We start from the raw sequence: 60,048 nt of genomic DNA, 5'->3' as shown, positions 1-60,048 counted from the left end.
CCATATAACCTTATACCTCTTGGTTCACTATAAATTGTATTGTGTGTATCGGTTTTAAGATATTTTGTGATTTTAAAACATTGTTTATGGTAGTAATATTCCAACACTCCCAATTTTCACTCTTTGTTTATCATCAGTAACAATAGTAATTGTCAAAATTATAAAATGTCACCTACTAGTGCCTTTATGTTTTGGTTTTTCAACAAATAGGTAATTGATTGTCACGTTTTAACACAATGGAGTTTCAAGCTATGTCCAAAAATGTTGTTAACTTTTATTTGTATCTCTAAAGGATGCTAAAGAGTTAAGTTAAGGCAAAGCATCCTAACTGCAAAATCTGTGTACAATTAATTATCACACTTTAAATTATGTGTGAATAAATATCACCTTATGAAATGATCGTATAATCGAAAACTTTCCGAGTTACAAAATAGATCAAGACAAACGTTAATTTGCCAATGTTGTTACATGAGTCTTAAACATGTTTATCTGATGGATTAGACCGATATGTTGAATCTATGACGTGAGGATTGGTTAAATTTGATGCATATTATTGATATGGGTCTCGAAGAATTGCAGTTGAATGAATAAGCAGAAAACGTTTTAGTGTCTGCTATTTGGATGCCACAAACTTACCCAAATTAGACTCTTTAGTTTTAAAAGTAACAATCTGTAATAAAAAAATTGGTCTCATGTTATTACACAGTTTTTTAGAAAAGAAAAAGATCATTTAAAAAAAACAAGACGGATTCATAAACTATAAGTACAGTTTAAAGTAAGAAGTTGTCAAAATTCAGAATTAAAATCACTTGAACATTTTATTTTACCATAGATTTTTTTTCAAAAGGCAGAGTACATTTATTACTGCGTTAGCGCGAAATCAATATAATATCCTAGATTAATTTGAAAGAATCCTTGTGAAGTTGCGTCACTTTTCAGTCGGTAAAAATGGACTCTGCGGCAGTTTCAAGCAGTCGAGCTCTTACAAAGCGACAGAAATCCTGTTGAGAACCGTAAGTTGTTGAGCTAGCTTCCACTAGATGGCGCATGCATATATTTTTATTTGTGTCATGTGTAATTAAATCTAAAAATACGCAACAAATGATTATGTATTTAGTCTAATTATCGTCCGTTACTTGAATCGGTAAGTTCTTTTTTGCATTTTTAAAATTTGTTGTATTAACTAATCAAGATTTACTTTTTTTTATTTAATCGTATTGACTTGGTAAGCCTCCACAATAGGCAGCCATTGGTTTCGCACAAGAACAATAAAATGCAGAAATTATAAATAGTTAACTTTATTACCATACTAAATAGCTGGATTTACGGAATTTTCCGTTTATTCGTTTTACAGTTTCATATAGAATCAAATCTTTGAAATCACGTTTGCTTGCATATAATTTTGTTAAAATAAAAACAACATACCAGTTCATTCCTGTATTATTGTAAAGAAAAATCTTTGTTAAGACTTTCAACAAATTTTGTTTGGGAATTTCCATAATAACTTACGGGTTGGTATAATTAGTGGACAAATAATTTTATAATAGATGTGACTATAAAAAGTGGTCAAAAAGTATTTGTCATCTGTTCGAGAAAAAAATTCGTCTAGCAAGAATTGAAATTTAACGTTGGCAACACTAACGCGTTACTTGTTTGGATTGACAGCTACCGTCAAACAACTGTCAAATGAAGGGTCAAGCAGTTGCACTGCCAGCATCGTTATTTAAAAATAAACTTCATGACCTACTGGACCATATTGGACAAGATGTAGCTAAAATTGAAGTTGGGGTACTTTGGTTGTTTTGAAATAACTTTAAAATAAGCAAGGTTATGAGTTTTCCAATATTACAAAGCAAACTGTTTTTAAAAACTTCTATTGTGAAATTATTTTCAGTTTTACAATGAGTGCTTATAATCTGAAAAGTAGAAAAAATGGTACTGCTATTTGATACTAAATTCAGTAGTTTATAAATCTGAAAGTAGGTACTTGCATCTCTGGGTGTATTTAATAGTTGTTGTCAAATTGTGAGGAAAATAAATATATTATATTAAATGTGTCGAATGTGACACTAATTATACAAATACAAAAAAAAAACTTGTGTGTGTTTCTGAAGAACAAGCACTGCAATATTTTAGACGGTACTTTTCAACATAATTTTTATAATGATTTGATTAAAATTTTCGGAAGGGACAGATGAAAATAATTTAGTTAATAGGTTGTAATCTTTAATTTACTCTCTCCAATGTCTCAACAAAATCTCTGAAGAGTCGGTCATATAGTTTTTGTAAATTAATTTGCATACGAAGCCCTAGACAGGCGATAAAACGAAACTATATATTTTTCTGATTTCAAGAATAATTATTGTTTCTTTCTATCTTTTAAATAATCTTTAATGATACGTTATTGTCTTTTAAATTTCATGTTTTCTTATCCAGTCTAGTATGTTACAAAAAATATTTTCGCCCTATCTCATTGCTTTGTAGCTTCTCGAATGTATTTGAGTCCACCCTTCATAATATTCGTCGACGTAATCTACACGGGTTTTTCGAAAGCTTTCGACAATTTCTTGCTGGTGAAGCTGCACAACTTTGGCTTATCAGGTCATCTAGTTCAGTTAATTAATTCTTATTTTTGTCATCAAGAGTTCAGTATACTTAAGTATTTAATCATCACGGTCATATTCTTCCATAAATTCTCTATAACCTGAGCGTTCCCCCAGGTTTTATTTTGGGCCCTCTACTTTTTGTGGTTTGTAGTAACGACATTATAAAAAAAATAAATCTAAAGGGGCGATGGTAGCTAACGACTGTATTTATGACATCAGTGATTTATGTAAATGCTTAAGAATTATCTACGACGTCATATTATTTTTTTCTGTATTGGAAACATAATCACAGAAGCTCTAAAAAATCTGGGCTTTGTAATTAGATTTTGTAGTTGCTTTAATGATATTACCATACTTCTTCTGTTTTTTGTTAGATATGTATATGCTAGAATACGTAAGCATAGAAATGTTTTTGAATGTTTTAACATACAAGATTGAACTATTGAGTCCGATTTTTTTTACAAAGATTTGGCTTTAATGATCTAAAATTTAGTCCTGTTAAAGCTTAATCATTGTTTGTTAAAAAAATATTCACATATTCGAGCGTAAGCTAAGAATGACCTCTATAGTATGAAAAAGTACGTCTCCCGTTTCCGTCTGTCTCTCGTTCGTACTGATTTTTATTGGATAGATAATCTCCGGAACTACCAGACCGATTGTTATCAAATTTTAGATGTATGTTAGAAATATTGCATGTATGCCATATAAATTTTATAAAATAACATATTCCTACGTTTATGGTTTATGCATTTGCCTTGAGTTTGTTTGTTATTAGTCGTAAAGTTGATCTTTAAATAGATAGTACTAAGCGTAAAAAACATGGGCCCCGGCTCAGTGGCAAGCGAATTACCTGCATCTGAACGGTCCTGGATTCGATCTCCAGTTTATCCACTTTTTTTTCTTACACTGTGACTGGTTTACTTGTACTTTAGCAGACCATTAAATGTAAGGGTTAGGTCCGTTTAAATTATAAGGGTTATTTTAATTTTATAATTGTTTCCAACAAGCTGAATTCGTTGGATTGTATGTTCTTAAGGCGGTGTAAATAACCTTTTTTTTTAGTAGTTACAAAATGGCAAGAAATATTTTTTGTATTCAAAAACAAGCAGAAACAATTGTAAATGGTGACCGTCGGCCGTCTCCGCTTCCTGTTCTGAGTTTATGGTTTCTTAGAATAATGCGTTTGTATCAATGCACCATCGAGTCCGCAATACCAGAGAGGCCGTTGACAATACCCTGTTTTCTTTGATATTTCGCTGTGTATGTATAGTTGTTGTAAGTGATAATTTGCAAATAATCGTCAATTGTTTGTTGTATGTTTAAGGTGGTATGAAATATCAAAGACGGTTTTGAAATTGTATTTCTGGTTGGGTCTTGAATTTTTAGAGTCGAAGTTTCTAGTGGATAACCTCTATATTTATCACATTCAATGGCCAAGATGAACGTATGTTATTCAATTTTAATTTTTTTCCAAAAATTAGGATGTCTAGAGTAAAAATTCAAGACGGATTCATAAACCACAAGTGTAGGAGTATCTTCTTTTATAAAATTTAAATATTATTACTATTGTAAATTTTGGACATGGCGTCATCTCATTGTTGATGGGAACCATTAGAAAATTGTTGATTAGCCTTTTACCATCTACACGATATTCCGAACTTAAGGTACATATAAAATTTGACGATCCATTCAGTAGCTTCGTGTCTGTCTATTAAGAATTGACACAGGATACTCGGTGGACAGACAGGCGGAAACAGGAGACCCACTTTTCCGTAGTCTAGAAAACCTGAAACCAGCGATTCATCGAATGGATCCTTTTTCTAAACCAAAAATAAAACTACAATAAATATTTTGTATAATTTTTATAATTTTATTCAAACAAGAAAAGTAGCGCATAATTCTTCCGCGCATCTAACTGGAAATGTCCAGATTTAGCATTAAATCCTAGAATGGAAGGTGCGACAGCCGAGTTGCGGTTCAAATGTAAAAGCCTACACTGGCCACTGTTTATGGCGACCATCGGTCACATTACGGGTAGCGACGTTAAAGGGGTCTAGGGAAATAGCCCTCTACAGCAACTCCACTTCGCGTCGTCCAGTAACTTTCTTGCTCATCCCTAAAACATATATTCTAATACTAAATTAAACATCAGGCGAGCAACATAATTTGTCGAGTCATTCTTGGAAACGATTCCGTACGCCACTGATAAATATCAAAAAATAACAAACGTAAAAGAAAAAGTGGCGGACAATTTGTAATAAAATTTTTAATAAAATCAGTGTGAATTTACACGGAAAATGTGTACAACATAAATTAATTTTCTTAATTAAATTAAATTAAATTAAATTACAGTAAGCATTTAGTTGAACGTTTCGTTTAAATTCATCGATCACTTAATTTCTGCTGTTATTCTCAACCTTAATTCCTCCAAATTGTTGGCAGGTATTCGATAAATAGCGTTCTTTAAATAGGGTCATAAAAAAGTCTGCATGAGTAAGATCACAAGATCTCGGCGACCAGATATTTTCTGAATGATGTAAAGATTCGGCTGTTAAAACTTGCTATTGTGGTCCTAGTTGAATGGGCTGTAGTCCATTTCATCATCGTCAAATGGTATAAAGTTTGTCAAAAAAGACGCTATCCTACTATCCGTCGTTGACTAATTGCGGCCCAAACACCAATTTAAACATGCGGATTTTCGATGCTCTATATTGTTATAATGTGAGAATTAATCTAGCCGCTCAAATGAAACCTGGTTTTGTTTGTAAAAAAGGTTTTCTTCAACAGCCGGTCAAATGGGTCCAAAGATTAGTCAACTCTTGCGGGAAAACAGGCTAAATGTCGTATGGATCTTGTAGGGGGTTTACTCCATTATCTGTCTAACATTTTCAATATTTTGTGGAATTTTTTTATCTTTCGACCTGCCACTTCTCTCCTTTATTTGTACTATTTGTAGAGACGAAGTTTCTCAGAACTTTGTCACACATCATTGTAATGAGTTGCAAAAATGGGCATAATCGATATATTGTTGGGAAATTATTCCCTGAATTCATCCCAAGCCGTTTGAATCGAGCACTGTCACACTGTTCCAATGGAAATATTACTTTTAAGTGAATGCACAAATAAATTTCTGAAAAGAATTATTTTTAATGTAAAGATGTAAGATTGGATGGCAGTCGTTAAACTCACAGTGAGATTGATTAATAAATTCACGTAAAATTTAAGTCATTGTTAAAAATCTGTTTCTATTTACATATTCATATCAGGTTTACAAAATTATCGATAATTAAAATTAATTTTGTTAAAAAATTTCTAAGACGTAACCTGAGACACAGCATATCATTTCAGAGAAGACATGCGGCTTGAATTCCAAGGATAACTCAATTATAAATTATGTTAATCGCCTGCTACAAACTTTGGAAAATAAACTAGCTGCAAATTTTTAAAAACACCAAAAATCTTTAATGAAAACCGTGTTAAATTCAGGTGCAACACAAGTTTGATATTCGTACGATGTTAGTAGTCTTGGTTTCCGAGAACAGCTTCTCCTGTAGGCCTGTTTGCCCCAGCCCAGCCGTTCGGCGCTAAAGATGTAAATCGAATGTTATTTCGGCGTATTATGAGTTACGGCCCCGTTTCCTTGAAAAGCAAATAGATATTCGTTCGGAAGACAGTTGACGTTATTTGTTATATTACGTGTGCAATATGGTTTCGGCGGTCCGCCTATCCGTATCACTCTATACGGCCGGAACTAATTTGAAGTTGGCGGAAGGATACATTTGTCATAGAGTCCCTGGTGAGCCATGATCGGGTCGGATGAAGTTATGAGAGGCAGAGTGCACTAGATCACCTCTTGCGACAGAGAAGTCCGAGTCACGCACCTCGCGATCTCGCAAGAGGGAGAGGGATGGGGGCCGGCGTCCGAAAGGGGTCCGGCGTAGGGGAGCCCAAGGGACACGACCCGGCAAAAATCATCTCCGTAGCCATTCCCTAGCAAAAATCATCTCGTTGAGGGAGCGAGAGGAACAGCCAGACAATGGACGCTGCAGGATAGAGACGAACAATGTGTTGCTCCGCAAGAAATAACGAAACTCCGCAACAGACGAGTCAATTCATGGACGGAATTGCTCTATGAGGAAGAAAATCACGAGACGAACTTGCACTTGAGGCTTGATAGAAGAGCAATCTCGGCACCATCATGTCGATTGCAAGTCGGCTTGTGGAATGACGTCCTGAATAGACGCACGGTAATTACAATTAGGGAGAAATTTTCGGGATTGGAGGAGGAATTATTAACAATAAACTTCCAGAAGAATTTCAAACAATTAGCTAAGTGATTTTTTCAAATTTCAATAGCTCTTTCAGCTGTTTTAAATAGAGAGATGCGGAAGGACGTTGAAAAGTGTGAAGCACATTTCAACTTGTTTTCAATGCTTTTTATGCACCGTATATTCAACATCTTTTGTCGTGGCAATGTTATTCACATTTATCTTTATTTACGCCAAATTAAGCTATGTCTAAATACTAATGTCTTTCTTATCAACAAATTAAATTGTCTTTTGTATCTGTCTTCTTGAAATGACTAACCAATTTATGTAAACGTCTTGTATTAGGTTGGCTTTTGTGTCAGACAAAGATTCGACAGAGACAACATTTACTACTGTTCGGTCTGAGGTGTAATCTGGGTAACAACTGAAGTAGAAAATGAAGTTAAAATCTATTATTAAGTTGCCACGTTTATTTCACATACAGTGAGTAGCTGCAAGTTAAAAAGTGAAACAATGTTTGCTTACACAAGCTTTAGTGAATTTGTAATTTTCGCCGATCTCCATTCATATTTAAAAATTTGGTTTTACGTTCGTTGTTACCTGGATTAATTTCTCAAATCTTATAATTTTCCGACACGCGATGAAAATATAATTTATCGAGTACCGTATAAAAACAATACAATACAAATATTGTACAACGTTTTATCTACTTTCCTAAATACTTAATATACATTTTTTGTGTTTTTAATTACATTTTCAAAACTGCATTCATGAAAAGATAATGGGGCGGTTAGTTTAGTAATCGTAGTTATTAATTTGTCTACGTTTGTCGCAAACGTTTTGGTGACAGAAATTTGTTGTGCAAGTGCAAAAATGAGTGATTTGGAGGAAAAAATTTACCTTTTGATATTAAAGTGGCTAAAATGTTGCAAAGAAGAGATACATCAATTTCTCAAGAAAAAAAAAAGGATTTATTACGTTATGCAGGTGTGTGAATTGGAGTTTATAGTGGTAAAACCAATTTCAAATTTACTACGCTTTTAGGTTATTTCGATACTTGGAGACGCGAGGAGATCACAAATTTGATGAGACGAAAGAGAATTTGTCAGAAGGAAATATTCAAGGAATAAGTTGTTTGAATTTATTTTGAAAAAAAAAAAAACAAGTAAATAGGAAAAAAAAGAAGGAGAACGAACCCAAGTACCTATGTCAAACTAAAAGCAGACAAAGTATCAATTACCTGTAAGTCATAGAGGAGGGAAATTACTGTTTTCGTAACCAGAGGAAAATAGGCAACCAAACATACAAAGACTAAGCAGTATTTAAAATATTCCGATTTCTTGCTAAACACACTGGACAAATCCCAAAATGGATTCCGGGATAGCTACGAGGTAATTTACTTTAGTTGATTAAATTACAAAAAAAGGGCGAAATAAAAAAGAATAATATAATATAAAACAAAAGGAAACAAGAACTGAAATACTTGAAAAAGAAATGAGCACAAAAAAACTATGGATAAATGAAAGAACAAATGAAACAATTGACACACTAATGCAAAAATTTAATACTATTGCGAGGAAATTAGAAGTGCAGATGGATAGTAACGAGATAGATTTCATACCCAGAATATGAAAGGAAGAATACGATAAAGAAAGACCTATGAAAATAGGAGTTAAACAAAAAAGAAAGAAAGATAAGGAATGACTTGATTCTATACATGTTCCAAGCAGAACAATCACGACCTCGATCAGGCGACTTGGTCTATACAAGAAACGATAAATTAATATTTAATGGTCACGGATGCGGAATCAAAAAATTAGAAGAAAGACAAGAATTAGAATAGTGACAAGAGCAGACGTAAAAAATACAAAAGAACAGACCGTGATAGAAATGAGAGGAATAGAAAATTAATGAAAAAACGCTAACCTCCATAAAAAATTGGTCAAAAGTGATTTCGACAGAACTTCCCTCGCACCTGAAGTACAGTCCAACAAATACTGCTATTCGAAAAAGTCAAAAAATTTGATTTTGCGGAATTTTAGTTTTTCGTGATAACCTCTATAGGGTAAAAATCATATAAACCATATAAAAAGTATTAGTCACAGTGTAATAGAAAAAAAGAAAGTTGGCAGCCGCGATGAGATTTAATATTCTTAAAAAATGACACTTGGGGCCCTCGAGAAGGCTTCACCTTCTTTAAATAACGACAGTTGGGACCCCCGAGAAGGTTTCACATTCTTAAAACAAGACAGTCAGGGCCCCGAGAAGGTTTTACATTCTTAAAATAAATTAACTCAATTTTTTTTCAGACATCCCGTATAAGCAAATCTCAAAATATTAATGCAGTGATAAATCACAAGTATAGACTCATCATACTTTGCCCATTTACGATTTTTTCAGCAAAATTTTGGGGTGGCGTCATCAATTTTTTAGGGGGGTGAACAAATACATTTTGATCAAAAATTTACCATGCGTATGATAACTTTAAAACACCTCCAAGATTTCAAAGTATTCCGTTTTGTAGTTCCTGATTAAATCAATAAAATAAATTCATGCATTCATTAATTTTTTTTAGTCACCCTGTATATGCAAATTCAACAAATATGAATGGAAAGGTAAATTACAAGTATAGACTCATCATATTTTGTACATTGTAGATAGGATTTATTTAGCAAACTTTTGAGCTGGCGTCATCAATTTTTCGGAGGGGGTCAGTAAATATATTTCGATAAAAAATTTATCATGCCTATCATAACTGTAAACCATCTGCGAGATTTCAAAGCATTCAGTTTTGCAGATTCCAAGTTAAATTGCAAAATGTTGTTTCATAATTTTATTTTTTTTTTTTCCAAAAATCTGGACGTTTCGGATAAAACCTCAATTCTCATAAACTACATGTGTAGGACTATGCTATTTTATACAATTTAAAACCCATTTGCTATCTACAATTTTGAAGTGACGTCATCACATTAGTGGTGGGGATGATGAGATAAATTTTGGTTAGTGTTTTACTATCTACATGATATTCCTGATATAAATACAAAATTTGACAACAATTGGCCCAGAGATTATCTGTCTAATAAAAATCCGAGACGGCAGACAGACGGACAGACACATGGACCGACAGACAGACGGACAGACAGACGGACAGACAGGCGGGCAGACAGACGGACAGACAGACGGACAGACAGCCGGAAACGGGAGAGCTATTTCTTCGTCCTCTAGGGCTCATGAAAGGTCGAGAAAATGTAAAAGTAGAGAGTCGTCCGCCGGACTCGATTACAATACTTCCTTTGCTTACGCTTGGGAAGTAGAAATGGAACGAGAAGAATGGGACAGACACAGTGGAAACCAAACAAGTCGAATTTAAAAATTCAGTAGAACAATATGGTTGAAGAAACCATCTATACAATTGAAAAGAAAGGTAGAGCAACTAGTCAACGGAGAACACGAAAAAACAAACCGAGTAAAAGTCTAGAAAAACAAGGTGAGGTGTGGATCTTACTCGACCACGAAACTAAAACACAATGGAAATGGGACCTGACATTCGATGGACGCACCCACCATATAATCTTGTTACAAATTATGGATGTTAGAGTGGACGTGGGTTACACTCAACAATTTATTTCTCAATAATATAAAATCACATGATCTATACAGCAAAAATGTAACACTGAATAATTCCAACTCAATTTGAGTTGTACTTATTTAAACAACCACGCGTTCTTTCTGGAGAGTTCGAAATCGCTGCTTCGAGACTTCCGGTGAACCGCGTCTAGGTTTTTCTTATCCGACGTCGGCGATGATGAGTCACCGGTCATCGCGGCAACGTACTAGAAAACCGTAGACGCCGTACCGGAGCGGACCATGGCTTTACTTCGTACGTTCATAGCAATATCAAAGACGGCTTTTACCAACAGTTATCCGAAATAGTACCCAAAATTATAATGATAGGTGATTTCGAGGCAAATGAAATGAAACCAATAAAGGCATTGAAAAAGTTTTGTACAAATATGTAGCGGAAGAACGAAGGAAAAAGACTAACAGAACTTTGGCTAGAAGAGTATTTAATTATAGGGGAAACAATATTCGCACATAAATATACCATGAAGTAACATAACATGGGTTTCACATGGCTAACGGACCCAGAACCAGACTGATCGTATAATGTTGAGTTGTTGAGCAACCAAGGGAGAGGAAGTCTACTGAGCGTATTAAAAAATAAAAATTCAATCTACAAAATCTACACGACGATAAAATTAGAGAAGAATGGGAAAATCGATTAGAACAAAGAGAAAAGAAACTAGAACTTGAAAACATGAGAAGGCGAATACATCAATCAGCAAAAGAAATATAAGGATATAAAAAAAAAAGAATGCAAAGTAAAAAGAAGATCTATAAGCCAATAAAGGAATAAAATGGCGAAGAAAAGGGTATGGACTATAAACGGGCATGGACTGGTAAGACGGACAGTTAATTCTAGACAACACCAGTCTAAATGTCTAAACTGATAAGAAATAAAAAAACAACAAACCACTATGTAGTAAAGAAGGACTACTTTTAACGGCGGAAGAACAGGCAAAACGATGGTAGGAATTTTAACAAGAACTTCTAAAAGACAAACAAAATAAAATAAATACAAGTAGAGGCGAACAAGAATCACAATATCAAGTGGACATCAAGGAAAACAAACGTAGAAAAAACTACAGAAAAAATATAACCCGTATTAATAAGTATATGTGAAGAAGAAGAGCTTTCGAGTGGAACAAGAGAACAAGATCTTAAGATGGACAGTTACTTAAGGCAAGACCAGCCAGGGTTCAGATCTGGAAAATCTTGCATAGATTAGATAGCGATGGCAAGAATCATAATTCATAATACAGGAAATCAAAGTGAGAAATCAAAAACTGATAATGATTTTATTGATTTTACGAAAACTTTGGACTTATAAAGTACTATGGAGAATTCTATCAATTAGGGGCATTCCCCAAGAAATTATACGCCTACTGTAAATGATGTACGATAACACGGTCTACGAAATAAAAAAAGGCGTTAAGCAAGGTTGTATCCTATCCCCGTTATTATTTAATATATGTCTTGATCACATCCTAACTAAGATAATAGGAAGAAAGAATGGAACAGTCTCGAAACATCTTCAGTACAAAAAATTGGCTGTAAGCATAATAAAGTTTGACATCAACAAATTTAAAAGGCATGTCATAGTTATTTTGATGGTTTTGACAATAAAATCTAAAAGTTTTATGCAACTAAGCCTATTTGTATTATGAACCACTAAATTTCAATACTTTTAAAATTTGGAGTATCAACTTGTTCAGCAATTTTGAGATGTACAAAACTCCTCGTCTCTTTACTAAATACCATGAATGAAGCATTTTTTGTTGTGGTAACTGGTATTTCTTGTAGCTATGGAATAAAAATCACCGTTCTAAGGAACTTGGAATTTTTTATTTTGTCGTTCCTCGACTTAGAAATTTTCTCTGTTGTTTAGAGTTTCAATTTGGATTATAATAAAATTTGCAGAATGGTAACGTAAAGCTGAAATTTTAAGTAATAACAGGCCAATAGTTTACCTACAAGAGAAAACTAAGAATAATTTTTTGATATAGGAAAGAAAGGTCGAGTGTGAAAAAGCTATGCGTGCAGAAAAGCTCAATTTATTGAGTGTCTGTGACTTTAATTTTCCATCAGCTATACGTTTACATTTTTACTTATTTTAAATGTAGTTTTCTGATCTGTTCTAGGTCGTTTAAATGGTTTTATGTCCACTACCGAAACTAGTACTTTCGCCATAGTTTGCCTTGTTTGAAGATGACGAATTAAGTGACTTTCGATTTTTGTTTTATCACATAATGGCGTTGTTTTAAATTGTAATTACTACGCAAATCATAAATAAAGCCTATATAATACAACAATAAAAACTGTAATTAAATTGTATTAAATATTGTCTAATGACCTAGCTGTCGATCAAATCTACAAATAATAATAAAAAAAATGTCTATATTTTTTATTTAACTCAAAGAATGTAGGCGCAGAAAAAGTATAGTGTGCAACACGTGCGAAAGTGCTCTGACACGTTCGTGTTGATACAACTTCAACACTGCGTGTAAGATGCAACTTTCGATATTTATTACACAATAATATATTGGTTCCTGTAGTGATTTTTTTAAAGGTAGAATTCTAGGCATCTGTGAATATTTCAGTAGTAAATTGTTAAACTATTAGCGTCCTGTGACAATTATTTTACCACCTTATTAGAAAGCTTCGCCCACGGAATTTTTGACGGAGAACATATTGTATGCTTTATTTTTACCATTCTATACTTTAGCCAAAGTTTACTTTAGGGGTTTAAAATATGAGATCCACGGTTCGCCAGATGTTATAATTTGTTCCCAGGAGCTGTTATCACATTGGTTTTAATTAACACCAGCAGAAAACAAATTTCTACGTTGCTTGCACTTTCCTCAGAATATAAAAATCATGCCGTTTTTTATACTGGAGCTTCAGTCATTCCGAGATAAATAACAATAATCTCATGGGACTTATACCAGTCATCAAAAAATTCTGCGGGCAGCAACATCTTTCGCGTTAACCCCAGTTTTTGGCTTTGTCCACATTCATTATGGTATTTTCACGGAACGAAATTTTAACCAAATAGGATTTACTAGAAAATGTCTACTGCACAAATAGAAAAATAAAACTATGCCATTTTGAATAAGTTATTTGATTATCAAGGGAGCAAAGTGTATCATGTACTCTCACAGGTCATCTTTAAGCCCGAGAGCAAGCGAGGATAATAAATCACACAAGCGAAGGACGTGACTATATGCTGAAGAGGTACACACAATTGTTTTTACTACCTCCTTTTTATTACTTAAAGCACAATTAAAGTTAAACTAAAAATTTGATCATGTTCTCCCTGTTTGTGCATGGTGTTTGTCAGTTATAAAAAAATAAATATTATCTAGGTACGAAACATTTTGTTAAAGTTTATTACAAATTCCTTCCGTAAAAGTAAAAAATAATTTTACTCCTTCGAAAGAAGTTTGCGCCCTAAAATGTAGAACAACATGTATATTATATCTACTACTGGGAAACTACAGAACTAGGAAATATGTGGTTACATGGAGACGTCTACTTTAAAATATGTATAAGTTTGAAAAGCACAAGGAATGTTTAGTGTGGAATTAACAAATCGCTATAATTATTCCGGCATTTACCTTTGTAGGAAGTCAACATTATAGTCAATGACTGAGTCACATACAAGTGTCCCTAATTAGTTCTGTTACTAATTGACCATTGAGTCAACAAAAACATTGATGTTGTTATGTTAAAGTTTGTTATAGTTTTTACTGTATTGTTGGAACAATGTGTGTAATCGATATCTACATTTTTAAAATAAAGCCTATTTCTATTTAAAAGGCCTACAGTACAACAAGTAACAATGTAGGTTAAAAAATCAAAGTGTAGTCATAAACCACAAGTACAGGAGTATGTTATTTTATAAAATTGTTGCAATATTTCCTAAACTTACCGTCGGGAAGTAAGAATGTTTAAGTTCTCTGAATATATATTTTTTTAACTTTATTTAATTTAACTTAATTTTGCTGTGCTGTTCATAAATATTTTTCAGTTTTGAGAATTAGGTTGGTCGAAATGATTACCACATTTCTGTAAGCTTGATAAACCCTCTCTTGATTATTAATACACAAATATTTAAACCAGAATCTGAATCCGTTTTAGCCCCGTTATAAATTTAATGCATACAAATGCGTAAAGGTGTTACGAGTATTGCGAGCCTAATTGTTATGCATATAAAAATGGAGAGTTATAAAAATTGTTATGTAATACGTGAAACGTGCACAGATAAAGCTTTATGAAGCAACCCTCGCCTCTTCATAAGAAGAGGTGTAAAAGCTTACATTTTGTAGCCTCGCAAATGAGAAGCAGCAGCAATAAACCTATAAATCGCGTTTTATGGTTTTATAGTCTCCTACGCGGGAACTAGATTGAGTAGAGTGAACCCTCGCTTAACCAAGGTATTCTTGTCAAATCACGACGGCTCTGCATCCTCATGCGAATTTGATAAAATATCAGTTTGGAGTGATAAAATGTCGATCCTAAAAATCCCACCTTTCACAACGAAATTTTTCAGGTCCAACCGCAGCATGATTAGAAGCTTGCCGTACGAGGTGATTAACTTATCATGACTGACCACATCTACCGATGGCTGATTTGTACAGTTACAAAATGAAGTTATTCATAGCCGGTTGTGTTTTTCTAGCGTACTTCGTACACGCACTGGTGGCACGTCAGAAAGGTAAAAGAATTCAGGTTCTTGATTGCGGCAACCGAGCGGTGCTTTTTGCAGGTTGTTCCTTTTCGGTGCATGGCCAAAGTGAGAGGAATGCGCCGATTTTATTGCAAAAGGACATGTCTTTAGTGGTGCCCAATAATGGTCGAGTCGAGCTGGGCAGTTGGGAGAAGATAACAGTGGCCTGTCCAGATCCCAAGAATTATTTAATCGGATGTAAGTAAAGCAGGATTTATAACTTTTGGAGTGACACTGCAGAAAAATCTGAAATGTTCTAAAATTTATGAGCGATATTAACTTTTTTTTGTATGACAGGACTGATGAGGTAAGTGTGGTGTCATATGTCAGAAAACATTTTAGGGTCATAAAACCGTTTATTGTTTTCACAGTTGTTAATTTTTAGTGGTCACGATAAACTAATTTTAAATAATATTGTTTGTTTTTACTTAAAAATTTTCGACACTCATAATTCATAAGAAAAATATTAGTGTCATTCAATTAAATTTAAAGGAACATTATCATGAAGTGAGATATTGATGTCCTGCAAAAAAAAATGTCATGTGGTGTTACAATTGTTCCCTAATTTCTTGTGTCATCAAGGATATTTCGATACAATTTTTAGGATATGATGATTCAACTTGACAGATAAGTGACATGGTACTGTCAACATAAATTGTTACCACATTGACTTGAGGTTAAATTAAAAATCTTGTGTCCTTGAGCATAGTTTGTAATACGCACATTTCCTGAAGATTTTGACATAATTGTGTTAAATATTTGTTACTAATTTTTATTTATGATTAGATTCGTTTTTTCCGGTCTAATCGCAATACTTATTTTTAAAATGAAATTATGAGACCTCAGTCACTTATGAGTTCACCTGTATAAGTGACAATAAAAAAAACAAGATACAACACTGTTTTTGAAATATAATGTCGTCTGCCTTGCCTTTCTAAATTGTCGTTTAGTTGGTCTTACTTAAACTTGATCAAACTTTTCACTGATGGTGGTAACAATCTTAACCATAAGTAACCTAAGCTCATATGATTGACGGATTTTTCATAACGGAATTTTCGAAGGTAAGTTGAAATGATTGCCTAACTTCCAAAATTTTGTTTTAATTTTTTGACGATCTAAAAATAATGTAGGCGAAAATTAAAGATTGGCCTGACTTAAGACCGGAGAAAATAAGCTTAAGAATGACTAAGATATTGTCTGTAATTTACAAAGACCTCGTAGCTGTTTGTTTTCAAAATATCTTTGTAATGACCAAATACGAAATCTTATTGAGTCATCTTCTGGCAGAAGAAAACCAGCTGAAATTTTTGATGACTTTGTATTTAAAAAATGCCCGAAAGTTATTTCGACAGAACTTCCCTCGCCCTTGAAATATTATAAGAAGCACGCAAAAATCTTTCTTTTTTTAACTTCGGCCTGCTGTGGGTTTTTAGGGATTTATTACTTGGAAAATTTCTGGAAAAACTGATAGGAATACCATTTTTCCAGAATTGAGGAAATTAAGTAAGGTGCATTTTAAGATATTTAACAATTTGACTTTAAACCCGAATATTTCGAAACAAATCTTCTTGTCGAATTTGGATTCAATATTTACCCTTTTCTGGCTATCCAATTTTTCCGTAGTCGCGTTGGATAATTCATTTAACAAAAATGCTTCGATTGGTGTAGAATTTTTCGATTTTCGTTTTCGTCTGCAATCTTGGTCTGGACCATCGGAAACTGTTGTGCTGAACGTCGAAAATCATCTGTCATAATTTTTTGTTAATTTTTCGACAACTTCGTGCAAAGTTAAATTTTGTAACTTCTGGAAAAAAAATTGCAATTTTCGAGCAAATTCGATAATCACCAAAGTTATTTTGTTAATTTTGACCTCCACAAGCTTCTTATGGTTTTATTGCAACGCCAAAATGAAATATGGTAAATTTTAAGATATTTTGAAAATTGGAATTTGAACTCAAATATTTTTAGTCATTTGGAGTGTTTTTCTTTTGTTACTTGGTATAATAATGATTTTTGATGATATTTAACATCAGTGGTTAGGCTTCTGAAAGAATTCATAACCTTAAATAGCTGACTACCCAAGTAGATATAAAGAATATCAGTTCTTCTCACGAAACTTTAGGATATTAAGGTTAATTACCAACCAACTTACTAGATCTCCATGGCTTGCTGGGGTGTAAACATTTCGTGAATGCAATACATATATCTCTTTTTGATTTTTGAAAAATTGGGATTATCGATCTTAAATTGATCACTTTAATATAATTGTCATAAAAGTCAACTGCATTGCTTGTCTTTGTTTAAAAACCTAACCCCCTCCGAGGTTTTGTTTTTTCTAACGCAGAAAGTGGAAGTAAAACATTTCTCGGTCAGATGTACAAGATGAGTGTTCTACTTCAGCTCATTAGCTCCAAGGGCACTCCCAGCAACTTAATGGATTTTTTCTGCAGCTGTTATGCTAAATTTTGTTACCAACGCTGTAGTTTGGTCATAAAGGAAGTATGTGGAACCTTAACTAAATCATTAATAAATATTGTAAAGACAAGGGGCCCTATAATAGAATCTTGCGGAACACCTTTATTTAATTGTTTGCTTCCCGATTATGTGCTACTCCACTATACTTCTTGTAAATTTGTTCTTCAAGGATGATCCTAACGTTTCCAGTTGCTTCCCTCGAAAACCGTAGTATACCGTAAAAATAGTGTCGTTAGCATAGTACATTCCTTTCTGTCTATCGCCTCTGGTATGTACCTTTACCAAAGTTGTTATTGTCGATTTGCCTTCCATGTATCCATGTTGGCTGCTATTCCAGAGCGCTTTGGTTTATTTGTTTCGAAAGTTCTTCGAATATTTTGCAAAAAACTGGTAAAATTGAAATTGGCCTTTAGCCCGATTGCGCATATAAAATACGGTTTATAAACAGTAAAAATGTGTTTAAAAATTGTGTTATGAAAGATGTGCTATAATCATAACGACGTTTTAAAAGTTGTGTAGAACTCCAGTTATATTTAGTACATTTTCTGACAACGTACCTATCCAATTGTTTTCAGGACTTTTTCCTTACATTCTTCATTTAGCGTTAAAAACGTGCAGATATCCGTGCAGATGAAAATAGTCGAAATATTCATATTTTACTTTTAATTAAGTATTTCAATATTATTTATTACGCAGTTTATTGATGAAGTGTTAAAGTTGGTGATTAAGAATTTTAGACCCATAATGGTTTTATCAAACTTTGCCAAGTTATCTAAATTAATTTTATCGAATGCCACACATATTTGTTATTAGCATGTTATAAATTATGTTATAATGTAATGCTTGAATACTGTGGAACTTATTTGTAGGAGCGTACACAGTTTGTCACCAAGTTTAAATTGTTAATATTTGGAAATAAATAGCTATTATGATAAGTACTGCTTTAGCAATACGTTTGACCAGGTGAATAATTCTGTAATTTTTATTTTTACTGACATTAGTGCGCACAGGACGAGAAGAATATAACTATGATCAACTGAATTTCCTTCGAATTTGTTATTCTAAAGAGACGAGTTTGTCAAGACTTTAGTGTGCTTTCATTGCTAGTTTTTTTTTGAGTGATGTAAAATATCTGAACTACCAAAATTTTGTTTGTCTATATAGTGTGTATACTACGTACGGTGAGAGATTGAGTTACAGAAAAGTCACTAAATATCTACGCGAAGAAAAGTGTACCATCCGCGCGAAATTTGAAATTTCAAAATGAATCTAATCTCAAGCGCCATGAAAAATAAGTTTTACGTTACTCGAGAATTTTTGTAGTGAGTTTCGTTTAGGAGCCATAACTTTACGATACGAAAATGAATTCCATCGAGTTGATGTTTTTTGCTACAAAAATGTCTCTTAATAACAGAAAACGATGTCGATTATTATTATACCTTTGATTCTCCTGAAAATTACTTGAAATATCTCCTAAAACCGTTGCCAAGTTGCCGTTGATGGTCAACTTTTGCCGCATTTAAAGGGGTTGTAGAAAAAAAGTGGAGGATTACTTTTTTCTTGTTGTCGAAATAAGGCTACACATATTAAGAAAAAAATAAGGCAAAATGTAGCCCCACCCCACCAAAGATTAGGCCCCACCCATAGCGCCCCGATCTCAATTCTCAAATGTGATGAATTTTTCATTTGTTGTCAGTTCAAGATTCTGTCTACAAGAATTTTATGTTTGTTGTATGAATGTTTTAAGTTTCTCGTTCTGAAAATATATTAAGAAAAAAGGCAAAATATAAGCCCCCCCCACCCGGCCTGTCTTAATTGTGATGTTTTTTTTTGATCGTCGAGAGCCAAAGGAATTTAATTGCAAAACCCTTATTATCTTCTACAAGAAATGACCATTTAAATAATGTTTTTTAGTATCGTGTTATTCAAAGAATACTATGTACATATATTAAGAAAAAATTAAAGCCAAAGATTAAACCCCACCCACATCGGCCCTGATCTAAATAGTAATGAAGTTTTCATTCGTTGGCGCATTTTCTTATAAAAAAATTACCATTTTAAACGCATTTTAAGTTTCTAAGAATAAAAAAAATCATCACAATTGAGATGGGGTTGGTGGGCGGGGTTTATTTTTTTGCCTTTTTTTTTTAATATACATAGTATTCTTTGAACAACACAATACTTAAAAACATGTTTTTAATTTCTTGTAAAGAAATGAGTATTTTATAGTTAAGCTCCGTCCCCTTGGTTCACGGTGAATAAAAAAAAACATCAGAAATGAGATAGGGCGGGTGGATGGGCTTACATTTTGCCTTTTTGTTTCAATATGTGTAGACTTATTTTCACAACATGAAACTTAAAACATGTTTAAACTGGAAAATTTGTATAAAGAAATATCGATTTTGCAATTAGGTTCCGACCCATAGGTAATTACAAAATCCATATTTTCTTGCAAAAATGTACCATTTTAACCATGTTCTAAGTTTCTTGATGTGAAAAACGGCTATGTATATTTAAAAAAAAAGGCAAATTATAAGCCCCGCCCACCCGCCCAGCTCAATTCTGATGATTTTTTTTATTCGTCGCAAACCGAGGGGAGGAGCTTAATTGTAAAATACTTACTTTTCTACCAGAAACTACCATGTGAAATTGTTCTTAAGTAATCGTGTTATACAAAGAAAACTAAGACCCGGTTCATAGAATGCGAAATTAATGTTAATTCGCGATTAACTTTTAATTGAGGTCTGTTCATAGGCAACGGGCTTATATTCCTCATTTGAATCCTGTGCTAAATTAATCGAGGATTAAATATTTAATTCGCTTTTCTATAAACCGGCCCTAGATGTGTTAATTAAAAAAAAACCAAAACAGAAGCCCCACCCATCCGTCTCGATCTCAATCCTTATGAATTTTTCTATGGTTGTCAGACCGAGGGGCGGAGCGTAATTGCAAAATCGATATTTCCCTATACAAATTTATCATTTTAAACATGTTTTAAGTGTCTTGTGGTGAAAAGATGACTACACATATTAAGGAAAAAACGCAACCTCAGTAATGGAACTTCAGTAGTTTTACATTTGTACCATCGGGGACATGAAGAACTTGGCAGAGGTGGCGTACAATTGTCAAGATTTCTAAACCAGACCTTAGCTACTCATAACCACGCTTTTAATGTTTGACGTATTTGTCATTTTGACACTGACAAAATATCAATGATATTGACGCTACATTGACATTTTTTGAAATGACAAGAACATGCTGCCCAGAATTCCATGTCGCTCATAGTAACAGAGACAGTGACAGCGTAGGAATTTCAGCGCATTTTGTAGTCTTAATTTGCTGCCAACTTATATGTCAACTGTCAAGAAATCTCAATCTCTCACCTAAAATGTCTCTATGCTAAACTTTATGACTGATTAAAATGTTAAAAATGCAGTCAGTCAAGCATTAAATAGTTTAAATAAAACCGGTAAAGTTACTTACATTTATTGCTTTTCACATTCATTGCTTTCAATTCCTTGACAAATGTTGACAGTTGACATTTCGGTAAGGTAATATATTACCCTACCGATTTTACATACAGGATACAGTTATGGCAGACAACTTTTATAAATGTAAACAGGCATTTAATAGACAGAAACCGGTAAAGGCATTTTAATGATTAAATTAAAATTGTGTTGTCAAAAATGATAAGCACAAATTAATAATCTGCGGCAAAAAGTGGTAGCGGAATTGAAAGTAGAAGGCTAAGTCTATTTTCATTGCAAAAAAATTTCTTGGTTTTCACCGTAACAAAATTTAACATGAGGTCTAAAATTTAACATGGGATCCTATGGTCGCTTGTAAAAAAGATGCACTGCACATATATTTTACGACATTTGAATTTAAAAATTAAATCTAACTTATATTGTTTTTGGTAGAACTTTTGGTATATGTTAATTTGTAGTTGTTTATGGATTGCTTCAACTGTATGAGTTATGGTTATACATGTTCTAAAATTCACGATTAAATTACAAATAAAGTGCGCAAAAGACGGTTCAAAAATAAATGTAAAAGAATGGCGTTAAAATATTTACAGTAGTAAAAAAAGACGTTCAAGTGATGATAGACAAAATCCTAATGTTTATAAATTGTAAAAATCACAGTATTAAAACAATGATAATGCTTAGGGTTCTGGAAGTTACGAATGGTTTCACATCCGGTCCGTTTAAACTGTCTGTTTTATTAATACCATCATGCAGTTTCCCATTTTCTTGGCAGACGCTGAAGATTAGTTCTCTTTAAGAGATAAATGAATTCAATGAGTGTACGACAACAGTGCTTAAAATTTAATCAAGGGAAGTACTGTTAAACATTTGTTTAAGAAAGGCAACTTCGATTTTAGTCTAACTACATATTAATGACCACTCATATAAGGAGTTAAAACCCAAACATTGGTTGGTGACTGTGCGTATTTTAAGACATTTTTTCAACAAGGCAACTGTTTTGAGCAGTAGATTTACTCTGCATGCACGATTCCTAGGTCACAGTAGCAGTTTAATTAAAAATTTGAAAAAAAAAAAATAGTTGTTTGACATCTATCTACCTGTTACTTATTGACTTCCAAAGCTGTGGCTTCATAGTATTTGAATTGACTTTTATTTGCTTTTTTCGAATTAGTTTTTACGACATGTCTTGCTGTTTTCTCCTTAGTTCAGTCAAACATGACGCAAGCACAATGTGTGCAAGGCAGCATTCTCCGCATGGGAAACCACGACGTGAATTTCACCCATTTCCTCGGCGATTTCCACTGCAAGAAGATAGTCAGGGGGACGGTATCCAAGACTACGAAAAAATGTGGAGGCAATAAGGGTCACATTTACAAAATTGGTTATCCTATATCTCCGGGGCTCTTCATTAAAGTGATCGAAGTCTGCTACGACGCCTCCGCAGGACAAACCTTGTACACGAAACACTCACTACACGGGCAAGACATTAAACGTAAGTTGTCTGAGTTTTCCAAGACAATATTTTGATTTTCGTCGTTTTCAGACGCTTCCAAATCGAGTTATCGCCCCGGTTTCAGTCCTGAAGGTTCTGCTGTTTCCGTTTCCATCGCGTATAAACAAACGTTCCAAAAAGCTACTTTCAGTAAATTATTAAAATCAGCTTTACTCGCTGAAGAGTACATTAACAAAAAGTCTTATCTGGTACGCGGACACCTGTCGCCGGATGCGGATTTCCTTTTTGCGGCTACGCAATTCACGACTCACTACTATATAAACGTGAGTCCGCAATGGCAGGCGATTAATGCGGCTAACTGGAAGAAGATTGAATACCTTGTTCGAAAGTTTGCAGATGGTGTTAAGAAAAGCTTCATGGTAATAACAGGGACGTATGGGGTTTTGACTGTTCCTGATGCTAAGGGTCAAGATGTTGAAATTTTTCTTGTTTCTGGTAGGAAATTACCAGTGGCTAAGTTTGTGTGGAAAATTGTATATTCGACACAAAGTAAAGATGCTATTGTGTTTGTTAATTTGAATAACCCGTTTATTGGAGGCCTAGAAACTAAGGATATATTGTGTAAGGATATTTGTAAGGAATTCGGATGGGGAGCTGCGTCTTGGTCAGACTTTGGACGTGGTTTTGTGTATTGTTGTGATTACAAGCAGTTTGCTGCTGCGGTTGAAACTGCACCTAAACTTCAAGTTCTGGGTATTCTCCGAGGGCCAAACTAGTTAATTTGTGTATATTTTAGAAAATGACTGGTCAGGTTTTTGTTACTAACAGCATATAGTACTTGTGTTGTTAATGAGTTAAGGACGTAATAAATTATTCTACCTCATCTAAATTTTTACTGTAACGAATATTTTTTTTCAGATCTGTTAAACCCTTTTCAGCAAAAATATCATTTTATGTGTAAATTAAAATTTTGTGGTTACGCTTGTGTAAGAATTATTAATAAAATTTATAATTACTTTATTTGCTGTTCGTTGGACCAAATTTAATCAACGTTTAGTTAATTTTGTGCCCGTGGATTACCACAACCAACAGATCTTGTGCTGGATGTTTTAAACTTGAACAAAATCTACTTGTTGTAGTATGAATAAACTGATAATAATATCTTCTGGATTAAGAATCCAGAACAAAGTAAATGTAAGCTCGTGTCTCAAAAACATATATCAAGCATCAGTTAATCCAAACCACTGATGGTTGTTGTACAATCATGTATAAATACTGTCAAAATAATAATTTGCAGTTATTCGATATAACCACAATTGTTATAAGTTGCTGGTTTTTGGGTGGTTCAGTGTATCTGAGAAATTTAAAATAAGTTAGAACTAACACTGAACACGTCAAACAACTTAAATACCTGGGGCACAATTCTGTAGCCAAGACAGAACTTTAATCAGGACATTCTGGTGACGAGCTTTAAAAGTTCAAGATTACCACTTTGTAAATAAATATACAATTTTTGCCAAGATGTCTTTCTACTTTTTGCATTACATAAAATATGTGAACAAAGTATAAAATCACGAAAGTGTGGCGGAACTTTAATTTTTCTTTCCAGGTCTAATGACGTTAGTAGAAATAAATTTCACGCCAAAAAGAATGTTTTCAAAACAGGATGCAAATTAAAAAAAAAAAATTGTAAAAATGCGAATGCCCTGAAACCTTACAAACGTAAGGATAGTTAATCAAAATTTATTCGAAATAATTCCTACTTAGGTAAATATCATATTTTTCAAAATTTAAATTTATTTCATTGATTAAGTCAAGAACGGTTCAGTCCATTTTACTAAAAATTTGAGAATGGAATTGTTATTATTATTATTACACTACACCTATCGAAATTGATACAAGTATCCTTGAAAACAATCGTGATAAGGTCATCACAAATTTTTTTATTGGGCAAACTCACTTGAAATATACGCATAACATGTTTTATACCTTCATCTTAACACAACGCACGTATGTATCTTTGTTTTAATTTTTGGGAGTTATCACCAAAACAAACAAAAATATCAAAATTAAATTTTATAATTTTTCGAAAAAGTTGGATATGTTATACTTCAGGGTTGATTGAAGTTCTGTCTAAATAACTTTGGACCCATTTTTTTCTATTCCTCGTTGTTAAATTTTTAATTAGTTAAGACTTTAACTACAAAATTAATGATCTAAAATTTTCAAAGTAGGGTGTCCGTCCTTCACAGAGCGTGGCCTTTGTCGTTCATAAAGTAGAAGTTCATCTACACTGATAACACAAAATTTGAAAAGTGGGTTAAAGGTTATGTGACAGAACTTTCCTCATCCTTCAACTACAGCCCAATAAATTTAGGTTCTTTGAAAAATTATAAAATTTGATTTTGCGAAATATATGATAACCTCTATATATTAAAAATAGAGAAATGACAACAGTCACAGTGTAAGAAAAAAGGCCCATGAGAAAATCAAACATATAAAACTTGGGTCCTGTAGTTTCGGAGACAACAGTGAAACGGAAACCGATGTCCATATTTTTTACAACTCTTGGGGTCATGAAAGGTCGAAACAACAGCTCCCCATCCAAAATAATTTTTGGACCATTTTGCTGTACTAATCAGTCCACTCCTCTGGTTTAAGGAGACAAAATCAATCAAATTTCATTTTATTTTATTTTAAGCGACCGCTGATGCGTGATAAACAGAAATACTTGAAGTTAACCATTGAACCAAGTGTTCATTTTCTCGTTGGTTATCTGGTTATATATATTTTGTATTCATCGCACACGTGCGGAATCCGGTACCTTACAATTGGTTTTTACTTTATAGGAACTATCACAAATGAAAGATCGCAAAATCAAATTTCATAATTTTTCAAGCCCGTTTTAGAATTAAATTTTCCAGAGTTTTTCGATTCTTGATTTATCCCATTTTTGTTTCCATATTAATACCTGCTCTGGCGTCCAAATTTTAACATATTCTTCTATTTTTAATTAAAATACTTATTTCACAAATAAGATAAATACAATTTAATACGGGAGTAATAAAAGATAATCCTTTTTACTTTCCGAGCGTAAGGAAAGGAAGTATTGTTATCGAGTCCGTCGGCCGACTCTCTACTTTTACATTTTCTCGATCTTTCATGACCCCTAGAAGACGAAGAAATAGGGCTCCCATTTCCGTCTGTCTGTCCGTCTGTCCGTCTGTCAGCCGTCCCGGATTTTTATTAGACAGATAATCTCCGAAAGTACTAGACCGATTGTTGTGAAATTTTGTACTTATATTAGGAACATCATGTAGATGGTAAAACGCTAACCAGAATTTGTCTAATCATCCCCACCACTAATGCGATGACGTCACTTCAGAATTGTACATAGTAAATAGGTTTTAAATTGTATAAAATAACATAGTCCTACACATGTAGTTTACGACTCCGAATTGACTTTTTGCCCGAAACGTCCAGATTTTTGGAAAAAAAATCAATATTATAAAACAACATTTTGCAATTTAATTTTGAATCTGCTAACCCGAATGTTTTGAAATGTCGCAGATGTTTTAAGGCTATAAAGAGCATCATAAATCTTTAGTCAAAATATATTTGGCTATCCCCTCCAAAAACCTGATGACGTCAGCTCAAAAGTTTGCCGAATAAATCCTATCTAAAATGTACAAAATATAATGAGTCGGTGCTTGTGATATATCACTCCATTCATATTTTTTGGATTTGCATATACAGGTGACTCAAAAAAATTAATGAATGCGTAAATGTATTTTACTGATTTACTCAGGAACTACAAAACCGAATGCTTTGAAATCTTGAAGATGTTTTAAAATTATCATAAGCATCGTAAATTTTTGATCAAAATGTATTTGGTAGTCCTCCCTAAAAAAATTTATGACGTCACCACAAAATTTTGTTGAATAAATTCTATATTAAATGTACAAAATATGGTGAGTCTCTTCTTGTGATTTATCATTCCATTCATATTTTTTGTATATGCATATACAGGGTGACCCAAAAAAATTAATGAATGCGTAAATGTATTTTATTGATTTAATCAGGAGCTACACAACCGAATGTTTTGAAATCTTGCAGATATTTTAAGGTTATAAAGAGTATAATAAATGTTTAGTCAAAATATATTTGGTTATCTTCTCCAAAAAACTGATGACGTCAGCTCAAAAGTTTGCCGAATAAATTCTATCTAGAATATACAAAATATGATGAGTCTGTACCATTCATATTATATTTTTTGAATTTGCATATACCAGGTGACTCAAAAAAAAAATGAATGCGTAAATTTATTTTATTGGTTTACTCAGGAACTACAAAACCGAATGCTTCGAAATCTACTGCGAAAAAAAAAACATAATAGACATGCAGTCGTCACGTTTCCGACAGCGAGGGAAGTACTGTCTAAACTCTTTAGACCAATTTTTTATTATTTAAGTTAACTGAAGGAAATTTATTGTCTATTTTTCTCTCTCTCTCTCTCTCTCTCTCTCTCTCTCATTATTATTCCTTTGCCACTGAAATAGAACAAAACATACCTAGCTTATAAGAATTCCTGTAAGTTAAAATAAAGATATTGTTACGATGTCGGGTAATTTAAAATCGGCGTGGGTAAAACTCAATAATCTATTTCTTCGTAACTCAAATTTACACGACTAATCACATAGCGATTATGTACAGAATAATTCCGACTCGACTGGAATGGATTTGACTTGACTCTACGTCTCCCATTGTCTGGACTACTCTGACTGTTCCCGACGGTGGTTCCTATTTAAATAGCACGCGGTCCTTCTCCAAAGGTCGCCGTTACCACTTCTAGGTTTGTTCTGGACCACCCATCGCGACTTCGACTTCCAGCTTCTGCTGTCGCTGTCACCGATGATGAGTCACCTATCATCGCCGCACATACTAGAAAACCCATAGGCGTCGTACAGGGGCGGCCTATGGGTTTATTTCGTAACAGTATCTATGCAGTAATAAAGTAAATGTAAAAAAGATGTTACGTATATGTTTGAAGTAAGTTTTTCCATTACAAAAGTTTGTGATAACATGTTTGAAAACAAGCGTCATATACGATAGGCCACTGTAACCTTGTAGCAACATCGATTATATATACTATGTATGAAAATTTGGATGCCTCGGGAAAATATGTAGACAATTTCATAAAGAACAAGTGTAGAAGTATGTTATTTTATAGGGGAGTAAAATTTGAGCTCTACTATAATAAAATTTTTTGAGGGAATGCCATTACATTGGTGGGAGTGATGATAACGCAAATTCTGATTAGCGTTTTACGATCTGCACAGTAGAAGGAAGTACCATTCGTCGAATGGTAGGTACTCCCGGTGAAATCTAAATTAAACTAAGTACAATATAACAGATTGTTTTGTATTTTTTTGTGAATTTATACTCGTAATTAACGTTTTGGTTTTTATCTTGTAAATAATTTTCCTCATTTCCTTTCTGTGGGCCTAATTCCTTCAAGCATAACTCTTATATATCCATCGAAAACACGGATCATTTTACAGTCACTTACTAACCTTGTTGTTGTGCCGTTAAACCCTTATTTAGAGTTCACATAACCTTAAATGGTAAGTTACTTTGTATCATAGGGTAAAATACTGGTGTATTGTACATTGTTCTCCAACTTTGTATAGTCGGTCTATGATTGTTGTAATACTTAAGTAAATTTACGTCTCGTGATCTGTTTTTTTTTCTGTAGACTGGATTAATAAATAAGTCTTTTACATAAATTAATGTGTCTGTTGAAATATGAGTTTACATTTTCCGAAAACCTTTCTTATTACGCTAAAATACAATACCGATTTCCCTCGAAGGGGCTAATTTCCCCCGTCTTCCGTTACAAGCCATCACTGGCAAAGCCGTTTTACGAGTGTCATTTCTGTACTTTTATAAGCATAATCCAGCAAGTTGCTCAAGATGCTCTCTTCCGATCCGAAGTTGGTATCTGTGCACGCGGACATTATACTAAAGCATGCACGTTTCGAGCAAAGGCTTCCAGGCGGTCTTTTCCCGTGACACCGATAAAACTTTTTCAAAGAAGCAAAACTGTCATCAGGACGACGTGTATAACAATGTGTTGCATTGTCGGGCTGGGCCAAACAACACGCTGCCCGCCATTTGTATTATAATATTTATTATTTGTGTGTCCCGCATGAATGTCGTAATGTCCCTCTAGTCTCATAACGCCTCCCGTCTCGCACTCTCATAGAAATGTTATTTTATTTAACTCTCAAAACAGAGTCCCTTGTCTCCTCTTTTTCAAAGTCGCGAAATGGTTCTTTCTCGCATCTTTTATGACAACAGAAGTGTTTAAAATTACCTCCTCCGAGACAGCCATATCATTTAATTTTCATGGTATTCCCGCCGCCGTTAACTCGGCATCGTGTGCCGAGGATTAAAATATAATGCCTCATAACTACATTACGGTCGGCAGTGCCTCAAATCCACGCCGACGGTTTAAATTATTGAAAAGTCGGACACGTTTTATTGGGACTAATTCCTGGTTACACCTTTGTCCGCTCTTGGTCCGTTAGAACCCTGAAGATTAACCCAATTATGGCCCACAAGACAATTAAACGCCACGCTCCGAGTCGTTTACCGCCCCTATATATAATTCTTCGGTCGTGATAAAAGTTGCGTGAAATATTAAAAGTTGTCGTGTGATTTAATAACACAGGAACCATGGCCGAATTCAATTTAACTGTCTATAACATCTCCTGGGGAAAAAGTTTTCTTTTGTACGCGACGGCTAATATGAGAAAATTAGGTTTGCGTTAAAATGGCAAAAGGCAGGTACTTTACTTCTTGGCTGGCTGCAGGGGCGTCACTGTTTACTTTATAACTCGAACAATAAGAATCCGACGTTTCCGGCTAATGTGTTTAAGGTCCCAATTACAAATTCCTGCAATGGAAAGTACCGCATTTATTATTCATGTTTTCATTTGCAAGTAAAAATTGGGATCGCCGAATACGGTGACAATTTTTTAAGCAGAAATGAATATTATCAAAGCAGATTTTTTTTAATTATGCCATACTAAAAACATGCTGCGGTTGTTTTTATAAAGAATTTTCTTAGTTTAAACTCTGTCTTAGGAAAAAGTTGCCAGTTTTATTGAAACTACAGTAAGAATGCTGTTTTTGTATAGTAATAAAAATTTAGCTGTAAAATCATTTACTAAAAAGGGCGAATATGCTTTATTCTGTAACGAAATTAAGTGAGGTAAGGGTTACGCACAGCAACAGAATATTAATTTGTTGTTTGTGTCTGGAAATTATATGTAAACTTTCAACATCATGAGACTATCTTGCCTCAGTAATTAGGCAAGTAAATCTTTGACTACCAAGTGTCTTCCTAAATATAACCCTGACATTTACCCAGATTTCAAAGCGGCACAGTCTGTGAATGATCACTGAAAACCTCTAGCAGTTGGCCTAAACGGCACTAACAGGAGCATAAAATTTTATTAGCACATAAAACTAATGTCTTTACCACTACTTATATAAAATTCTGGAAGTTGCGCTATCCCTCCTGTCCAAAAAAAAAACGTCATGTTTTGATACATATTTATATTAGTCTACAATTTATTAGTTGAATTATTATTTATTTTTTGGTCATATATCAATTATGATGTGGATTCGTAATTATTATAAATGGATCAGTTGGTTAAGAACAGTTCTTCTTTTCAAATACTTTAAATTGTTGTTAATTTATGTTATTGTAAGAACCGCTTTTATCGTTCTAATTCTTTCTTAAAAATTTCGAAGGAGATCTAGGTCCCAATTATAAAAATTTACTTTTACTGAAAATCCAACATCATATCTAAAACTGATTTCGTTCGACGGAAAACGTTAGAATTAAACGAAGCTAAGGAAGTATTGTAATAGGGTACATTGGACGAACTGTACTGTTTTCTCGACATTTCATGACCCCTAAATTATGAAAAAATGTCTTCCTTTCCGTTTATCTGTCGTTTGTGTCGGTTTTTATTAGATAATCTTCGAACTACCGGACCGATTGGTGTCCAGTTTAAACAGTTTGATGACGTTACCTCCACAATGTGCATGGTAAATGCTATTTAAATTTTATAAAACAACATACTCCTGTAAAAATCAAAATTCTACAATAACATTTTATATATACTTATTATACTAAAAGTGTTCAATGGCTCAGTTGATTCGTGAGCGTGCAAATAACGTGGAGGTCGCGGGTTCGATTCCCTTGTGTGGTATTTTCTTTACACTGTTATTGGTCTTTTTTAACTTACAGGATTTATCATAAAATAAAAAAAGCGATATCAAATTTTATAATTTTTCGAGAAAGTTGGATTTGCTGGATTGTAGTTAAATATTTGACTGCGACTAAATTTTTAGCACGGCGCTAAAGTACCAGGGACCGACTCTACGCCAATCAGACGTTACTAAACGCCTCATTGAATGCGTGATTAAATTAATCTCAGTTAAAATGTTGTTTAAACTGGCCCTTTGCTATATTTCGTGATTATGTTATCAATTTCTAAAGAAAGCCAACAGAAACAACAGCGTTTTGTTTTTTTCTTAATGCTGTAGGCGTAATGCGATGTTTTAACTTAAAATTTTAGAGACCTTTGGTGATAATTTGTTAAAACACTTTTTCGGACAGATGAGTGATGAAAGAGTCAGGGAGATGAAAATGGGAATCATACATTTTTGAATTCGATGAACTGGAATGTCAACAAGATGCACGCAACACTCAGTTGAGTCAAAGTAATGTTACTTTGATATAGCCTTCAGCTTTCTCCGTAAAAATAATAATAATTAAAAAAATTGTCTAAGGTTACTTAGACAAAAACTTCCTTTGCCCCTTAAATATCATTGAACAAATATAGTTTTTTCGAAAAATTATAAAATTTGATTAGGCAAAATTTTATTTATTTTATGATCAACTCTATAAGATAAAAATATAGATAATACAAGCCACAGTGGAAGAACATCATTCAGCCCTTTTTTCAACTGAGGTATTAAGCACTTGAAAGTCAAGCGAAAGTGGGTTACATACAGCACGTGGAAAATATTGAACAAAAAAAACACCATAATCCTCAAACCCTCAGAACATCATAATCCTCAAATCCTCAGAACATCATAATCCCCAAATCCTAAGAACATCATAATCCTCCAATCCTCCGATTACCATAATTCTCAAATCCCTAGAGCAGCAAAATCCTCAAATGCTCAAAACATCAGAATTCTCAAATCCTGAAAACACCATAATCCTAAATCCTCAGAACATCATAATCCTCAAAACGTCAGAACACCAAAATCCTCGAATCATCAAAACACCATAATCCTCAAATCCTCAGAACATCATAATCGTTAAATCGTCAGAACTTCATAATCCTCAAATCCTCAGAACACCAGAATCCTCAAATCCTCAGAACACCATAATTCTCAAATCCTCAGAACACCAAAATCCTCATATGCTCAAAACACCGAAATCCTCATATCTTCAAAACACCATAATCCTCAAATCATCAGAACACCAAAATCTTCAAATCATCAAAACACCAGAATCCTCAAATCCTCAGAACACCAAAATCCTCAAATCATCAAAACACCAGAATCCTCATATCCTCATAACATCATAATCTTCAAATCCTCAAAACGCCATAATCCTCAAATCCCCAAAACATCAGCATCCTCAAATCCTCAAATCCCCAAAATACCAGAATTCTCAAATCCTCAGAACACGATAATCCTCAAACCTTCAAAGCAAGACAATCCTCAAATACTTAAAACACAATAAACCTCAAATCCTCAGAACACCAGAATTTTCAAATCATCAGAACAACGTAATCCTTAATTCTTCAAAACAACATAATCCTCAAATCCTCAGAAGATCAGAATCCTCGGATCCTCAGAACACCATAATCCTCAAATACTCAGAACACCAAAATGTTCAAATTCTCAAAACACTAAAATCCTCAGATCCGCAAACCACCATGTAGTCCTCAAATTTTCAGAACACTAGAATCCTCAAATCCTCAGAATTCCAATAAGAATGAAACAATTTGTCTAAGGTTATTATGTTATTAAATATAATTGAGCAAATCAAGTTCGGAAAATTATAAAATTTGATTAGGCAAAATTTTATTTATTTTATGATAACCTCTATAAGTAAAAAAATGTAGATAAAACAAGCCACAGTGAAAAAAAAAACACTCAGCCCTTTTCTGAACTGAGATATTAAGCATTTGACAGTCAAGCGAGATGTAGGCTACATAAAGCACGTGGAAAATATTGCACAAAAAAATTTTTCTAAAGAAATTGTGATAAAAATTATGAAGGATTTATAGACCACGAGTACAAGAGTATATCAATTCATAAAATCTAGATAATCTTCACTACGCAATGTAATGAGTGGACGTCATCGAATTGTTGGTGGACATGACTAGACAAATTTTGGTTAGCGTTTCAGCATTTACATGATACTCCCAAAATACATGTAAAATTTGATAACAATCGCTCTAGCAGTTTCGGAGATTATTATCTGTCTAATAGATATTGACAAGGACGACAAACAAACCGAAATGGGACACCACATTTTTTTTAGAACTCTAAGGATTATGACCGCCGAGAAAATATGAAAGTAGCCAGTCGTCCGATGGACCCTGCAACAATATTTCCTTCGGTTACGCACGAGAAGTAAAAATATAAATAAATATACAAAATAATTGTCTACGCGTTTCGCCAATCACGTTGGCATTATCTAGACAAAGCTACAGTAAAGTTAAATTACGGAATACCTATTTTTTCTTATTGTAGGAGTTATGAAACTTCGAGAAAACATGAAAGTAGCCATTTGAAGAATGGACCCTATTACAATACGCAAGTTTACTTTCGAGAAGTAAAAAAGGTTAGCAAACATTTTGAGAGCATATTTTACCTTTTTTTTAATGAATTCTGGACATATTATTTTACAGTATTGTTAGAATCGATATTTCTTTATATGTCTTGTTTCATATTACATTAAATTAATGGGATATAATTTTTCTCAAAAAATATTGAATAAAAAAAGAATTACTGAATATTAAATTGTTTATATTATGATATGTTTGCCGAGATATGAACTATGCTTAAGAATGGTAGGTAAGTCAAAAAAAAAGAAAAAAAAATTACTACGATGTGCTAATTTTCAAACGAATTTTATACAAACTAATGTATTTTTCTGTGTAATAAACTATTTTTTTGAAGAAAGACTGGATTCCCTTTATTCATATTTAGCTTAAAAGCAGTTCTAAAGTAGTAAGGTTAATATTGTTAAAAGATTGTATACTACTCAATATGTACATTTTTTTTATCCAAGGTATAAAGAAAAATGCATACTTATTTTCAAAATTTGCGAAACGAAACAATACGTACAACTTTCCCAAAAATTTTATTTAATTATTATTACGTAAAAATGTCACAATAGTATTAAACTACTTTTGCGTAACTTTTCCAAAAATAACTACCTGCTAACAGTCATGTTAGCCACAAAGTTATTTAAAATAGTGGATTACGTTTGAAGCCAATGTGAAAACCCTGCTCTGGTAATAATGCAGCAGTATTCTTTTTAATTTTAATCGGAATTTGTGTTTTTTCTGTAGCAACAAACTCGAACTCTAGCAGAAGTTTATATAGCACAATTTTGGTTTCTAGTAGAGCAAATCTGGATCCTATACAATTTCGAGGACCAATACCAAACGGTAGGTATGTAGCAGACTTTACATTATCTACATTGTCTTCGCTAAATCTTTCAGGATCAAAAACTTCAGGATTTGGATAATATCTGGGATCCATATGAATTCCATAAACCGGTATCCAACAAATATCGCCTTCCTTCAGTTGTACTAGAGCTTCTCCACTTCTCTCTGGTTCAATTTTAAATGCCTTCGTACACTTACGATCCAGTCTGATAGCTGGAGGCCATTTTCGTAACATTTCAGTAATCACCATATCCAGATATTTTATTTCGAGTAAGTTTTCGTATGTGATGTCATCGTCACTTCTTTTGCCAAATTTTCTGATTTCTTGTCTGAGTCGTTTTTGGATTGTCGGATTAATAGCGAGTTCGTAGGCAACAAATGCAATTAAAGACGAAACTGTGTCATAAGCACCAAGAAAAAAAACTAGCACTTGAGCCGTTATATCTTCGTTGGATAGGTAATTCGGACTATTTCCAGTTTTTCCAACGTCTGACTCTTCAACAACTGCAAATCCGTCTTTACTCACAAACTCTTCGTACTTTAGTTTTCCTTTACGAGACAACATCATCAAATGAATGAGATCTGGACGCACAGTTTTGTTCTTTTCTCTTAAACGAACGGTTTCGTCAATAATTTTTCGAAAAAAAAGTGCTACTTCATCGGGAATCATTCTAATGTTCAAAAGCTGAAAATTCATGTTACACAAAGAAATGAATATCTCTGGAAAATATTGATTCTAACCTTCGAAATTGTGGGATGGGCATAAAGCATGACTTTGAATTTCCTTAAACCACTGAAGTCAGCTAGCTCTTTTCCTGCTGACAAAAATTCGTTATTCTTAGATTTAAAAGAATCACACTTAATTCCAAAAGCTGTAGTGGCTATAACGTCATTCGTATATCTCGCGAACAGATCTTTCACATCTAATTCTATTATGGTTGCATTTTGCCCCTCAAAGTAGTTAATCAACTGCGTAGCACACTCGTCCATGAGAATGAACATAGATCTCATTTTACTACTTGTAAAAGCCGGGCTTAATGTTCGACGAAGGTTACGCCACCGTTCACCTACAATTATTAAAAATTGGTCTAAAGAGTTTAGACAGTACTTCCCTCGCTGTCGGAAACTTGACGACTGCATGCCTATTGTGTTTTTTTTCTCATTACATTTTTGTAGTGGGAATTGAAAAAAAAACTGCGATGACGTCATCAACATTTTTGCAAGGACACGTATATCAGTTGGGATAGATGTAGTGTAATACTAAGAATAAAATTATTATATTCTCAAATTTTCGGGAAAATGAATTGGGTCGTTTTGAATATTGATTTGTAATAATCAATAAAATAACGAAACAATTTACTCACGTATACGTATCAGAGGCAACTGAAAATCGTGTATGTATAAACATTCTTAATTTAAGATGACAGGCGTAACAGCATACGTGAGAGTCAAACAGAGAAACTGTAAACAAAACGACCATCGGTTTTATTGCTTCGACTTCCGCTTATTATATAAAACATTGGGTTTTATTTTAATTCTTGACGGTGAAATTCACAATTGGTTGATTATAAACATGTCTATTTCACATTCGCGGAACCAAGTGAGCGCATAAAACAAATGCAGGTCTGTAATGTTAAAGTCGATGTAAATAAGCATGCTACCCTTATGTTTCAACCGAGTTTTTCCTTTAACAAATTTTGTGTCTACCAAATTGGGTTGGTTGGGGTGTAATACTAATAATAAGTGTTGCCTTTAATTTAATCAATAAAATAAATTGACTTCATTAATTTTTTTGAACCACCTCTTAAGAAAATCTAAAAAATATGAACGGAATGATAAATCACAAGTACAAACTCATCATATTTTTTGCATTTTAGATAGGATTTATTCAGCAAAATTTAAGGGTGACGTCATCAATTTTTTTAGGAGGGATGAACAAATACATTTTCAACAAAAGTTTACCATGCTTATAATAACTTTAAAATATTCCCAAGATTTCAAAGCATTCGGTTTTGTAATTCCTGATTAAATCGATAAAATAAATTCACGCCTTCATTAATTTTTTTGAGTCACCCTGCATATGCAAATCCAAAAATATAAATGGAATGAGAAATCACAAGTACAGACTCATCATATTTTGTACATTTTAGATACGATTTATTCGGCAAACTTTTGAGCTGACGTCATCAGTTTTTTGTAGAAGATAACCAAATATATTTTGACTAAAAATTTATTATGCTCTTTATAACCTTAAAACATCTGCAAGATTTCAAAGCATTCGGTTTTGTAGTTCATGATTAAATCAGTAAAATAAATTTACGCTTTCATTTATTTTTTTGAATCACCCTGTATATGCAAATCGAAAAAATTTGAATGGAGTGATAAATCACAAGAAGAGACTCACCATATTTTGTACATTTTAGATAGGATTTATTCAGTAAAATTTTGTGGTGACGTCATACATTTTTTAGGGGGGGCGACCAAATACGTTTTGATCAAAAATTTACCATGCTTATGTTAATTTTAAAATATCTTCAAGATTTCGAAGCATTCGGTTTTGTAGTTCCTGAGTAAATCAGTAAAATAAATTTACGCTTTCATTTATTTTTTTGAATCACCCTGTATATGCAAATCCAAAAAATATGAATGGAGTGATAGATCACAAGTACAGACTGATCATATTTTGTACATTTTAGATATGATTTATTCGGCAAATTTTCGAGCTGACGTCATCAAGTTTTTGGAGGGGATAAGCAAATATATTTTGACTAAACATTTATTATGCTCTTTATAACCTTAAAACATCTGCAAGATGTCAGAGCATTCCATTTTGTAGTTCCTGATTAAATCAATAAAATATATTTACGCATTCATTAATTTTTTTGAGTCACCCTGTATATGCAAATCCAAAAAATATGAATGGAGTGATAGATCACAAGTACAGACTCATCATATTTTGTACATTTTAGATATGATTTATTCCACAAACTTTTGAGCTGACGTCATCAAGTTTTTGGAGGGGATAAGCAAATATTTTTTGACTAAAGATTTATGATGCTCTTTATAGCCTTAAAACATCTGCAACATTTCAAAGCATTCTGGTTAGCAGATTAAAAATTAAATTTCAAAATGTTGTTTTATAATTTTGATTTTTTTTCCAAAAATCTGGACGTTTCGGGTGAAAAGTCGATTCAGAGTTGTAAACTACATGTGTAGGACTATGTTATTTTATACAATTGAAAACCCATTTACTATGTACAATTTTGAAGTGACGTCATCGCATTAGTGGTGGGGATGATTAGACAAATTTTGGTTAGCGTTTTACCATCTACATGATATTCTTAATATAAGTACAAAATTTCACAACAATCGGTCGAGTACTTTCGGAGATTATCTGTCTAATAAAAATCCGGGGGCAGACGGACAGACGGACAGACGGACGGACAGACGGACAGACAGACGGAAATGGGAGACCTATTTCTTCGTCTTCTAGGGGTCATGAAAGATCGAGAAAACGTAAAAGTAGAGAGTCGGCCGACGGACTCGATTACAATACTTCCTTTGCTTACGCTCGGGAAGTAAAAAGGTCAAACAGCTGGAACAAAATTACCTTCGAACCGTGACTTGCAAATAAACCTTTGTCCCATAAAGGTTCAACACCTGTTGCAACAAAGCCAGAATGATCCACAAAATGTTCAAAGTGTTTAATTGTAATATCTTTTATTAGTGCAGGGTCTCTAATTATACGGATCGGTTTTGCAAACTGGAACATTCCTAAGTATCTACAACACAAGTCACAAACTTTTGAACTAAATAAAAAAAATTACCTTTCGTGTGGAAAAGCGTTATACAAGTTTCGTATTTGTTCGGCTGAAGACGTCCAATTTGTCACAATCGGTAACATATTACCCACTAACGGCAGAGGCTTTAGGTGCTTAGCACCTTGTTTTTTCCAGTGGTCGAAATTTTTTGAAGAGGTACGAACGATGTAAAATAGCATCAAAATTGCGGCCGTAAGTGACAAAAATAATACTAACATGGTTCAACGTTTCGTTGTGTTTAGTCTCAGAATCTAATCGATATCACGTCTCGTTTATGTTTTAAGAAACTGCCCGAATAGCCAGATTTTGAGTAATTTTTAACACAGTAATTTCAGAGTATAGTTAGTTGCGGGTGACTAAAGGATTTTATTATTGTTTTCGCAAAAACAGCGTCTGGAAATGACGCAGTTAGTTCACCCGTATGCGGACACTCCTTTTGTGCTTTGGGACGCGGTCAGACTAGAAAACGTTGATTTTCTTTACTTAGATAATTTTTTGATAGATGGCGCTTTTAGATTCAATACATTAGGGGCACTAGGTCGGTTCGCTACACTTGTAAAAAAGTCTTAATTTTTCTAAAGATATTATTATCATTATTATTACAAAAGATTATAAACTATTCACATTTTTGTAACAAAAAAAAATTGGTCTAAAGAGTTTAGACAGTACTTCCCTCGCTGTCGGAAACGTGACGACTGCATGCCTATTATGTTTTTTTTTTCGCAGTGGATTTCAAAGAATTCGGTTTTGTAGTTCCTGAGTAAATCAATAAAATAAATTTACGCATTCATTAATTTTTTTGAGTCACCCTGTATATGCAAATCCAAAAAAAAATCAATGGAGTGATAAATCACAAGTACAGACTCATCATATTTTGTACAGTTTAGATAGGATTTATTCGGCAAACTTTCGAGCTGACGTCGTCAAGTTTTTGGAGGGGATAAGCAAATATATTTTGACTAAACATTTATTATGCTCTTTATGACCTTAAAACATCTGCAAGATTTCAGAGCATTCGGTTTTGTAGTTCCTGATTAAACCAATAAAATATATTTACGCGTTCATTAATTTTTTTGAGTCACCCTGTATATGCAAATCCAAAAAATATGAATGGAGTGATAAATTACAAGTACAGACTCATCATATTTTTACAGTTTAGATAGGATTTATTCGGCAAACTTTCGAGCTGACGTCATCAAGTTTTTGGAGGGGATAAGCAAATATATTTTGACTAAACATTTATTATGCTCTTTATGACCTTAAAACATCTGCAAGATTTCAGAGCATTCGGTTTTGTAGTTTCTGATTAAATCAATAAAATATATTTACGCGTTCATTAATTTTTTTGAGTCACCCTGTATATGCAAATCCAAAAAATATGAATGGAGTGATAAATTACAAGTACAGACTCATCATATTTTTACAGTTTAGATAGGATTTATTCGGCAAATTTTCGAGCTGACGTCATCAATTTTTTGGAGGGGATAAGCAAATATATTTTGACTAAACATTTATTATGCTCTTCATAACCTTAAAACATCTGCAAGATTTCAAAGCATTCGGTTTTGTAGTTTCTGAGTAAATTAGTAAAATAAATTTACGCATTCATTAATTTTTTTGAGTCACCCTGTATATGCAAATCCAAAAAATATGAATGGAGTGATAGATCACAAGTACAGACTCATCATATTTTGTACATTTTAGATATGATTTATTCCACAAACTTTTGAGCTGACGTCATCAAGTTTTTGGAGGGGATAAGCAAATATTTTTTGACTAAAGATTTATGATGCTCTTTATAGCCTTAAAACATCTGCAACATTTCAAAGCATTCTGGTTAGCAGATTAAAAATTAAATTTCAAAATGTTGTTTTATAATTTTGATTTTTTTTCCAAAAATCTGGACGTTTCGAGTGAAAAGTCGATTCGGAGTTGTAAACTACATGTGTAGGACTATGTTATTTTATACAATTGAAAACCCATTTACTATGTACAATTTTGAAGTGACGTCATCGCATTAGTGGTGGGGATGATTAGACAAATTTTGGTTAGCGTTTTACCATCTACATGATATTCTTAATATAAGTACAAAATTTCACAACAATCGGTCGAGTACTTTCGGAGATTATCTGTCTAATAAAAATCCGGGACAACAGACGGACAGACGGACGGACAGACGGACAGACGGACAGACGGACAGACGGACAGACGGACGGACAGACGGACAGACGGACAGACAGACGGAAATGGGAGACCTATTTCTTCGTCTTCTAGGGGTCATGAAAGATCGAGAAAACGTAAAAGTAGAGAGTCGGCCGACGGACTCGATTACAATACTTCCTTTGCTTACGCTCGGGAAGTAAAAAAAATGCGATTTTAGAAAATTCTGGAGCGTTTAAACCCTATGTGAAATCCTTTTTCTGGGAGCAGTAAAGCGCTGTCTTTTCTAATTTTTATTGGAATTTGCGTCTTCTCCGTAGGTACAAATTCAAACTCTAACAAAAGATAATAGAGAACAATTTTCGTTTCCAACAAAGCAAATCTAGATCCGATGCAGTTCCTTGGGCCACTACCAAAAGGCAAATATGTACATGGTTGAATTTTTTCGATATTTTCATCATTAAATCTTTCAGGATCAAAAGCATCGGGGTTAGGAAAATAATTTGGGTCCATATGTAGACCATAAACTGGTATCCAGCAAAAATCACCCTCTTTAAGTTTTACCACTTGTTCACCAACTCGTTCTGGTTGAATTTCAAACGCTTTTGTGCATTTGCGATCCAGTCTAGAACCTTGTGGCCATTTTCGTAAAGTTTCAGAAATTACCATGTCCAGGTACTTTAGTTCTAGTAACTTCTCGTATGTGATGTTACCATCACACGCTTTATGCGCTTTGCCTAACTCCTGTCTGAGTTTCTTTTGGATAAGAGGGTTAACAGCAAGTTCGTACCCAGCAAACGCTATCGTAGAAGAAGATGTGTCGTAAGCACCAAGAAAAAATACCAAGACTTGGGCTGTTATATCTTCGTTGGTTAAGTATTTCGGATTATTCTCATTTCTTCCAGTTTCTGACTCTTCAACGGCTGCAAAACCGTCTTTAGGTAATTTTATGTACTCTTCGAATTTCAGTTTCCCTTTGCGGGATAACATCATCAAGTGAATGAGGTCCGGACGTGTAATTTTTTTCTCTTCTCGCACTCTGACCGTTTCGTCGATGATAGTTCTAAAGAAGTTTGCCACTTGGTCAGGGACGAGTTTAACATTGAGAAACTAAAAATCACTTACAGTGTTAACGACGACCAGGTAAATATTTATTCTTACCTTTGCAAGAACTGGATTCCCGTACAACATAAATTTAAACTTCTTTAAACCGGTGAAATCGGCAAACCTTTTTCCACTTAATAAAACTTCGTTATTTTTAAACTTGAACGAGTCGCATTTAATGCCAAAAGCTGTAGTGGCTATGACATCGTTTGCATATCTCGTAAAAAGGTCCTTCAAATCCACGTTTATTACGTCCTTATTTTCCGTACTTAAGAAATGGATTAATTGTTTAGCACATTCGTCCATAAGAAAAAACATAGCGCGCATTTTGCTACTTGTAAAAGCAGGGCTCAAGGTTTGCCGAAGATCTCGCCATCTTTCACCTACAAGTTTCACAAGTTCAAAACAAAGGTTAACATTTTCACTACCGGTTTAGACCTTGACTTGCAAAGAGACCTTTCTCCCATATAGGGTCAATTCCACTTGCCACAAAACCGGAGTGATCCACAAAATGTTCAAAATTTTTTATTGTTAAACTTTTAATAAGTTCAGGATCTCTAATTAAAAGGACTGGTTTTGCGAATTCGTAAACTCCTACGTACCTGAAAAAATGTCACATTTGCTCAAATTGGCATATTAGATTTTAGAAGACAAAATACCGTTCTGTTGGGAAGGCATCGTAAAAGTATTTTATTATCTCAGTCAGGGATTTTGAACATATGATTGCTGGTAACATATTCCCAATAAGTGGCAGTGGTTTCTCATGTTTAACACCTTGCTTTTTCCAGTGATCGAACTCTCGTGATGAAATGCGAATATAGATTAACACCACAATTACGGCAGCTATAGTCAAAAATATAAATAACATACTGTCGACGATTTCACAGTCACTGTTTACTGCTGCAGTTCTGAATATTAGTTTGCAGTGTCGTCGTTTTATTAAATCACTTTAGGTAGCTGTTGATTTGATAAATTGAAATAGGCTTTTAGTCAACTAGTTGATGATTGTCTTCCTCGTTAGCTATTCTTTCCACACAAGACAAATTTGCACTATACAGTAATAAAATATACGACGAAAGAGGAACGTAATAATGATTGGTATAAGTGCTCATGGATGTTTTAAATAAACAGTATTATGTGAGAAAGTTTTATTATTACAAAACTAGATATAGAAATTAGTTCAAGATATTACACTACGTTTAAATCCTACTGGGAAACCTTTTTCAGCCAATAATAGAACACTGTCTCTCTTAATTTTAATTGGATTTTGGGTTTCTTCTGTAGGGACGAATTCGAACTCCAACAAAAGATTATATAATATGATTTTTGCTTCTAACAAAGCAAATCTAGATCCGATGCAGTTTCTTGGACCACTACCAAATGGTAAAAATGTAGCAGCTTTAATGTTTTTGGCATTTTCGTCACTAAATCTTTCTGGATCGAAGACATCAGGATTCGGAAAGTAGTTGGGGTCCATGTGCAGCCCATACACCGGTATCCAGCAAATATCACCTTCATTGATTTTAATTGGAGATTCTCCACTTCTTTCTGGTGTAATTTCAAAAGCTTTAGTACACTTGCGATCCAACCATATAGCTTGAGGCCACTTTCGCAACGTCTCGGCAACTACCATATCAAGATATTTGATATCGAGTAGTTGTTCATACGTGATATTATCACCATAGGTTTTATGCGTTTTGCTTATTTCTTGTCTAAGTTTTTGCTGTATTTGAGGGTTAATGGCAAGTTCGTAACCAACGAACGATGTAGTTGATGAAATAGTGTCATAACCTCCAAGAAAGAAAACTAAAGCTTGTGCTGTTATGTCTTCGTTAGAAAGGTAGTTAGGATTGTGTACAACTCTTCCGATTTCTGATTCTTCAACAGCTGCAAATCCTTCTTTTGGTAGATTCATGTAGTCTTCGTATTTTAGCTTGCCTTTACGAGACAACATTAACAAGTGAATGAGATCTGGTCGGATGATGTTTTTTTCTTCTCTCAAACGGATAGTTTCGTCAATAATTCCTCTAAAAAAGTTACCTACCCGATCTGGTACTATTTTAAGTTTAAAAAACTAGAATTAATCGAACATTAGTTCACTGTATCGATTCATCAAAATTTTCTTACCTTTGTAAGCTTTGGATAATTTCCATAAATTAAAAACTTGAACCTTTTTATACCACTAAAATCAGAAAACTCTTTCCCTGCCAACAAAAATTCGTTATTTTTAAATTTTAAAGAATCGCACTTAATGCCGAAAGCTGTCGTTGCGATGACGTCAGTTGCGTATCTTGAGAAAATATCTTTTAAGTCGACTTTGACTATGCTGTTGTTCTGGTCCTTAAAATAAGTTACTAATTGTTTGGCACATTCCTGCATCAAAGAGAACATCGTGCGCATTTTACTGCTTGTAAAAGCAGGACTTAGGGTTTGACGAAGATCCCGCCATCTTTCACCTGCAATAACACAAAAAAGGAAAGGTCACAATTAATTAATATGCTACCTTGGCTTGCAAATAAGTTTTTTCCCCACAATGGATCAGATTCAGCAGAAATAAAACCGAGATGATCAACAAAATTTTCAAAATTTTTAATAGTGACGATTTTTATTAGTTCAGGATCGCGTATCAACAGTATTGGTCTCGAGAACTGGAAAATTCCCACGTACCTGCAACAAACAGTTGTAATAATTTACTTGAGTAATTGAGAACAAAATACCTTTCAGACGGAAAAGCGTTATAAAAATATCTTATTAACTCAGCTATGGATTTCGAGCCTGTAATTGTAGGTAACATATTGCCTACTATAGGTAAAGGCTTCACATATTTGACCCCACGTTTTTTCCAATAGTCTAAAATCTGTGATGACCGATGGACGATATAAACCACAGCTAAAACTAGTAAGGTGACAAGGAAATGTAAAACGAACATTGCTTCGTGATTATTTTGGATAGACTAAAATAGATTTTAATTTTAAGAATCGCACTAAAGCGTACAAGAGCACATCAGGTTATGAGATGACCTTTCGGTTTGTTTTTATTTGATAAATTGAAGCAAGTGGTTGATGATTATGTTGTTACGTAGTTATTGTGTCACCGGAACACGAAATAGGAGGCGCATGATAGTGTGCAAAATATTTAAGTGATAAAAGTATGTCTACCTCTTTAACGCCACGCTTGTTTTCAAGTCATTTTAATCTTAAAATAAAACAAAATCAAAGTAATTAAACCTTTATTGAGTAAACATTGTACGATAATTCATAAAAATTTTTCTACAGAAACAACTGCGGAAACCATACCTAAATATCAGATATTGTTACTAACATCAGTCCAGGCAAACCTTCGGTTGGGATTTCTAACGTGAAGAAATTGAAAAACGGTGGCCTGCTTCTGAAATGTCAGAAACCTAACGAACTTAAAAAAATTGCACAGGTTAAGAAATTAGAAGAACGGTATGACATCCACGATTAAATTTTTTTTTTCCACGATTACGAATCTCAGGAATTTCTAGTGATACAAGTGAAGAAAAAATTGTCTCTTTTTTAATGAAACAAAATTCTGATGTTTTTACAGAATCTTCTCAATGTGAGCTTTTAAAATACTTACCCATAAAAAATCGCGCGAGTTTTTATCAAATAATTGTTCGTGTAGATCTTTCTACATACAGAAATAAACTACTGTTTAAATCACTGTTTGATCTGTGTAGACAGCTGCAACATTTATGATGCGGTTGATGTTATTAGGTGTTGTCGATGTAAGCATTCGATAAAAACGATAAAAAAGGTCTGTACTGCTGAGGACCACTTGAAATGTGTTAATTGTCTTAGTATCCAAACCAAAGAAAACTTATCTGACAATGATTTTCCCCATGCATGCTGGGATCAGAATAACTGTACTTATTATAAGAATTTACTGATGAAAGTTAAGACTGATGTATTTGGTATATCACACTCATAGCAACTAACCTGAGTACTACTACGTCAAATTCAGCTGTTTCAATATATTCTAGGCAAGGCTTCAGTAATATTGTTTGTTATTATCAAAATGTAAGGGTCTCAATACAAAGCTGAAAGACTTATTTCTGTCATCAGCTTCTAGTAATTTCTACGAGCTGATTGCTCTTACTGAAACCTGGGTTAGAGAGGATATTCTAAATGGAGAATTATATGATTTGCATTTATATCAAGTATTTAGATCAGATCAGGACTTTGTTTCTTCTCAATGTGTAAGAAGTGAAGGTGTACTATTAGCAGTCAGAAATTATATCAAAGTTGTCAAACTGGACGTACAGGATATTTGCGAGGGCTTTCGTGATATCTCATGCATTGACATCCTCTTGGTAAAGTAAGTCATAATTTTAGCTCCATCTTTATACAGGGTGCCGCATCCAAGTCTGGATATAGGGAATTAATATGGGAATTAATTTTTATTTTATAATATCTCCCCAGATCACTTTAAAGCTACTATTGAGTGATGCCTTTGTGGAGGTCGAAGATCGCTATCGGCCAGTATTTATTTCAAATCGTTGCATCGCGCTCATTCACTCTAAAAAGGTTTTAAAAATCGTATTTTGAAATTCGCGCCCGATCCGATTTGTTGCGAAATGTTCCGTCGCACTGTCGAAGTTCGGCGATCGCGTCTTTGGATTAATCATGCAAAATTCAAATGTCAAAGTAAAACTAGAAATTATTCTCAGAAATCAACGAACAACTCAAACTGAATTACTTTGTCCAGTGTGATGATTATTGTAGGACAAATTAAACGGAATACATGCACAAATTGATCCATTCATTCGTCATAGTGCGTGACCCCGTCAAACGAGCCATCTCCAACTACCCTCAGGCCGTATCCAAAAAGTCCGACATGAAGACTTCGAGCAGCTGGTCTTCCTCAAAACCCCATCGTCAGCATTGTGACATGTCATGGGAGCCGGTCAAGCTAGGAATGTACTCGCGCTACCTTACTCAGTAATCACTGAACGACTCAAATTGAATTACTTTATCCAATATGACAATTATTTTAGGTCAATTTAAACGGAATAAATGCACAAACTGTACAAAATATTTTATTAGGTTATGTTGGTGGTGCTAATCGAGTCTTTATTGCTAAAATCTCATTAAAATGTCATGTTTTATCGCAATTAGATTAAAAAGCTAATGTTACTGTTAAGTAAAAAATTAAATTCTTTGTTTAACGAGCAACAAATCTATTTGAAATTTAAATTTGTAAAATTTCGAATCTAATAATTTGAAACTCAATCTTTCTTAAAAAAAAAATCGAAAATATTTGTAACATCTATAACAACAGAAAAAGAGTTGCACAAATTACAGTTGTTTTTTTTTTAATTTCAGATTCATCAAAATTGTTAAGTCTCTTTTTTATTTATTTCACATTATTCTTATTGTTCTGCGCGTGAAGTTGAATACGATTTCTTTCCCAACCCCAAACCTAACGCTGAAAAGCAAAACAGCAAGGAAGTACGTAAAAACGGATAACGGTACTCTATCGATTTCTGCTTGGACATGCGGCAAATCAGCACTGAATCTAAACTATGTTTCGCTTCGCCCAAGTGCGACATGCGGCAAATCTGCACCAAACAGTAGAGGCGAAAATCCCTCGGACCCGATCTGGATATGCGGCAAACCAGTTCTAAGGTGACGATATGTTGTCCTCCAAGACCTTTAAGAAGTAGTCCCTTACTTTGGTTCAAACTTTACAATACTAGTTAAATACGGATTTTTCTCTCCAATTTCAAGATTAGCACGTGAAGCAAACTTCTATAAAAACGAAATAGTTATTTAGAGTATCAACGCAACATTTCAGAAGATTGCTACATGTTAATTTTTAATCTTTGAATTTGTAATAAATTAGTGATAAGATTAGTGATGAAGTGGTCCAGAATTGTATGATATATGTTGATTTAGTACTAGTTTAGTAGTAGAACTGATTAAGTTGTTGAAGTTTTTTGGGTACATCCCGTAATAAAGTATTATTATTATTATTATTATTAAAAGTGACTCCTAAGTCTTTAAAATATTCCACTCGTTGAATCGTGTGGTCCGCTGTTTTATAGTCATTGGTAAAGACACTCAGATCTCCAAATAAATGTGGTCGCACACGGATGCTTGATGGAGGAAATACGTTAAGTTGAATCTAAGGTAAAGATCAAAATCTACTTCTGTAGGACTCGGTCTGATAATCATTTTAATGAACTGCTTATTAAAATTTTGGTCAAAACAAATTCGTCAGTGGAAGAGTTTGGACCCTTAAGTGTGATTGTGTTAATAATAAAAAGACAAATGAGTGTAGCAATTTGATATCTGTTACTTAATAATATCTATGTAAAATAATTTATAAAATGATATAATTTTTGCTTGTAATATAAACTGACCTAGTTTTATGATCTCTCGTGGGAGCACAGTAGATTTGTATCACAGCGAAGACCTTCTGCAAAAATTCATTTAACCAAAGACGGTGTCCGTATTAAGGCATTTTAAAGAAAATATGTGACATTTCAAACGTTCGACTATGCATAATTAAAACATAAATATTTCAGTTTGTATAAATAAAGCGGGGGAATGTAGGTAGATTATGCCATTGTGCTCCAGGGTTTCCTAATTAAAGAACATGGCTGTTGAGCAAGGTGCATAGATAATAAAGAATTAAATTAAAACACAAAAAGTTTGCAATGTTCGCCAAGTCCCTCCGCCCACCGCCTTCATATCAAGCGAGTAGACAATTTTTCTGGGTTTGCTAATGAATTTAGGCCCCGTCCGCAGCCAGCTAGATTGCCTCTCGCTGCACCAGAATTAGTCCTGGCCCCTACACTGGCGTCTCAAGGGAACCAACTTGCGTCGTTGACAATTTGAAACTTATTTTAACATTCATATAGAGGTACATGTCCTGTCCCTAATTTATATGTATATTTATTAGTATCTGCATATCTTGTCGGAACGTAATGAACGCCACGGACCTGAAAGAGTAGCCGGGGCTGGAGGAAGGTTGATTTATTTATGCCTCCTGGAGAGGCCATTCATAACACAATACATATTTGACCCTTCAACAGAGCGGCGAAAAACTTTTCTCCCTCGAAAATGAATTAAAATGCGAGTTTAATGAAGCCATGTATTTGAGTTAGCACGAGATCCGGCCGGCCCGGACTCGGAATGTCTTCTCGTCTAGGGATGGCGTTAATTATGAGGAACAAGTCCGGTTCTGGCGCTCGGAGGGCTAATTCTACGTAGGCTAGGTCTTTTACTTAGCGTTACGCCGAAAATTTCTTTTTAGAAGATTTATAAACTTTTCGTAACTATAAACAACACCTTAAGATCCCTTCTAACTCATCAAAAATTAACGGTCTGCAAGACTCATTAAGAACAAACACCCATCTGAAATAACCACAACATATAAAAAATTGAGTGTAACAATAAATAATTAATCAATGAATAAAAAAAAACGTCTTACTGCATGCGCTACTACTTTTTTTATAAACATTTCTTACTGAAAAAAGTGTTATAATTTGGATAGCTGTATCTGACAAGGGAAAATTCACCTGTATATCGCTTCAAGTTGGTGAAATGACAATAATAGCTATTGACAGCATCTTGCCCTCCAAATCGAATCGCGCCTTTCCTTATCTAAAGATTTATGAATTGGAGCATAAGGAACACTGAAGAATACAAAGACTACATTATATATTTTAGTTGCAATAAGTGTAATAATGGGTGGTTACGTTCAGGGCGATTCTTCCGCTTTTAACCTCACAAACACACAGAACACAATCCAAGAAAAAAAAACTTTGTATTTTTAATAGTTCATATATAATAACTAAATTTGAAACAAATGTTGACATAATTGAAAATTTATGAAATGTCAAGATTTACTTTTCTTTTTTGATCAACACTACTTGAAGCAGACGGTAAAGTTAAAGGAACGTAATTTTATCAATTGTCTTTTGTATATAGCACCACGCGCCGTACCGGCGACATAACTATTACATAATAGCATAATCGTCAACCACTTAATCAATTTTATCAAATAAAAACAAACTCAGAGGTCATCTTATAGCCTGATGTACTTTTGTCCGCTTTTATATTGTTTACAATTTAAATTAATTTTATTTAATTATCTACAAAAAAAAAAAAAACAAAACTAGTCTTATATTTTGTTGTGACCTCTGTACCTTTATTTGTCGTTTATATCATTTACTGCCTGGATATTAAATTCGTTGGCTTTAAATACTATATTAAAGTATGAAGACAACATTTATTTATTGAACAACGCGTTTGAAGTGACTCAACGATTTTTCGTCCTTCTATTCGTTCCTGCTGTTTATTTAAAGTTCATTCTTCACAATTTCTCCCTTTAAACTAGCTAGACTGCGAAGACTGAATCACTTTCATACACAACAAAAATTTGCAAATTTTCGATACCACCCTTTTAATAAGCAAAAGCCTAGTGGCCAAGATTCGTTAAAAATTTTCTAGAAATAAAACACCTGGGTCCATATAGAATCTTCCGAATTTTTTCAAAAATAAAATGTATCAAGATTTTTCCAATTTATTTCAGAAACAAAAATAGTGGAATTTTTTGGAAACTTCAAAAACAAAGCCAAGATTAATTCCAATTGTTTAAAAAACATATACCAGGAGGTATTCTTTCAAATTATTTTAAAAACAACACACCAGAGGCCTCCAGAATTCTTTCGGATTCTTACAAAAACCCAACACCAGATGCCCCCAACATTTTTTTTTTTGTTTTTCTAAAAATACAATACCACGATCCTTCAAGAATCTGTTTGTCGCTCTGGAAATAAAATATCAGGAACCTTTTTTTAAATAGTTTCAAAAACCAAAGACGGGTGGTTTCTAAGATTCTTTAAAATTTTTCTGAAAACAAAACATCGCAAGCCCATAAGATGTTTTAAAAAACATCAGGATCTCTAAGGCTTTTTCAAGTACTCCCAAAAAGTAAAACATTTGGGGTTCCAAGATTCTTCCAACTTCTTTAAAAATAAAATACCGCCGTCCTCAAAATTTTTGGAATTTATTCAAAAATAAAGCAATGGAGACCAACAAGAGTAATTCAAATTCTTAAAAAAACACCGGGGGTTTCCAGAATCTTTTGAAATTCTTTTAAAAACGATCTCTAGAGAACCGCAAGAATCTGTTAAATTCTTTCAAAAGCAACACATCAGAAGCCTACAGGATTCTTTTAAATTCTTAAGAAAACAAAACACTAGTTGCCCCCAAGATCTTAAAATTTTTCCAAAAACAAAACATTAGGATCCTTCAAGAATGTTTCAGTTCTTCTGAAAATAAAATAGCAGAAACCGTCAGAAATTCTTTTAAATTCTTCCAAAAACAAAAGATCGGCGAACTCCCCAATTCTTTAAATATTTTCTAAAAACAGCAGGGGCTCCAAGATACTTCCAATTTGTTTCAAAGACAAAATATCGCCGTCTCCCAATTTTTTTCTTTTTTTTGCCAGAAACAAAGCAATGAAAACCTTAGGATTTATTAAATTGTTTGAAAAACAGCACACCAGAAGCTCTTAGGATTCTTGCGGATTCTTACAAATTCTTACAAAAGCAAATACCAGGTACCAACAATTTTTAATTTTCCAAAAACAAAATACCAGGATCCCTTAATAATCTTTCAGTTCTTCTGAAAATAGAATATTTGAGACCTTCAGGTATTCTTTGAAATTCTTTGTAAAACAGTAGGTCAGTGTAAGATTCTTTAAAATTTTACTAAACACAAAATACCCAAAGGGGTGGGGTGTCACGGAAAAAAAAGTTTTAAATTTTAAGAATTCCCAGCAGGAATGTTTTATATTCTTAAAAAAAATTCTTCAAATTCTTGTAAAAATGAAACATCGTCGTTCAGAAAGTTTCCTCCAAATCCTTTCAAAAACAAAATATCGGCGTCATCCAAAATTTTTTGTAATTGTTCCAAAAATTAACCAATAAGGAACTCCAAGATTGACTCAAATTCTTAAAAAAAGAAACACACCAGAAGCTTCCAGCATTATTTCAAAAACGAAAGACCGGTGGCCTCCAAGATTCTTTAAAATGTGTTAAAAAATAAAACAGAGGTCCCACAATATGTTTTAAAATTACAAAACACCGTGGTCTCTAAAAATTCTTTCAAAATTCCTTTAAAAATGAAACGTCAAGGGTCCCAAATTTCTTGCAACTTCTTTCAAAAATAAAATATTGCTTTCTTCGAAAATTTTTTGTAATTTTTCCAAAAACAAAGATAGACTAGGGTATTTGAAGATTTTTTTTTAATTTTTGCACAAATAGGACATCAGGGTCCCCAAGCTTTTTTCAAGTAAAGCAATGGGAAGCCTCGAGATTCATTCAAATTCCGGTGAAATCTACGATGCTTTAAAATTTGGCTAAAAACAAAATATCCGAGTCTTTAAAGATTCTTTCAAATTCATCTAAAAATAAAACATCAAGGGTTCCAAATTTCTTCCAACTTCAATAAAAAACAAAATATTGCCTTCCTCCAAAATTGTTTGCAATCTTTCCAAAAACAAAGTAGTGAGGACCCGACCCCAAGATTCATTCAAATTTTTCAAAAAAAAAAAAACAAACAGAATCCTGCAAGAAACTTTCATTTCTTCAGAAAATAAAATATCAAGGGCCTTCAGAGATTCATTTAAATTCTTTCGAAAACAAAAGACCGGTGGTCTCCAATATTCCTTAAAACGTTTCCAAAAACAAAACACCGTGAGCTCACAAGATGTCCTCAAAAACACGGGAATTTCTAATGCTTCTGAAATTCTTCTAAAAATAAAACACTGGAGGTTCCAAGATACTTTTAATTTCTTTAAAAACAAAATATCGCCGTCCTTCAAAATTTTTTCAAAGACAAAGCAATGGAGACCCCAAGATACATTCTTAAAAAAAACTACCAGGAGCTTCCAGAATTTTATGAATCTCTTAAAAAAAAAGATCCCTAGGGAACTGCAGGAACCTTTTAAATTCTTTCAAAAGCAACACACCAGAAACCTACAGGATTCTTTCGGGTTCTTACAAAGACTAAACACCAAATGCCCTAAGATCTTAAAATTTTTCCAAAAACAAAACACTAGTATCCTTCAAGAATGTTTCAGTTCTTCTAAAAATTAAATATCCTCAGGGATCGTCATAGATTCTTTTAAATCCTTTTAAGGACAAAAGACTTTCAGGAATTTCAAATTCTTTCAAAAACAATACATCGGTAGCCTCAAAGATTTTTTAAAATTGTATTAAAAAACGGCGAGGTTTACAAGACAGCAGAGGTCTCCAAGACCTATTCGGATTTTTACAAAAACAAAACACCAGGATCCTTAAAAAATTGGTCATTCTTCTGAAAATAAAATATCAGGGATATTCAGAGATTGTTTCAAATTCTTTTAAAAACGAAACAGTAGGTCTCTAAAGATTCTTTCAAATTCATTAAAAATAAAACATCAAATTTCCGAAATTTTTTCCAATTTTTATACAAAATCAAAATATTACCTTCTTCTAAAATTTTTTGTAATTTTTACAAAAACCAAGTAGTGAGAACCCCTAAGATTCGTTAAAAGTTTACATAAAAAACACCAGAATCCTACAAGAATCTTTCTTTTCTTCTGAAAATAAACTATCAGGGACCTTCAACGATTCTTTTAAATTCAAAAACAAAACACCGAGGGTCGTCAACATGTTTCAAAATACAAACTACTGGGGTTTCTAAGGATTTTTTTAATGTTTGTAAAAATACAACATCGGAGGTCCCAAAATGTTTCCAACTTCTTTCAAAAAGAAATTATTTGCGACTCCCAAAAGCTTTTGTGATTTTTTCAAAAACAAAGCCAAGGGAAGCTCCAACATTACTATTCAATAATATCGAGTTTATAATACGATACATCAGGGGCGGCTGGTGCCAAGGGGCACAAGGGCACGTTTTCCCCAAAAACTACGACGTCTACAAACACACTGGACATAGCAAAATAGTAATTTTCAATATAATATTTATCTAAAGTTGTTGTGTCTTGAATATATGATATGTCATTGCTGATGAAGTTCTGATAAAAGCGGAGACGGAGACCAAATCATTACTCATTTAGACGTTTTGTTTACACCGTTGCCATGGAAACCGTGCGTCTAGTCGTGGTAGTGGGCTGAAATTGGGTCCTGTTTTGACAGTGCCCACCAGCAGTAACTCAACTGTTGGCTTTAATTTAAGATAAAAATAATGAATTCGGTTTAATATTTAGTAAAAAATCCTTCTCTGTGTTATGACGGTAAAATTTTAGTGACAAATTTTAGGGAGTCACGCCCAATTTTTTAATAAAAAAAGTGTTCGTGGCAAAACGAGAGACTTTCATAGATATTTTAATAGATGTAACACGTATAATAAATATTCGTGGATATGCGATTGTAGAAAAAAAGAAATTGTTGTTTTTTGTGTTTCCTCAGTACTGAATTAAAACCATCGTCCTGTATTAGTACTGATATGGATGATCTATGGCATGAAGGTATGTGGACATATACTTTTTTAGTTTTATTGACTGTATTTTTTTATTTATTTCAGTCATACAGTTTCGTCTATTAATTGGTAATAACAACCTGTTTTATATATTCATATTTAACTCATCAATCAAATTGTGTCTCTTCATTTCAAAAGGTCACGAGCCGCCCCTGCGATACATATCAAAATTTTTGAGTGAATACAACATACTTATTTAAATACCTTGATGAATAAAATGATTTATCCAACTACATTTTTAGCGTTGTGGTTATTTCACACATTGTTGAAAAGTAGTTAATTGGAAGTAGATTTTATTTTGTAAATTTTTTGCCGTGTTTTATTTTACGTAGTAGGTTTGAAATAACATTCTTAATAATTAGTTGAAATAGAACAACTTTTATAGCTAATAATGCGAAAATTAGTTTGTTAAGTATATTCAGGGACATAAAAATTTTTTTTAGAAATTTTTTGTATTTAGTACGTGATATCTGTTAATATCAAAACCCTCTTGGCTTGCAACACACATATATTTTTTCCCTTTTGTACAACACCACATACGCTTAATATCTGCGAATGAGCTTTCTCAGCTACGTTTTTAATTTGTGTTTATTATAAGCAAGGGATTCTTAAAAAAAAAGCGCATGAATGACAATTATTATTGTGACGTGGTGCCAACCGTAAAGTTGTAATTGTACACGAAATCAGGTTTATGTCGGTCATTAAGGGTGAAATTAAACAGAAGGGGTGAGCTTTAAAGTAGTTGAAGCCTCGTACTAGAAGACAATGAAGCTACTGACAAGCACATGTCTGTCCTTTTGCATTACTCACGACATTATCACAAATTTAAATGTAACGGTCGCTCTGCTGACTAGAGACTCTGCTTCTATGCAAACTTAATTCATCTCATTTCGAGTTTGTTCGTTTCCCTATCTTACATTTAATACAAAAGTTAAAACAAAACCCAGCTTCTTTATTAGATGTTAAATTTTTAAAATTTTGCATACGGTACAGCAGCAGGCCTCGCTAATTAAAAGAAGGAAGAGAATTATCGTCCGAGTCTTAAGCATTTCGTCATGCTTTTATAAATTGCCGTAATGTTGATAAGTACATGTAAATGTGTAAACATTAACAATTAATAAACGAAACACGCAAGTTATGCTTATATAATGATGTCCCAAAGGGCCATTTCAATATTGCTGCGTGCGTGAAGGAATTTATTTTCTTCGTTGTTAAACCGAATTTCATTTTGTTAAAGTGCGTTTTTTAACTCCTTATCTTCCCTTATCAGCACCACAATTTATTATTAAGTGCATATTCGGTGAAATTTTTTGCTCGTACGTTGATATCTAAAATATCCAATCGACGGAATTGATTCAGACAACATACATGCATAAGTGATGAAGATTTGTAATACACCATTCATTAATCATGTATCCTGTTAAGCCGTTTCCCCGAGGAAAGCGCGTTCAACCTTATTTCTTATTTTTCTCATATATCACGTGAAAGTCTTGACACTTGTCAGACCAACCAAACAAACTCTAGATTGCGATTCGGAGGCTTGCTTTGCAATTTCAAATGCCAATTATGTATTCGAGACACATAAGCAATTCTCAGCCAGACGAGAAATATGAAGCATTTGAAATTCTCTGTCACTCACGGACGACGTGTTACATCGCCTCAATGACAATAAGCTTTCCGACGTCCCGTAATGGAGGGATTGCAAATAAGATCCGATTAAAGTTTCATTCCAAATTAGCAGATTAAAAAAGTTTTGTGCTCGGTCGACTAGCAAAACATATCTCTTTTAACCCTCAAACCCTTAAGGTCTGTCCGTTAGACACACAGCCGCGAAATGTAGAAAACTTTGTTTAAAATGGCACTTCCTTAAATTTTGTAAGTATTCCTAAAAAACTTTGAAATATTATTATTTATACTGAAAATCCGAATGAATATGGAACAGTTATTTAACAATTTCTTGACCACATTGGTTGCTAACACCAACAAAGCAAAACAAGATTAGAAAAATTTAGTTAATTTTTTACGTGTCCCACCTAAGAAAGCCTGCAATCAATAGCTAAATCTAAAAATCTGGAATGCTCACATATCTCATACCTATCATTAGTGTCAGAATCCAGATTTCTACAAGGATTACTTACTAAATTTTATCGTTGATGATAATCTACACAAGCATTTGTCTAAATTTAATACCTGTCTGATTGTTAATACTCTAGGCTATTATCCTGCTATCGGCATACGAATTTACAATTATATTTTCGTTTGATAAACAGTAAAATAGGTCCTAAAATTGATCCTTGTGGTATTCCATATAGAATATGTCCAAAATCTGATACTAAATTCTCTATTTCTATTTCTTGTCAATCAATTTATCTCAGACAGCATACTCTGTGATAATATCGAAATCAAAGCATTCATTGTTATACTTTTACTGCTCACTGCTGGTCGTCTTAGTCTTAGATATACACCAACGGGCACAAGAACTCTGCGGAACAAAAAAATATGGCCCCCAAATTTTCAAAGCGAGTAAGCACTTGATAACAGAAGGCTACTGCAGAGAAAACTGATCTAATAACTGTGAAATTGTTGAAACAGAAATGGAGGAGCTAATAGTTGGTAAAGAGCTTTCTAAAGATAACAAAGAAATTACAGAGAAGTTCAAACAATGTAGAACAGAAATCAAAAAACTAAGAAAAGAAAACAAGAAAATAAAAAAATTAAAGACTTACAGTAGGATACACTAGACTTACAAGAAGAATACAAAAAAGAAAAAATGATGTAATGGTAACTGATATGGATTTAAAAAATGTACAAGATAAAGTAAGAGACTGAGTAAAAGGCTTTATAAAGAAAGCGATGCAGTTGGCAATAAGTTCTAAGTCTTGTCTGCTGGTAATAGGAAATCTGGAAAAAAGTTGGAGATACTAAAAGACAAATATAAACTGAAATAGGTAAAAAAAAGTAAAATCGACTTAAACTATGATCTCACAAGAGAATCAGTCTTTCTTTTTTTGTGATTATCGTTTATATCGACTTTCCTTTCTTCTACATATTTCAGTTTATATTTGTTATTGAGTATTTCTACTCGTAACTTTCAAAAAAAGATTACAACAATAACAAAAGATAATCGAGGAAAACAGCAGGACCTAAAGATTGGTTATCAACTTAGGAAAAGTTAATATTTCAAGGAAAGGAATTTATATGGAATAATAATGGTCGTAAACTAGAAGAAACCAACTTTAATTCCAAAAAACTGACACTCGCAATTAAAAACAGAAAACCTATGAAGACGAAATTGACACAAGGAGAAGGGTAGGGACTTGTAGGAAAAAACTCATGGAAAAAGTAGAAAATGCATAAACCTAATAACCTGGAACGTGAGAGGTACGCCCTATGAAGGAGCACTAAAAGATCTAGAAGTACAAGCAGAAAAATATAATGCAGAAATATTAGTAGTGCAGCAAACAAAACAAAAGGATAATCAGTGGTTGAATTGTAAAAAAAATGGTTAAAGGTTGCTTCGATAGAACGTCCCTCGCTCTTGACGTATAGTCCAACAAATTCCTCTTCTTTGAAAAATTATAAAAAAAAAATTGTTCTCTGATAACCTTTGTTCGGAGATTACGTGTTTAATAAAAATACAGACAGACAGACAGACAGACAGACGGAAACGGAGGACTACTTTTTCGTACTGTAGGGGTCATGAAACGTCGAGAAAATATAAAAGTGACCATTCGTCCGATGGACTCGATTACTATACTTCCTTAGTTTACGCTAGGGAAGTAAAAATATATACTTTAATAGCAGCGAAAGGGGTAATTGGATCTTTGGGATTTGATTCCTAGTCAGAAAAAAATTGAAACATACAGTACAAATTTACGTCTATAAAGATAAATCTATAATAATATACAGTTGAAAAGCATAGAACGACTTTTAAGTATTTTGAATATTCTCGCCCCCACTGAAGAACATAGAATGATAAAAAAATGCAGGAAATGAACATAATAAATAGAAGATTTTAATGCTAAATTAGCAATTATTGGTAACTTCAATAAACATGAAGTTTCAATTGAAAATGACCTGAAGTTCGTAGGCTGAGCAACAACTCGGGCTGTCGAACCACGAGCATTTGTTTTCAATACAGGACTATTCATTTGAAATCATGGTTCCCACCATAGAGCAAAATACTAAATCAAAATGACCATGTCGTCCCGAATGAAAATTTTTGCAGGGCAATAAAAGACTACAGGCTCGGTTGGTTGGTGCCAAAGTAGATATTAATTTTTCAAAACCGAAAAATTCTTATTAAGGATAAGAAACTGGAATGTCGAAGAATTTGAACAAATTTAAATAAGCAACAGATAGTAACAAATTACAAGTGAGATAGCTAGTGACCTAAAAACGGAAGTTTCGTTGACGAACAATGGAAAATTTTGGAAGAAGGTATTCAGAAAGAAGCAAACATGTTATTAATATTTAAACAGAAATAAATCAAAGAAAGTTGGTTTATAGTCCGGTCAAAATAGACATTTCAAATAACAAAAACTTCGACAGAGCTGAATTTTGGTAGAGACCTTGGGTACACCAGTAGAAATAAAGTGGCAAAAGTCCCCATAGATCCCATGTATGCTAAAAAAGTTATTCAAGGTCAAAAGTCAACATTTTTGGTTTTTTGGATTTTTCTCGAAACGGTAAATTTTATCAAAAATACAGGGTGTTATTGAAAGGTGCGTACAACAAAACTGACAGTTCTTCGCGAAGTCTAAGAAGTCTGAAAAACTTATTTTGTGTTATCAAAATTATAAGGGGAAAATTAACCCTTATCCAACCTTTTTAGACGCTACTGAAGGATAAATAGGTAAAATTAATTTATTTTAGTATATCCTAGCAACTGTAACAATAAAACTGTTATCAAGGCTAAATGTTGCTATAGAAACGGGAGATGATCTCTTTATCAGAGGCGTACAACGAATTTGGACATAAATTTTAATAATTTTTATTTCTGAAAGGAGAACACTTTTACCTGAACTTTTTTTAACTTTTAGCACCCATACTTCGAGATCAATTGCCGATTTTATTTTGTACGTACCTTTCAATAACACGCTGTATAGTATAGTTCACAAAAATTATAGACCATAAAATCATCTACAAAAATGATCCTTTTTTTCCTAAGAATCACCATTCTCAAGATATCGCCGTTCTAAAAGTTGAAGGAGTTGCATTCTACATGATATGCACACAAATTCCACGTATATATATAGTCAGACTCTTAATATAAATAAAAATGCCATTCATGTCCCTTACATGTATAAAATAACTACGAACAATATAATAAATCACTACTAACAATTCTGAGAATATACACTCAAAAGAAACTCAATCCCTTAGCCAGCTCCTTTTGCTATAGATTTATAAAATCATTTAATTTTTAAAATCTGGAAAGGCTCAACAGCGAGCAGAAATATATTCTTCAAGCAGTTTATCTTTTTATCCAAAATGCCAAAACCATATTTTATTTTTACATGTAATAACCGGCTGCATCAGCACTGTTCAGAAGGGGTAAAACATGAGTACTGAAATTACTTGAAAAAAGGACTTGACTGATTGCGCTAAAGTATTTGAAGAAATTGACGCGTCTCCTCAAACGATAATCACAAAAGGAATTCGCTTTCTCCTTACAGTTTATGGAGCTCCAAAAAAATTAGTTGTTTCGACAAGTATAGATATTTAACTTAAAAAAAAGTATAAGGACCATTTTTGTAGATAATTTTAAGCTCTATAATGTTTGTCTGAACTATATTTTTGATAAAACTTACCGTTTTCGAGAAAAATCGAAAAAACCAAAAAAATTGACTTTTGACCTTGAATAACTTTTTAAGCACACATGGGATCTACGGGGACTTTTGACAAGTTAGTTCTACTGTTGTACCCAAGGTCTGTACCAAAATTCAGCTCTGTCAGAGTTTTTGTTATTTGATCACTATTTTTATGTCTATTGTGACCGGACTATTAACCGAGCGTACAAAGA

The 60,048-nt window shown here is 33.5% G+C and overlaps 4 protein-coding genes across 4 annotated transcripts; 1 reads left to right on the top strand and 3 right to left on the bottom strand.

The window, feature by feature from the left end:
* The first annotated feature begins 1,062 nt into the window (after positions 1-1,062).
* Positions 1,063-23,523, top strand: LOC135127016 (uncharacterized). The gene is made up of 5 exons (XM_064053308.1): positions 1,063-1,144; positions 15,048-15,212; positions 15,264-15,422; positions 22,392-22,679; positions 22,731-23,523. Exons 2-5 carry the CDS (start codon positions 15,119-15,121, stop codon positions 23,414-23,416), a joined length of 1,227 nt encoding a protein of 408 aa, XP_063909378.1. The 5' UTR covers positions 1,063-1,144; positions 15,048-15,118; the 3' UTR covers positions 23,417-23,523.
* A 10,600-nt stretch (positions 23,524-34,123) lies between these two features.
* On the bottom strand, positions 34,124-38,688 carry LOC135127015 (cytochrome P450 9e2-like). The gene is made up of 4 exons (XM_064053307.1): positions 38,245-38,688; positions 38,036-38,199; positions 35,159-35,484; positions 34,124-35,102 (listed from the first exon to the last, which is right to left on the bottom strand). Exons 1-4 carry the CDS (start codon positions 38,454-38,456, stop codon positions 34,215-34,217), a joined length of 1,590 nt encoding a protein of 529 aa, XP_063909377.1. The 5' UTR covers positions 38,457-38,688; the 3' UTR covers positions 34,124-34,214.
* A 1,923-nt stretch (positions 38,689-40,611) lies between these two features.
* Positions 40,612-42,434, bottom strand: LOC135126515 (cytochrome P450 9e2-like). The gene is made up of 4 exons (XM_064052535.1): positions 42,162-42,434; positions 41,941-42,104; positions 41,560-41,885; positions 40,612-41,508 (listed from the first exon to the last, which is right to left on the bottom strand). Exons 1-4 carry the CDS (start codon positions 42,368-42,370, stop codon positions 40,615-40,617), a joined length of 1,593 nt encoding a protein of 530 aa, XP_063908605.1. The 5' UTR covers positions 42,371-42,434; the 3' UTR covers positions 40,612-40,614.
* Positions 42,435-42,635: 201 nt separating this feature from the next.
* On the bottom strand, positions 42,636-44,539 carry LOC135126514 (cytochrome P450 9e2-like). Its single transcript, XM_064052534.1, has 4 exons — positions 44,220-44,539; positions 44,006-44,169; positions 43,630-43,958; positions 42,636-43,576 (listed from the first exon to the last, which is right to left on the bottom strand). The coding sequence occupies exons 1-4, from the start codon at positions 44,429-44,431 to the stop codon at positions 42,683-42,685; spliced, it is 1,599 nt and encodes a 532-aa protein (XP_063908604.1). The 5' UTR covers positions 44,432-44,539; the 3' UTR covers positions 42,636-42,682.
* Between the last annotated feature and the right edge of the window lie 15,509 nt (positions 44,540-60,048).

This window comes from Zophobas morio, unplaced genomic scaffold (genome assembly GCF_036711695.1).
Source record: "Zophobas morio isolate AGI-343-1 ecotype UQ-CSIRO unplaced genomic scaffold, CSIRO_AGI_Zmor_V1 ptg000011l, whole genome shotgun sequence".
Taxonomy (NCBI): domain Eukaryota; kingdom Metazoa; phylum Arthropoda; class Insecta; order Coleoptera; family Tenebrionidae; genus Zophobas; species Zophobas morio.
This window is presented reverse-complemented; position numbering and strand designations above follow the sequence as displayed.

Coding starts and splice junctions, on each gene's coding strand:
- LOC135126514 (XM_064052534.1), bottom strand. CDS start 44,431: ATGTTCGTTTTACATTTCCTTGTCACCTTACTAGTTTTAGCTGTGGTT. Junction 44,170..44,219: donor AACGCTTTTCCGTCTGAAAG/GTATTTTGTTCT, acceptor TGTTTGTTGCAG/GTACGTGGGAATTTTCCAGT. Junction 43,959..44,005: donor AAACTTATTTGCAAGCCAAG/GTAGCATATTAA, acceptor GTGTTATTGCAG/GTGAAAGATGGCGGGATCTT.
- LOC135127016 (XM_064053308.1), top strand. CDS start 15,119: ATGGCTGATTTGTACAGTTACAAAATGAAGTTATTCATAGCCGGTTGT. Junction 15,213..15,263: donor ACTGGTGGCACGTCAGAAAG/GTAAAAGAATTC, acceptor TGCTTTTTGCAG/GTTGTTCCTTTTCGGTGCAT. Junction 22,680..22,730: donor ACACGGGCAAGACATTAAAC/GTAAGTTGTCTG, acceptor CGTCGTTTTCAG/ACGCTTCCAAATCGAGTTAT.
- LOC135126515 (XM_064052535.1), bottom strand. CDS start 42,370: ATGTTATTTATATTTTTGACTATAGCTGCCGTAATTGTGGTGTTAATC. Junction 42,105..42,161: donor GATGCCTTCCCAACAGAACG/GTATTTTGTCTT, acceptor ACATTTTTTCAG/GTACGTAGGAGTTTACGAAT. Junction 41,509..41,559: donor GGAATCCAGTTCTTGCAAAG/GTAAGAATAAAT, acceptor AGTGATTTTTAG/TTTCTCAATGTTAAACTCGT.
- LOC135127015 (XM_064053307.1), bottom strand. CDS start 38,456: ATGTTAGTATTATTTTTGTCACTTACGGCCGCAATTTTGATGCTATTT. Junction 38,200..38,244: donor AACGCTTTTCCACACGAAAG/GTAATTTTTTTT, acceptor CTTGTGTTGTAG/ATACTTAGGAATGTTCCAGT. Junction 35,103..35,158: donor CCCATCCCACAATTTCGAAG/GTTAGAATCAAT, acceptor ATGAATTTTCAG/CTTTTGAACATTAGAATGAT.